The sequence below is a fragment of the Magnolia sinica genome, chromosome 17, assembly GCF_029962835.1.
Source record: "Magnolia sinica isolate HGM2019 chromosome 17, MsV1, whole genome shotgun sequence".
Taxonomy (NCBI): Eukaryota; Viridiplantae; Streptophyta; class Magnoliopsida; order Magnoliales; family Magnoliaceae; genus Magnolia; species Magnolia sinica.
In genome coordinates this window covers 67,172,420-67,244,508 of record NC_080589.1, presented here as the reverse complement: position 1 = coordinate 67,244,508, position 72,089 = coordinate 67,172,420, and the positions used below count along the sequence as shown (strand labels likewise).

The 72,089-nt window shown below is 41.0% G+C and overlaps 1 protein-coding gene and 1 long non-coding RNA gene across 3 annotated transcripts; both read left to right on the top strand.

The window, feature by feature from the left end:
- The first annotated feature begins 43,472 nt into the window (after positions 1-43,472).
- Positions 43,473-68,930, top strand: LOC131230354 (U-box domain-containing protein 33). Of its 2 annotated transcripts, XM_058226236.1 has the most exons (9): positions 43,473-44,034; positions 49,549-49,670; positions 52,345-52,466; positions 54,782-54,892; positions 55,994-56,528; positions 57,190-57,330; positions 64,239-64,772; positions 65,246-66,001; positions 68,197-68,930. In XM_058226236.1, the coding sequence occupies exons 1-9, from the start codon at positions 43,734-43,736 to the stop codon at positions 68,377-68,379; spliced, it is 2,805 nt and encodes a 934-aa protein (XP_058082219.1). In that variant the 5' UTR covers positions 43,473-43,733; the 3' UTR covers positions 68,380-68,930. The 2 variants fall into 2 exon arrangements, with proteins under 2 accessions (XP_058082219.1, XP_058082220.1); XM_058226237.1 differs by lacking the exon at positions 49,549-49,670 and having other exon boundaries at positions 43,905-44,034.
- On the top strand, positions 44,053-44,754 carry LOC131230355 (uncharacterized). The gene is made up of 2 exons (XR_009163990.1): positions 44,053-44,448; positions 44,578-44,754. It is a non-coding gene; the product is annotated as an uncharacterized LOC131230355 (long non-coding RNA).
- Positions 68,931-72,089: the final 3,159 nt, after the last annotated feature.

Sequence of the window (72,089 nt, the reverse complement as noted above, 5' to 3'; positions counted from 1 at the left end):
GTCGACGAGCGCCACGTGTCGAGTGGGGAAATCGATGCAGGCGTCGAATCATTTCCTCATTAATTACTCCCGCCGTATGGCAACCTTATAAATTGGTGGGGGTCCCGCATTTTGAACTTCTATTGTCATTCCTACTTTTCATTCCCTTTGGAGCCTTTTCAGTCTTTCATCTTCTTCCTTTCCTCTCTCTTAACCGTCAGCGCTTCCTTCCGCCATTTCCGTTTTCCTTTCTCCCTCCGGTGAGTTTCTCCTTCCTCTTTATTAGATAATAATGACGGATAGGGGTTCTCGAAGTCCCCAGGGGGGAGCTTCCGGAGACGAAGGCGAAGCGCAACGTTTTTGGAATGTTGCGGAATCGCCTTCCTTGCTGACGGAGATAGCAGTGGATGCCAACGCTGCGTTTCTATCTGAGAGAGCCACAGAAGCTCCGGCGGAGCGCCCTGCTTCCGTCGTTCCTTCTTGGGGCGGGTCGTCTCTATTAACCCGCCCGGAAAGGCCTAACTTGCCAAGGGACATGGAAGAAGATGAGGAGGAAGAAGATGAAATTTTAATCGCCGAAGGAACCCCTGATCCTGCTCCTGTTGGTGAATCGGCGCAGGCCGAGTCTGAAGAAGAAGGATCGGGGGAAGATTTAAGTGGTCCGGTTCCCTCAGTCTTGACTGAGACGGACTTGGATAGAATCCGAGTCGGGTATCATATTCCCGAGTCGGTCATCACCTATCTCCCCCGTCCGAATGACTTGCCGGATCACCCTCCTGCCGGGGCAGTCGCGATTTACCAAGTGTCGATGCAATGCGGCTTGCGTCTGCCCCTTCAGACCATCGTCCGGGGAGTTTTGTCTCGCATACAGATTGCCCCGGGACAGATAGTCCCGAATGGGTGGAGGAACTTACTCGGATGTGCGGTGTTGTGGGCTGAGATGGAACAGCCACCGCTTACAGTCGACGAATTTCTCCACCTGTATCAAGTGCGAGTAAATCCGAACTATCCCGGCTTCTACGTCTTCGCTGCTTGGCGAGGCGGAGGCGGTTCCCTGATAATCGACCCTCCCACTTCCAACAAACACTGGAGAGAGCGTTGGTTTTGGGCATGTGGTCGCTGGGAAACGGATGAGTCCGGGTCCTGCGAGGCTCGTGTCCCTCGGGCGTTCCAAAGAGCAGGTGACTTGGGTCTTCTCTTCCACTCGCCCCCCTCCCCCCCTTTTTTTTTATTTTTGTTTTTGTAATATTCTGAGTCTGACGAGCTTGTGTTTGGCAGATATTCCGAAGAAGCGGCCGAAGCTCGGCACCAGTGCCTCGGCTCGGATCAAAGAGTTGAGGTCGTTGGATTCGAGGAACAGGTCTTGGAAGGTGCTTCTACAGCCGGAGCGCCTTCATCTTGCAGGTCTGGACTCGGAAGTTACAGGTAATTGGGAATGAATCTTCTGGATTTTCCGAATTTCCCCCGACTTACTTCGCCATCCCTTCATCTATGTCTATTTGACCTTATGAACATATTAGATTACAACTATAGACCCTAGAAAATTTTTAAATTTCAATGGTAGACAACATAATCCACCCTATTTTTTATGGTGTGGTTTACATGAAGTTATAATCTACCTTATTTTTAAACTCATGCCTCAAAATGAATTGGTGAGACGGATGGATGGCGTCGATTATACACATACATCATGGTGGGACCTGCAAATCATTGTTGCTCAATGTCTATCTTTTATTTATTTATAACTATCTTAAAGATAAAAGCAAGTCTAATTCCTTTTCTATTAAACAGCCACGGAAGTCATAAATATGCATTTACAACTATTTAGTTCAGTATATGTCAAAACAAATGGCTCCTAATTTCAACACATGACATAATAATTATAATACATATATTGAAATATGTACTTTGGTTAAAATAATGAAATTCCAAGTCTCAAGTTATTTATGAAAGTGGGCCCACTTTTGAAAATCCAATTGTTCTTGACAATTACATTTGATTCTCAATCTTTCAAGAATATTTAAGTTGCCGTGATTTCATTTCCATTCCATTTCACATTGATTTCGATCATTTATAAAAAATTAAAGGATGTTTTTTGCCCATCAGCATTCATTTACCACCATTTACGACAGATAAACCAAATGATACCTCGTTCATGAAAAACTATTCATTTCTAACCCATCAAGGAATTGTTTTGTCCACCCCATCACAACCTACTAAATGAACGGACTAGATTAAGCTAGAGTCATGTGGATGTACTAATCACCCAGGGGTTTGATCAAGAGAGTGTTTGAAGTAATCTTTTCATCACATTTCCTTTAAAATTGAGCCCAGTATAAATTATGAGGCTCTCACCAATCTCACAAATGGTGTGGTGATGTCACGAGATTTGATCGATAGGTAGAAAACCTTTAAAAATTCCATCGCCACCTCTATTAGCCTATGTTCCCACCAATCAAATCTTGCCAATGGCAAGATTTGATTGGTGGGACTGCACACCTATTAGAGATGGGCCATAAAAACTTTACAAAAGGTCCACTCATCTCTAACTATATGTGGTCCCTCAATCAAATCTTGCCACATCACCATACTTACTTTGGTGAGATTTGAAGTGGATCGCATGCCTGTTATGGATACACGGGTGATACGAGTAAAGAACCGCACAAGTCTGATTAATCAACCGTAGGAAGTCAACGAATCTGCCCAATCACTTGAACATCAAGTTTAGCCCAATAATTTACCCACGTGGGACTCAAATCTAACCAACCCATCGTTAACTAATCAAGACAATCATAACTAAATTAAAGATCTAACCGAAGTCGAGTCAGATAAGGTCCGAATCTTGACTAATAGATCAAATCAACCCCGTCACTCTTTTAGCCTAAAACCGACGGTTTAGAGTAATTATGACCAAATCTCCATGTTTAATAGTTATAAATAGGCCACACTATGAACATAATTAATCCAAACCCTAATCATTGCCCACGAGAAATCTCAATACCTAATTCATTTTAGAATTGCCCTGATTTTTCTAACAAGCTCTAGACTGTTCGTTGGTGGGCCACTAGTTCCAAAACTATAGAATAATGTCCGTCTTCTTGGGCTTGACGTCTATCGTGGGAGTCGGACCAGTGGTATCCAGAACCGTTCAACTTGAGCCAAAGGACGAGTGCATGAGAAGTCCAAATACTATAGAAAGGAGGTGAAACTTAAGTGAATTGGATCGTCCACTCTTATGTAAAGTTGAGGATTTTGGACCGTTGGTTTATGACCAAACTTTACACATGGGATAAGGATATTTCCCTGCTCATATTCGTATAGCCGCGCCCCGATCGACTATCGTTGAACAGACTTTTAATCATATCTGGTGATCAGCGCATCCAAATGGCTGGCCGATCATATCTACACGTAGATCATCATTAGGGCTAACTATCCTATGATGTATATCAAAATGTGCACCTCATAATGGGCCTTAGAGGCTAGAAAAATCCTCCCATAGGGTTAGTATAGTAAAACCTAGCCCTTGGGGCTATTTACACCAAATCTGGCATTATAAAATGGCCTCATTTGGGCACCCCCTCTCCCCATACGAATTTACCCTAGAGTAAACCAACTTGTAACGCCCTGGAAATCGGGGGTCGCGTATCCGCTCGACTCCCGAGTTCCCGAGAGTCACCATTACCAGATGATCATAAATGTGCCTTTAATCTATTTGAGTTGCGCAGTCTGAAGTTCCCTGATCATGAAAACATGAACGCACATGTCTGCTGGAATAAAGAGGCCTCACCTATAAACATACAAGTCCAAAGATAAAAGCAAATGGGTCGCGCATGGCGCTGCTCAGACAAAATAACAAAAAATATGATATCCAAAAGAATGGGACAGAGCCCGAAACCCAGCCTTCCAATCTCGCCTCTCATGCAGGCGGCGACCCCTCCATCAGCTGGAAGTAAGACAGCTCCAGCTCCTCGTCCAGGCTCACCTCGTTAGGCTCCTCCAGTCCTGAGTCACCTGCATCTATCAAAGGGTCTGGTTGGTGTTTTAAAACACCATCCTAGAGTGGGAGTGAGTGATCAACTCAGTGGGTGCTATTAGCCATAAGTTGTAACAAGCATTAATTGCAATGGGAATTTAATGAAAGGCAATCAATCATAAGCATCTGTCTAGTCTTGTTAATGCGCATGCATGCAGGATGATATGATGGATGCCCTCGCCACAACACTCCCTCGTGCGACGCCATCTAACGATCGCCAATGCCAACACTCCTCAATGCGACCTCGGACTGCCGAGTCGCCAACCTAACTAATGCGATGCGATGCGGTCGTGTTATCCGAGTTATTAGTTAGGTTCATTCATCCCAGGTTTATGAAGCAGGACACCCCATCTCAATGCCCTAAAGCGGGTCGAGCCAGCCCGATGCTAGTCAGGCCGGCCCGGTCTGTATTTCGTAGGTTCCTCATCCGACTTCAAGCACATAGGAGTACCAGAAAAGGGATCCTCGTCACTACGGGGATCGCGTATCCTGCGTAGGCGAGCTCGGACACTGGTCGCACAATTCCACCATGCCCTCACGATGTTGGGCGGATTTCAAGTGGTTTGTCGTTGGGCTACAGTGGTGGGGAGTCCCGGTTTCCATACAAATGTGAGCAAAGAGGGTTAACAATCGTGGTTGGCCAGACGAGACTATACCGCATGAGTTCAGGCGAGTACGTAACGGGCGACATCGGGTGCAAGCGACCCACGTAGTCACTAATGCCGCACACGCTCGCCCAATTCGAGGGTATAGCCTCGGGTCCACCGAGACCACTTAGCTTTCTGTTTCCTGGCCTAGCAGTGAATATGTCAATGCAACGTGGTACCGAGCAAATTTAGGTTCTCTACCTCAATCATATAATCCAGATTCACCAAATAAGCAAGAACAATTTATGAGCAATGGTACATGTGTGTAAATGTTGTGGGAAATTGCCAACTTAATTATATGGAAATAAGTTGGGCCCACATGTGGTAAATTGGTCATGCATACAATTGGATCAATCTTATAGCAATAAACAAGTTCATAACAATTCATTAAATTCCAAAGTCATGTTGAGAAAATTAACAATTTATTGTGAGGAATCAAACAAACCACGATTTCATACGATTAAAATAGGCATGCAAACTAGTTTTCAAAAACTTTCAATTCAACCCCAACGAATGTTAATCCACCCCATCACAACCTAGTGCAGAACGCTAGGAGTTAATAGAGTCACCTATGGATGTACTAACACCGAAATTTGATCCGAATGAGGGCTTTGAAGATCTTTTGATCCATTTCCCTTAAAATTAGCCCATGTTAGATTTCCAACCCAAATCCACAATACTACTCGAATTTCAAGAAGGATGGTGAAAACCTTACCTAGTCAAATGACCAAAAATTTACGCAATCTAATATTAAATGAGCAAGAGTGGCAAAGAGTGGAAGGGTTGGCTTGTGAGATTTGATCGGGGTCCACCTATTGATGGGCCATAAAACTTCTCAAAGTCTTTACCTCCCTTACTCTCTATATTGGTAGTTGTAACACTGGGAGAGAGATTAATGTGGATAGGGTTTAATTTCTTGTAATTGGCCTCATGGCCTTAAGTTCACCTCATATTCCCAAACACTCAAGTTTTCGGGGTTGAGTGCCAACGCACAAGCCACCCAATTCGGTGGGTAGGTGCCTCAACGCCCCTCAGGGCCGCGTAGAATTTGAATTAAGCCCAATAATTTACCCAGGGGCAAATCTACCAAGGCTTTTAACTTTTCAAGGCGGGTCCATTAATTAAAGCAATCTGGTGGTCATAAGGCTATGAAATTTCTAGGATGGGTGATTCATGGCCCGATGAAGGGCCAGTCACTCTTTTAGCCTAAAACCGACGGTTTAGAGTAATTATGACCAAATCTCCATGTTTAATAGTTATAAATAGGCCACACTATGAACATAATTAATCCAAACCCTAATCATTGCCCACGAGAAATCTCAATACCTAATTCATTTTAGAATTGCCCTGATTTTTCTAACAAGCTCTAGACTGTTCGTTGGTGGGCCACTAGTTCCAAAACTATAGAATAATGTCCATCTTCCTGAGCTTGACGTCTATCGTGGGAGTCAGACCTGGGTACTGTCCAGAACCACTCAACTTAAGCCAAAGGACGAGTGCAAATACCCTAAAGGAAGAGGCTGAAATTTAAGTGAATTGGATCGTCCACTCTTATGCAAAGTTGAGGATTTCGGACCGTCGGTTTACGACCAAACTTCACACATGGAGTAAGGATATTTTCCTGCTCATATCCGTATAGCCGCTGCCCCGATCGATCATCGGTGACAGTTGAACAGACTTCTAATCATATCCGTCGATCGGCGCATCCAAATGGCGGGCCGATCATATCTATACATATATCATCATTAGGACTAACTATCCTACGATATATATTAATATGTACGTCCCATAATGGGCCCTAGAGGTTAGAAAGATCCTCTCATAGGACTAGTATAGTAAAAACCTAGCCCTTGGGGCCATTTACACCAAATCTGGCATTATAAAATAGCCTCATTAGGGCACCCCCTCTCCCCATACGAATTTTTCCTATAAGAAAGAAAGGGAGAAAGAGAGAAAGAGAAGAAAAGGAGAGAGCGAAAGAGAAAGTGGGAGCCACCGCCTTGCATGTACCCCCAGCGGCCGGATCTCGTTTATTCCGACCTCTTTCTCCCCTTCTCCCTCAAAATTCTCAAATTTCTTGTTGTTAGAAGAAGGATCTCACCCTAATTAAGGTAATGTGGTGATTCTCCCTTTAATTTTCATGAATTCAGCTTTATCTTTAATCATTGTGCATTCTACACCATGCAGGGCCCCGACACTTCAAGCCTACAGACCCGGCGCCATTAGGAACGCCTCTCTACTCTCCGATCGTAATTAGGTACAGACTATTATCCTTAGGTGGCCTAACACCAATATTACTATGAGTTTAATGATTATGAATGTTAGGATGATTTGCTTGAGTAATCTAAAGAGAACCTAGTCAAAACCTTATATGATAGGTCCCCCTAAATTCCATAAAATGAGTAGGTGTTGTTTATTTGTTCTTCAATATGATTAAGTTTAATTTTGGTGTGACATGTTCATCCCATATATGATTTTACTAAATTCCATAACATGATTGAGTGTTATTTATGTGCTCTCCAACATAATTAGGCTTGATTTGGTATGGTATGTTCATCTCATATGCGATCCTAGTATAACCCTTCTTGTGGCATGTATGATTGCATTAATCCTTGTTGTATATTTGTCTTATGAATGATGTATAGTTCTTAGTCTCTTCGGTAACCTCACTTAATACACACACACACACACATTAATGTCGTATTTTGTTAGTAGTTGTATTGTAGAAAAATCTAAATCTTTATGTTGGATGTATGAGTGCATGACTTTATTTGCGATAGAAGACGAATACGGAATTGTTGGAATATTATTGAATGTCATCAAACCCCTAAGTTGGTTAGGGAACTGAGATGGGAGAAGGTGGTCCCGTTGGTAGGACCATCCTACGACTAAACTAGCGAATTTGGGCGGATGCGAATGGGCAACAGTAATTATACTACATGGGTCTCTTGTATCCGATGTCGTTCGTCACGTACTCGCCTAAACTCGTACGGTTTAGTCCACCTACTGACCAACCATGTTTGTTAACCATGTCTGCTCATGCCTGTATGAAACCTGGAACACCCTTAAATCATTGAAGCCCATTGATAACCATTTGAAACCGATCCACTAACTCGAGAGCCAGACATGGTGGAATGGGACACTGTGTCCGAGCTGTCTGCCTATGCTTGGGTGACGAGCCTCCCCGTAGTGACCGCGAGCGATCCTTCTTCTCAGCACTCCCCATGTGCTTGAAATCGGAGATGGGGAACCCAATGAGATCAAGGATCATGAGGTCCTGACCTCGCACATTGAGGGGCATTAGCCTCGCAACCAATTGAGGGCAATGATATGTGGGGTGTACTAGTTTTCTCAATTTGTTGGATGAACGAAATTAACTAAATACTCGGCTAACATTATTCATGCATCGCATTAGTTATGATTTGACGACTCGGCAGTTGAGGTCGCAATGAGGGTGGTTGGTCATGCGCGATCGTTAAACGAAGTCGCTCGAGGTAGTGTTGTTGTGAGGGCATACATCATATCATAATACATGCATATGCATTAACAAGATTAGTTAGAGATCTGTGAATGTATGTTTTTCATTAAATTTATTGTATAATTGATGCTTGTTGTAACTTAAGGCTAATAGTAACCACTAAGTTAGTTACTCACTCCCACTCTGGGATGGTGTTTTAAAACACCAACTAGCCCATTTACTAGATGCAAGTAAGGCGGAGCTCGACGAGCCGAGCGAGATGAGCATGGATAGGGAGGAGGAGCTTCCCTGCTTCCAGACTACATATGGTCCCTCAATTAAATCTTTCCACATAACCGCACTTACATTTTTAGGGCTGTTTGATTTTTTTATTTTTTATTTTTTGTAATTAGTGGTAAATAAACATTTAATGGAATGGAGGATTGAAACCAAAAATCTATGGGGCCCACCATGATGGGTGTGTCTGATCCATGCTGTCCATCCATTTTATCAAGTCATTTTAGGGCATGATCCTATAATTGAGAAGGATCCAAATTGAAAGTGGACAACACAACTTGAAATAGTGGGAATTGAATGCATACCATTGATAGCTCATCGACGATCACAATTTTTTGATGAAGTTGATATCTGTGTTTTCCCTTCATCTATGTCTATTTGACCTTATGAACATATTAGATTACAACTATACATATAACTATAGACCTTAGAAAGTTTTCAAATTTCAACGGTGGACAACATAATCCACCCTATTTCTTATGGTGTGGTTTACATGAAGTTATAATCTACCTTATTTTTAAACTCATGCCTCAAAATGAATTGGTAAGACGAATGGATGGCATCGATTATACACATACATCACGGTGGGACTTACAAATCATTGTTGCTCAATGTCTATCTTTTATTTATTTATAACTATCTTAAAGATAAAAGCAAGTCTAATTCCTTTTCTATTAAACAGCCATGGAAGTCATAAATATGCATTTACAACTATTTAGTTCAGTATATGTCAAAACAAATGGCTCCTAATTTCAAAACATGACAAAATAATTATAATACATATATTGAAATATGTACTTTGGTTAAAATAATGAAATTCCAAGTCTCAAGTTAGTTATGAAAGTGGGCCCACTTTTGAAAATCCAATTGTTCTTGACAATTACATTTGATTCTCAATCTTTCAAGAATATTTAAGTTGCCATGATTTTATTTTCATTCCATTTCACATTGATTCCGATCATTTATAAAAAATTAAAGGATGTTTTTTGCCCATCAACATTCATTTACCACCATTTACAACAGATAAACCAATGAAAAGCCATTCATTTCTAACCCATCAAGGAATCATTTTGTCCACCCCATCACAACCTACTAAACGAACGGACTAGATCAAGCTAGAGTCATGTGGGTGTACTAATCACCTAGAGGTTTGATCAAGAGAGTGTTTGAAGCAATCTTTTCATCACATTCCCTTTAAAATTGAACCCAGTTTAAATCATGAGGCTCTCACCAATCTCACCAATGGTGTGGCGATGTCACGAGATTTGATCGATAGGTAGAAAACCTTTAAAAATTCCATCGCCATCTCTATTAGCCCCCACCAATCAAATCTTGCCATGTTACAACACCGTCATTGGTGAGATTTGATCGGTGGGACTGCACGCCTATTAGAGATGGGCCATAAAAAACTTTACAAAAGGTCCACTCATCTCTAACTATATGTGGTCCCTCAATCAAATCTTGCCACATCACCATACTTACTTTGGTGAGATTTGAAGTGGATCGCATGCCTGTTATGGATAGAGCCAAAAAAAAAACCCTTAAACAAGGCCCGCTCATCGTTGATTACATTTGGTCCCTCGATCAAATCTTGCTACATTACAGCACTTACATTGGTGAGATTTGATAAGTAGGATCGCAAGCCTGTTACAGATATTTAAAAATAATTTTTAAAAAAAAGCCCTTAAAAAAGGCCCAATAATCTCTAACTATTTCCACATAACCGCACTTACATGGGTGAGCTTTGATTGGTAGGATCGCATGCCTGTTAGAGATAGAGCAAAAAGAAAATTAAAATTTTTTAAAAAAAAACCCTTGCAAAGGATTGCCATCTCTGAGTACATGTGGTCCCTCAATTAAATCTTGCCACATCACCACACTTACATGGGTGAATTTTGATTAATGTGATCGCATGCCTGATAGAGATACAGTAAAAAAAAAAAAAAACCATAAAAAAGGCCCGCTCATCTCTGACTACATGTGGTCCTTCAATCCAATCTTGCCACATTATCACACTTACATTGATGGGATTTGATTACCAGATCGCATGCCTGTTAGAGACTGTAGAAAGAAAAAGAAAAAGAAAAAAAAAAAAACAAATCCTTTGAAAAGGCCTGCTCATCTCAAACTATATACGGTCCCTAGATTAAATCTTGCCAGATTACTACAATTAATTACATGGGTGGGTGAGATTTGACCATTGGGATCGCATGCCTGTTAGAGATAAGAGTAAAATTAAAATATTAAAAAAAAAGCCCTCTCATTTCCGACTACATGTGGTCCCTCTAGCAAATCTCGCCACATAACCACACTTTCATTGGTGAGATTTGATTAGTGTATGGGATCGCATGCCAGTTAAGAGATAGAGCCGAAAATAACCTTAAAAAAGGCTGGGTCATAGCTTACCGCATACAACCCTGCCAATCAAATTTTGCCACGTCACCACACCAAAGCCGAGGGTGTGTAGTGAGATCCTCACTATCTTCAGCATCCACGGCCAGTTACTCCAGTCTCCTACTTGTGCGAGTAGAATAGGCGAGTATGATAATCTTGAGAATTATTTGTTACTCCGGCACATTGTGATAGTTCATATACATGCGCATAGGCATTCGCACGTGACACGTGTGTACTTTGAACAGTGGAGCATAGTCTTAAAATATATATATGGAGTATTGACTGTCTTAGATGTTGACCGTCCAATAGATTTCCAACTATGGACAAGTTAATACAACACCATCAGTTTTATTTCTATGTCGTGATCCATAAAAGGTGGCCAACTATTTGGATGGAAAAATTGGAGCTACAGGTGTGCTACCTGTATAACTTTTCAGAGCATGCGTATGGACTGTCACAGCATGTCAGAGTATAATTCCGCTGAAATAAATGACTTGCAAGCCAATATAATTTATTGGGGCCCCACTGAATCTATGATCCATACCGTCCATTAGATTGCTACTGTGGCAAGTTAAGATCACACCATTAGTGTCATTTTTTTTCATAATCAGTGCCCGCGATTTGGATGAACATGCGTATGGACTGTCACATCCAATCAGAGTACAGTGCCGCCGAAATTAATGAATTGCAATTTGCAAGCAAGATAATATAGTGGGGTCCACCGAATCTCCGTACCACCTTGCCGGCCAAGAAACGTCTCAAAGTCAAAGTTGTCGCCAGGTAAGCATGATTACGTGGCACGTTTTCAAGCGTGGATTGAAAGGGCAAAAGTTCTAAAATATCTCTCGTTGGGAGCTTGTTAATTCCACGCGCGTGGAGCCCTGCCAATCTACACGAAGCACGTGTGCCAACATGGAACGAGTCTGTAATATCCGAGTTCTTCAACTCTTTTGAAAATTGCATTCTCAACCGTCCATTTGTTTTGCATTGGAAATCAGAGCGGGGTGGGCCTTCGTAAGCTTACAATTGAAACAACATTTCTCAACCGTCCATTGTTTTCATATGTCGTGCCTCAAATGGACTTCGAATTAGTCTTATCTTTATTTGAAACCTTCTTAAGAGTGTGACCCAACTGATGGAAGGATCTGATCAACTACATGTGTTCTATATTTGAAGGTGGTCCAGCGGGTGTATGGACATTATCACCACACGTGTGTGGGTTTGATAAGCATCGATGATTGAAGCAACCTCACGTAACCTCATTTGCCAGGAATTTTCGTCGCGGCTTCTACGTCGTTTCTGCTACGTAATTTATATGACGAAAATGCCCTTTTATTTTATTTTTTAAGTGTAAGTTGTTTATCGAAATCGGATTTCGTACTGAGTACTGAGTTACTCAGCACGCTTTTGTCGTACTGAGTAAACTCGGTTGGGCCTACTGTGAATGTATGTGGTTTATCCACACCGTCCATTCATTTTTAATGCTAATTTTAGTGGTTGATCTCAAAATTGAAGTAAATCCAAATGTCAAGTGGACCATTACACAGGAAAGAGTGTGGAATAACGATTTCCACCGTTGAAACCTTCCTAGGGTCCAAAGTAATTTTTATTTGTCATCCAACCTGTTCATAAAATCACAAAGACATGGATGAAGGGAAAACACAAACATCAACTTGATCCAAAACTTCTTTGGTTTCTAAAAAATTTTCAATGGTAGAGGTTCAATCAAACTGTTTCCTGTAATATGTTCCACTTGAAATTTTGATTTGCTTCATTTTTGGGATTAAGATCTAAAATTATCTGTTAACATGAATTAAAAGAGTGGATAAAATAAATAAATAATAGTGGACCTCACACAGTTTACTAAGTACACTAAGGGTACTGGGTTACTCATTACGCAATCCGCTTCCTTGTTTACCCTACACCGGACATGTGGCATGCCCGTAGGCCCTTTATGAAGGAATAGGATTGGGGAAGGGGACTGCGTACTGAGTAACTCAGTACAGTAAGTGTACTGAGTAATCTCTGTAGGGTCCACCGTGATTTACATATTTTATCTACTCCGATCCATCTATTTTAAGAGATAATTATATGGCTTGATCCCAAAAATGAGATATATCCAAATCTCGAGTAGACCACAGCACAAGAAATAGTGTGAATTGAGATATATCCAAATCTCAAGTAGACCTCAGTACGAGAAATAGTGTGAATTGAAATTCTACCGTTGAATATTTCTTAGGCCCACAGAAGTTTTGAATCAAGCTGGTATTTGTGTTTTCCCTTCATCCATGTCTGTCTAATCTTATGAACAGGTTGGATGACAAATAAACATCACTGTGAGCCCTAGCAAGGTTTCAACAGTAGAAGTCATCATTCGCATTGTTTCCTCTAGTACGGTCCACTTAAGCTTTGGGAATACTCTATTTTAAAATCAACGGCTAAAATGATCTGGTAAAACGGATGGACAGCAGGAATAACTCACATACATTCATGGTAGGCCTAACTGTGTTTACTATCGTACCGAGTAAACACATTTAGGCCTACCATGAATGTATGGAGCAGGTGCCAAAAACCACTCTGATTAAACAATCTTAACCATTCGATGGGTGACACTGAATCGAATGATGAAAATGAGACGGTTAAAATCACTCGAGCTGTTTGAATTTTGGGGTGCGCTTCATCAACTAGTACAAAAAATTGGACGGTGCAGATCAACGTGAGTGCATGATAAGACACCACGACTTATAAAGGGTCATTCCAGAAAAGTTTTTAATGGCCATTCATCACTGTTTGCAGTAGTGTGGTCCACCTGAGATTTGGATCTGCTTAAGTCTTGAGATCACCGTCTAAAATGATCTGGTATGACAGATGGACGGCGTGGATATGAACATTCATCAAGGTGGGCTCTATACGGTAATGTTAACACCTAATCCACTTGCGGGCCGAACTATCGAGAGCAGATTGGACGTGGCCCCGACCGGGCACAGAGATATACCTGTGCTTGGGGCTGTGTGGGGTCCACAGATATGTACGTGGCAAATCCATTCCGTTCATATGTTTTTAAAGACCAAAATAGGATCGAATGTTAAAAATCAGGAAGATCCAAAACTTTGGTAGGCCACCGAAAACAAAACAGTGGGAACAGAAATATCCACTGTTAAAACTTTCCTGAAGATGATCATGATGTTTATATGCCATCTAAACCGTTAATATGGTTAATACCACTCAGATAAACTGTAAGAACAAATATCATCCTTATACAAAACTTCTATCACAACCACACGTTCAATCTGCATTGTTTCATGTGGTACAAGAGTGTTGGTCTTTAAGAACAGATGGACGGAGGGTATTTGTCACGGACATCTCTGTGGGACCCATATAGATTGGTTGAAGAATGCTAAATAAATTTGATTTTCCACTGTATAGGTAAATCTTGTTAAATAAGTAATTATTACTTTTTCACTATATTTAATAAGGTGTCTATATTTCTACTTCAAAAACCCCTTTAAAAAGGGTTGGCTTTATATCATACTTTTATTTTATCAAAATATTTTAGGACATGAGCTGAAAATTAGGCCAACTCCAGTCTAATAATCCAAAAATATAAATAAATAGTGGACAAATGAAAGCAGTTTCTTTCATCACATTGAGGTTTATTCATCATCTAATCAGTTCATATGGTCACACAAACATGGATTAGGGGTCATTTGGCACCATGGATTTGGGGAGTTTCAAATCCCTCATTGTTTGGTAGCATAAGGGCATGTTTGGAAACGTGGATTTGAAACCCCCTGGATTTGGAACCCCTGGATTTGAAATCCTCTTGGTGTGTTTGGCACCCTAGATTGAAAATCAACTTTAATCCAAAGGTATTCATAGTATATTTACAGGGGTTTAAAATTAATTACTAAATCAACTTTAATATTTCTAATTAGTGAACTTAAGTAACTTTTAACACAATGGTTGTAATAAGCCCGTTGAAATATATACTTTGCCAAAAAATGATGAAATTCCAAGTCTCGGATGGGCCACAAGCACAAGATCATGTCTGAGTGACTAACCAACGATTTTTAACCGTTGATTAACATGGACAATGTTTGGACAATGTTGATCATTGTATTAAAGTAATTATAGTGATGCAATTGATAATCTAATTATTTTAAGATATCATTAGTGGGCCATGTATCCAATAGATTAATAATTTAGTGATACACATGTTACACACGCAGCTATGAGAATGATTTTAGATGTAATCCAAGGTCTCACCTTGGATTTCAAATCCCTTGATTGAGGGGATTCGAAACCCCCAATTATTTTATGGTGCCAAACAACCCCCTCAAATCTCCCCGAATCCATGGTGCCCAATGACCTTTAAAGTAATGGGTGTTTCAAGTCCAGGGGGTTTCAAATCCCCTCAAAGAGGAGGTTTGAAATCCAGGGTGAGAGCTTAGATTACGCCTAAAATTATTTCAATGGGTGTATGTGTAACATGTGTGTCACTATACTATTATTCTATTGGGCACATGTCCCACTAATGATATAAAAAATAATAATTAGAGTATCAATGGCATCACCATTAATTACTTTAATATGATGATCAACACCGTCCAAACATTGTCCATGTAAATCAACTGTTAAAATTGTTGGTTAGTCACTTGGACATGACCTTGTGCTTGGGGCCCATCCCAAACTTGAAATTTCATCATTTTCGGATAAAGCATATATTTCAATGGCCTTATTACAACCATTATGTCATATACAACATAAGTCACTGATTAGAGTTATTAAAGTTGATTTAGTAATTAAATTCAAACCCCCGTATATATATCATGCATAGCTACTTTTGGATTAAAGTTGATTCCCAATACAGGGTTCAAACACAATAGGAGGATTTCAAATCCAGGGGATTCCAAATCCACACTCCCAAACAGGCCCTTAGGGAAATGGACAAATATCATTGTGATCCAAAACTTCTAATGGCCTCAAGAAGTTTATATGGTGGGTGTAACACCTCGTGTTTTCAGGGGCTGTGTAAGAACTCGGCTCCCGAATTTTCAGGTGTCATGGGTGCCCTAATGGGCTTCATATTTTAATTACATTTAGATGATCTCATAAACAATGAAGGATTTAGCAAGACATGAAACAGAAGTACATCATAAGCAGTATCAATTGCTACTGATTATAAAAATATCCAGACAATGAATCCAAAGTCATCTAAATAGGGAACTAATCTCACCCATGCACGACCCAAAGCGATTAGGGCCCTGGTCCATACCCTGCGGTAGCCCGAACTCAACTAAACGGATTCGTCGAAAGTCTGGAAGCAGAGAAGCTCATCTTCCCTATCCTTGCTCACCTCGCTCGGCTCATCGAGCTCGCCTCACTTGCATCTAGAAAAGGATCTGGTTAGTGTTTTAAAACACCGTCCCAGAGTGGGAGTGAGTGATCAACTTAGTGGGTGCTATTAGTCATAAGTTGTAACAAGCATCAGTTATAATAAGAATTTAATAAAAAGTAATCTTTCACAAACACCTAACTAATCTTATTAATACACATGCATGGTGGATGATATGATGTATGCCCTCACCACAACTCTCCCTTGAGCGACTCCGTCTAACGATCGGCATGTCAACACTCCCTCAGAGCGACCTCGACTGTCGAGTCGCCAACCTAGCTAGTGCGATGCAATGGTCATGTTAGCCAAGTTCTTAGTTAATTCCAATCATCCAGCAGGTTGGGGAAACTGGTACACCCCACATATCAATGCCCTAAACTGGTTACGAGGCTAAGGCCCTCCAACATGTGAGGCCGAGTCCTCGCAATCCTTGATCTCGTCGAGTTTCCCCCATCCCCGACTTCCAGCACATGGGGGGTGCTGAAATGTGGGATCTCTCGCAGTCACTACGGGGAGGCGCGTCACCCCAACGTAGGCCGACAGCTCGGATACAGTGTCCCATTTCACCATGCCCGGTTCACGAGACAGTGGTTCAACATTCAATTCGTTATCGATGGCCTATAACGGTGGTAGGGTATCCGGGTTTCCATACATATGTGGGCAAACAAGGTTAACAAACAAGGTTGGTCAGCCAGTGGACTAGACCGCATGAGTCCGAGCAAGTATGTAGCGGAACGACATCGGGTGCAAGCGACCCATGTAGTCTAACTACTGCCGCCCACACGCACTCGCCCAAATCCATGAATTTAGCCTCAAGGCGGTACTACCAACGGAACCACCTTCGCTCTTCTCATGTTCTTGACCAACCCAATGGTATGAATAGTGATCCATAGCATGCCAACTACCAACGTATCATCAAGCATAAACAACACCATGTTCTCATATTTCTCATCATACAATTCAAATTTCTCATTGCAAGCAAACCATTAATATCATGAATATGGTGTGTGTGCGTGGTGTGAGTTGGTGAGGAAGTTAAGCACTTCCTACACTTCAAGGGATCAAATACATAAGCGTAAATGAATCATAAACAATATGAAGCAACGCATATCAGAAAAAGAAATCAAACAACATAAGCATGTAATCATCCATCCACTAGAGTATGTGAGAGACAAGATTAACATCAAAGAAAACTAAACATGTCATTTCATGCAATTCCAACAAACAAGCCATTCCTAGGTTTCCTTTAGATTCTTCAATACAACATTTCAAACAACCAAAATCATTAAACTCCTACTATAATTGGTGCTAGGCTACCTAAGGATAATAGTCCGCACCTATGGATCGTTGAAGACTTGGAAAATAACTTAGGAGTGAATTTGGGGTCGATCGGCCGGAATCCCTAAAGCACACATTTGCATGTTAGAATCTCATGTAAATTCCTCTCATCTCAAAGGTTTCAAGAAAAAGGGGTGATGGATCTTACCTAAACGATCAACGGAATGAATGGACGGTCGCGGAGGAGGGTTTCTTCTTAGAGAAGAGGTGGGGAGTTGTGGGGTTTGATTTCCTTGGGCCCCACCTCGATTTAGGGTCCACCTTGCTCACCTTCACTCTCTCTTTCTCTCTTTGTTCTCTCTCTTTTCTCTTTACTCTCTCCTTCTTTCTCTCTTTCTCCCCTTTGAAGATGGAAAATCGTATGGGAAGAGAAGGTGCCCAAATGGGGCTCTTTTATAATGCCAGATTTGATGTAAATAGCCCCAAGGGCTAGGTTTTTACTATATTAGACCTATGGGAGGGTCTTTCTAAACTCTAAGGCCCATTACGGGGTGTACATATTGATATACACCATAGGATAGTTAGCTCTAATGATGATCTATGTATGTATATGATCGACCCGCCATTTGGATGCGTCGATCAACAGATATTATTAGAAGTCTGTTCAACGGTCACCGATAGTTGATTGAGGCCGCGGCTATACGGATATGAGCAGGGAAATATCTTTACTCCACGGGTAAAATTTGGTCGCAAACCGATGGTCTGAAATCCTCAACTTTGTATAAGAGTGGATAATTCAATTCACTTAAGTTTCAGCTCATTTCTTTAGGGTATTTGCGCTTCTCATGCACTCGTCCTTCGACTCAAGTTAAGCGGTTCTGGACACTACTCAGGTCCGACTCCCGCGATGGACATCGAGCCCAGTAAGACGAACATTACTCTATAATTTTGGAACTAATGGCCCATCAACAAGCGGTTTAAAGCTTGTTCGAAAAATCGGGGCGTTTTTAGAATGAATTACGTATTGAGATTTCTCGTGGGCAGTAATCAAGGTTTGGATTAACTATATTTATAGGGTGGCCTATTTATAACTAGTGGAAGTGGAGATTTGGTCATGACTACTCTAAACCGTCGGTTTTAGGCTAAAAGAGTAATGGGGTTGATTTGGTCTATTAGTTAAGATCCGGGCCTTATCTGACTCAGCTTCGGTTAGATCTTTAATTTAGTTATGCTTGTCTTGATTAGTTAGCGATGGGTCGGTTAGATTTGGGTCCTATGTGAGTAAATCATAAGGCTACACATGATGTTCAAGTGATCGGGCGGATTCGTTGGCTTCCTACGACTGATTAATCGGACTTGTGCGGTTCTTTACTAGTACCACCCCTGTATAAACTAACATTGAGTGTTAATGGTCATTAAGTGATATTATAAGTTAATTAGATAAAAAAATTAAAGGAATTTTGGAAATCCAAAACAGTGAAAATCCAGGACGTTATAGTAGGTGTTCGGTTCCCACTATTTTCCTAATGGTGTGGTCCACTTTGATCTTCGATATGCTTTTTGAGCTCACACCCTTAAATTCATCTGGGATAGTGAATGGACGGCATGGATAAGACACATACATCATAGTAGGCCTCACGTTTATCTTACAAATTTCTTAATTTTTGTATTTAAAAAAGCAATCACCGTTTGCAATGGAAAATACACATTAATTACCCACGTAGATAATTATTAACAGTTACAAGGTAATTACAATTGAGCCTAAAAATCAAACAGCCCTAAGTTCTACAATTTAGTAGTTTGAATTTGAGTTAATATATACACTTGCATAGTTTCGTAGTGCCTGCGCATCAGGCGTGCCAGAGTATCAAATACCCACCGCGGTATAGTCCCTAACCACAATAGATGAACGCTCCCATAATCACAATGGCCCACTATACTAACATTGGCCACCTCATGCTGCATGCTCATTATTGATACAAAAATCCAGACCTCCCTCTTCCAACCTCCGAGCACCTGTGTAAGAAGAAGACAAAGGAGACCCTTGTTAAAGAGCATGGGGACCTTTCGATGCCAAAGTCAGGCTAGGAATCTGGGTCTGGTTGTATCGAAGAATTTAAAGAGAGAAAGAAATTTTACGTACATTTTCATGTAGATGGGCCCCTTATTTATAATGTAGGAGTTGATTACATTAGTGGAGACATTACCTGAATTATAGGCGTGCATTTAACGCACATCTCTCAACTGTTTCACATGATCTCTGGTGAAAATAAGATTAAGTGATTGAACCTTAAGAGGGTTGAGAAAGATGGTCAAGGTCGAGGTTTATGACCAACCTGACCCGTCAAGGCCGACTAGCCGAGCCGATGTGGTCTTGGCCTACCTATCTTGGGGGTAGTATGCTGAGGCCAACCTGCCAAGCCGAGGTGGTCTTGGCCGACCTGACCTGAAGGTAGTATGCCGAGGCCGACCTCTCTTCCACCAAGCAGTTCATTGATCATGACCGGCGCCGGTCGACCTCATGTCTTTCGAGACGTCCGGGCTAACCTTTTCTCCCTGACCAGTCCATTTTGACCGTGACACTCATAATCCGGTATGTCTAAATCATGGGCCTCTGTGGATGGACCGATGCACGGCGATGGATTGGCCTGAAAATACAGCTGCTGCCGACCTCTAGGCTTTTGGTTGCATGTGCAGACGTTGATTACGTGCGACTCCAGATCCACTTTGACTGTGGGTCCTACCTTGAAACTTTTCTTGTATATCCACGCCGTCCATCTATTTCTCCAGCTCATTTTACAGCATGGTAACAGAAGCAAAGCAGATCCAAATCTCAGATGGATCACACATTAGGGATTGAATACTCACCATTAAAAACTTCTTAGGCCACAAAAGTAATGGATCAAGCTGATATTTTTATTTTACTTACACTAAAATGAACCTTAAAAACGGATGAACAGCGTAGATATACAATAAATACATCGAAGTGGACCCCACTGTCAGGGCCAAACCCATCTAGGTGGATCCGGACCCGCACATAATCCGAGTCCCGGGGTAGACGTGGTAGCCGCAAATGGCGCTCGTCGATGTTTTTGGTCGCTTATCTGCTTTGTCCGACGTGGAATTGTCAGGTTAGACCAACGGTTGGATAGAGGGAATCAAATATCTTCATCGAATATTCCATGCAAGATCCGACCGTTGACTCATTTAATCGTCGGTTGCAGACAACAGCATGTGAGTCAGGTTAGACCACGGAGACGCAAAGACAAAACAGACCATCAATTACCACTTCATACTCCGAGGACTACCCGAAGTCGTAGCTCGCTCTATCTCGGCCGTACACGTAAGCCGAGATGAGTTGTACCATGCGTCCAATGGGCCATTCAATTATGAACTTTTTCTTGCGTCTAATCCGAATCGTTGGTATTTTAATTATCTGCTTATGGACCACTGTGAACGGTCCGGATTGTCCAATGGGTGGGCCGTTACACTTCTGGCGGTCCACATGATCTACGGCTGTGGTCCCAGAACTATAATTCGGGAACTCCGGCCAACCGCCACCCTTTTCCAAGAAGGAGCAACTGTAAGAGGGGTCCAGGAATCTCCACGACAACTGTTATAGGAAAAGCGTCAAACACACCGTTCATTGCTGATGTGTGCATGAAATCTACTCTGTCCATCCGCTGACTCACTTTATCTTCACCGTACATAACAAAATTCATCTCGATCTAAATCTCAGGTGGGCCCACTTGGGTTTTGGATCAGGTTTAGTTTATTGAATTCTCTTCATTTTGGTGGTGCCCACAGGATGAACTGATTGGACGGAATATAAAGTATACGGTGGCCTCAAGAAAGTTTTTACGGTGGTTGTCTCATCCCCAGTTTTCCCAATAATGTGGTCCACCTAGATTCAGATTGAATGTAATTTTTTTTTTTTAAGTTCTAAAATGAGTTTTTTCAACTTATGGACGGAGTGGATTTTACAAAGAAATTAAGGTGGGCCCAAAAAGGACAGATGGTTCGCGATCTTCCTAAAACAGATGTGTAGTAGAGGATCGCGTTCCAGTAAGAGAGGGAATTGATATCCACACCCACCCTAAAATGGATTTGCATGCACCCATTTCCCATTTGGGAACTACTACCATACAAAAGAGTATCATTTCAATTACAAACTTAGAAAATGGTACAAATTATAAAAAAGATGGGTGCAAATACCCTAATGGAGTGGAAAAAAGAGAAATACTTTGATACTCGGGCAGAGTATGATGGATGATACACAGGCAGTCGGAAAATACTGTTAAATTAGCATTTAAGCAATTCAAACTCTCCAAAGCCATAAGTACCACCTTAGATATATCATGAAATAAAAATCACTTTTAATCGATATTCCAACTAGATTAATGGACATTTATTAGACGGTTAAAAAAATGTGTCCATGAATCAGCGGTTAGGATTTTTAGACTAATATCATTTTGTTCTCGTAATATAGAAACAGTGGATTCCAAGATTTTATTCGATATAACTTGAGATGATTATCTTCAACCATTTCTAAGTTCCTGTGTATGAAGAGTGATCTGTCACCAGAGTACCTAATGTTTTGGGATTTTAAGCCCTGTTTTTTAAAATCTCACACCACTTCTTTTTGTCTGTGTCGTCTTTGGCCAAGAAAAGACAAACAACGAACACAAAATGACTAAGAAAAAGGGGCCATCTGTTGAAAAGGAAGGGTCTAAATGTGAGCTCCTTTGTTTTATGGATTCCTTTTATCTTCCTACCAACCGTACAGGGAGAAGGACGTGGCCGTCCAAATAACTACTTGTACGGGTCATTCGTTACCCAATGTGGGGCCCACTAGGGCTGTCTTTAATCTCTGGAATGGTAAAAGCGTTCTAAAGCGCTGATCTTGGAAAGCGCTGTGGATTGGACGGTTCAGAAATCCGGAAACGGATTGGCTACGCGCCCTGCCCCCAGCCCCGTGGCTGATGATCGGTGCTCTTTGGGCCCACCACGATGTATGTGTTTCATCCATTCCGTTCATCCATTTTTACAGATCATTTTAGGGCTTAATAACAAAAATGAGAGGGATATAAATCTCAAATGGACCACATCACAGGAAAACAAGAGTGATTGGATATCCAGCATTAAAATCCTCCTAGGCCCGCTGTACTGTTTATTTGACATCCAATCTGTTGATTAGGTCATACAGACCTAGATGAAGGGAAAAAACAAAGATCAGCTTGATCCAAAACTTTTATAGCCCCCAAAAGGTTTTTAATGGTCGACATTCATTCAAAACTGTTTCCTATAGTGTGGTCCATTTGAGATTGATATATACCTCATTTTTGGTCTCATACCATAAAATGATCAAGAAAAATAGATGGACGGCATGGATGAAACATATACATCATGGTGGGGCCCACAGAACACCGACCATCAGCCATTGGCTGGTGGCAGGGGGAGTAGCCAATCCGTTTCCCAGAAAACCTGGGCACCTGTCCATATATAAATGGTCGGTCAGGATTGATGGGGCAGATTTGCTTACCTTTTGATAATTCGTTAAGTATCCTGTACAAAAGAAATGGTGCGCTAGATCCATAATTCAACAACCCATAATCAACCCGTATAGTCTACGGCGATCCGCCTATAAGCTGGAAGTGGGAAACTCATCTTCCTCATCGATGCTCACCCCACTCAGCTTGTCGAGCTTCACCTCACCTGCATCTAATGACGTATCTAGTTGGTGTTTTATGTCGCTTATATTCTAATTATGGTAATTTATACATAAATCAGTTTAAATAAGCAATAAATGAATCGGCTGGAACATAAACTACAACCACAACTAATCTACTGAAATAAATACGACTAAAAAATACAAGTTTATAAGAATATCAAACGGGTCGCACAAGGCGTCATCCGACAAAATTTTTATTAAATAATGTCCAAAAGAAATGGTGCACTAGATCCACAACTTAATAACCCATAATCAACACACACAATCTACGGTGAACTGCCCACGAGCTGGAAGTAAGATAGCAAGTGTAAGAGGGGTCCAGAAATCTCCACGACAATTGTTATAGGAAAAGCGTGAAACACACCGTTCATTGCTGATGTGTGCATGAAATCTACTCTGTCCATCCGCTGACTCACTTTATCTTCACCGTACATAACGAAATTCATCTCGATCTAAAACTCAGGTGGGCCCACTTGGGTTTTGGATCAGGTTTAGTTTATTGAATTCTCTTCATTTTGGTGGTGCCCAGAGGATGAACTGGTTGGACGGAATATAAAGAATATGGTGGCATCAAGAAAGTTTTTACGGTGGGTGTCTCATCCCCAGTTTTTCCAATAATGTGGTCCACCTAGATTCAGATTGAATGTAAATTTTTTTTTTTAAGTTCTAAAATGAGGTTTTTCAACTTATGGACGAAGTGGATTTTACAAAGAAATTAAGGTGGGCCCACAAAGGACAGGTGGTTCGCGATCTTCCTCAAAACAGGTGTAGAGGAGGGTCACGTTCCAGTAAGAGAGGGAATTGATATCTACACCCACCCTAAAATGGATTTGCATGCACGGAATTTCCCATTTGGGAACTACTACCATACAAAAGAGTACTATTTCAATTACAAACTTAGAAAATGGTGCCAAATATAAAAAAGATGGGTGCAAATACCCTAATGGAGTGGAAAAAAGAGAAATACTTTGATAATCTGGCAGAGTATGATGGATGATACACAGGCAGTTGGAAAATACCGTTAAATTAGCATTTAAGCAATTCAAACTGTCCAAACTATAAGTACCATCTTAGATATATCATGAAATAAAAATCGCTTTTATTCGATATTCCAACTAGACTAATGGACATTTATTAGACGGTTAAAAAAAGTGTCCATGAATCAGCGGTTAGGATTTTTCGACTAATAATATCATTTTGTTCTCGTAATATAGAAACAGTGGATTCCAAGATTTTATTCGATATAACTTGAGATGATTATCTTCAACCATTTCTAAGTTCCTGTGTATGAAGAGTGATCTGTCACCAGAGTACCTAATGTTTTGGGATTTTAAGCCCTGTTTTTTTTGTATCTCACACCACTTCTTTTTGTCTGTGTCGTCTTTGGCCAAGAAAAGACAAACAAAGTACACAAATGACAAAGAAAAAGGGGCCATCTGTTGAAAAGGAAGGGTCTAAATGTGAGCTCCTTTGTTTTATGGATTCCTTTATCTTCCTAACAACCAAACAGGGAGAAGGACATGGCCGTCCAAATAACTACTTGTACGGGTCATTCATTACTCAATGTGGGCCCCACTAGGTCTGTCTTTAATCTCTGGAATGGTACAAGCGTTCTAAAGCGCTGATCTTGGAAAGAGCTGTGGATTGGACGGTTCAGAAATCCGGAAACGGATTGGCTACGCCCCCTGCTCCCTGCCCGGTGGCTGATGGTCGGTGCTCTTTGGGCCCCACCACGATGTATGTGTTTCATCCATTCCGTTCATCCATTTTTACAGATCATTTTAGTACTTGATAACAAAAATGAGAGGGATATAAATCTCAAATGGACCACATCACAGGAAAACAAGAGTGATTGGATATCCACCGTTAAAATCCTCCAAGGCCTGCTGTACGGTTTATTTGACATCCAATCTGTTGATTAGGTCATACAGACCCAGATGAAGGGAAAAAACAAAGATCAGCTTGATCCAAAACTTTTATGGCCCCCAAAAGGTTTTTAATGGTCCACCTTCATTCAAAACTGTTTCCTGTAGTGTGGTCCACTTGAGATTGATGTATGTCTAATTTTCGCTCTCATACCATAAAATGATCAAGAAAAATAGGTGGACGGCATGGATGAAACAAATACATCATGGTGGGGCCCACATAACACCGACCATCAGCCTTTGGCTGATGGCAGGGGGAGTAGCCAATCCGTTTCCCAGAAAACCTGGGCACCTGTCCATATATAAATGGTCGGTCAGGATTGATGGGGGCAGATTTGCTTACCTTTTGATAATTCGTTAAGTATCCTGTACAAAAGAAATGGTGCGCTAGATCCACAATTCAACAACTCATAATCAACCCGTACAGTCTACAGTAATCCGCCTATAAGCTGGAAGTAGGAAGCTCATCTTCCTCATCGATGCTCACCCCACTCGGCTTGTCGAGCTTCACCTCACCTGCATCTAATGACGTATCTAGTTGGTGTTTTAAAGCACCGTCCGAGAGTGGGAGTGAGTAGCTAACTTAGTGTTTACTATTAGCCTTAAGTTACAACAAGAATCAATTATATGATTGTAACACCCTAGGTTTTCAGAGGCCGTGTATGAACTTGGCCTCCAAATCCTCGAGTGTCGCTTATATTCTAATTATGGTAATTTGTACATAAATTAATTTAAATCAGCAATAAATGAATCGGCTGGAACATAAACCACAACCACAACTAATCTACTGAAACAAATACGACTAAAAAATACAAGTTTATAAGAATATCAAACGGGTCGCACAAGGCGTCGTCCAACAAAATTTTTATTAAATAATGTCCAAAGAAATTGTGCGCTAGATCCACAACTTAATAACCCATAATCAACACACACAATCTACGGTGAACTGCCCACGAGCTGGAAGTAAGATAGCAAGTGTAAGAGGGGTCCAGAAATCTCCACGACAATTGTTATAGGAAAAGCGTGAAACACACCGTTCATTGCTGATGTGTGCATGAAATCTACTCTGTCCATCCGCTGACTCACTTTATCTTCACCGTACATAACAAAATTCATCTCGATCTAAAACTCAGGTGGGCCCACTTGGGTTTTGGATCAGGTTTCGTTTATCGAATTCTCTTCATTTTGGTGGTGCCCACAGGATGAAGTGATTGGACGGAATATAAAGAATATGGTGGCCTCAAGAAAGTTTCTACGGTGGGTGTCTCATTCCCAGTTTTCCCAATAATGTGGTCCGCTTAGATTTCGGATTAAAGGTAAATTATTTTTTTTAATTCTAAAATGAGGTTTTTCAACTTATGGACGGAGTGGATTTTACAAAGAAATTAAGGTGGGCCCACAAAGGACAGATGGTTCGCGATCTTCCTAAAACAGATGTGTAGTAGAGGATCACGTTCCAGTAAGAGAGGGAATTGATATCCACACCCACCCTACAATGGATTTGCATGCACCCATTTCCCATTTGGGAACTACTACCATAGAAAAGAGTACTATTTCAATTACAAACTTAGAAAATGGTGCCAAATATAAAAAAGATGGGTGCAAATACCCTAATGGAGTGGAAAAAAGAGAAATACTTTGATACTCTGGCAGAGTATGATGGATGATACACAGGCAGTTGTAAAATACTGTTAAATTAGCATTTAAGCAATTCAAACTGTCCAAACTCTAAGTACCATCTTAGATATATCATGAAATAAAAATCACTTTTATTCGATATTCCAACTAGATTAATGGACATTTATTAGACGGTTAAAAAAAAGTGTCCATGAATCAGCGGTTAGGATTTTTCGACTAATAATATCATTTTGTTCTCGTAATATAGAAACAGTGGATTCCAAGATTTTATTCGATATAACTTGAGATGATTATCTTCCACCATTTCTAAGTTCCTGCGTATGAAGAGTGATCTGTCACCAGAGTACCTAATGTTTTGGGATTTTAAGCCCTGTTTTTTTTAATCTCACACCACTTCTTTTTGTCTGTGTCGTCTTTGGCCAAGAAAAGACAAACTAAGAACACAAAATGGCAAAGAAACAGGGGCCATCTGTTGAAAAGGAAGGGTCTAAATGTGAGCTTCTTTGTTTTATGGATTCCTTTATCTTCCTACCAACCATACAGGGAGAAGGACATGGCCGTCCAAATAACTACTTGTACGGGTCATTCATTACTCAATGTGGGGCCCACTAGGGCTGTCTTTAATCTCTGGAATGGTAAAAGCGTTCTAAAGCGCTGATCTTGGAAAGAGCTGTGGATTGGACGGTTCAGAAATCCGGAAACCGATTGGCTACGCCCCCTGCCCCCAGCCCGGTGGCTGATGGTCGGTGCTCTTTGGGCCCCACCACGATGTATGTGTTTCATCCATTCCGTTCATCCATTTTGACAGATCATTTTAGGGCTTGAGAACAAAAATGAGAGGGATATAAATTTCAAATGTACCACATCACAGGAAAACAAGAGTGATTGGATATCCACCATTAAAATCCTCCTAGGCCCGCTGTACTGTTTATTTGACATCCAATCTGTTGATTAGGTCATACAGACCTAGATGAAGGGAAAAACAAAGATCAGCTTGATCCAAAACTTTTATAGCCCCCAAAAGGTTTTTAATGGTCGACATTCATTCAAAACTGTTTCCTGTAGTGTGGTCCAAATGAGGTTGATATATACCTCATTTTTGGTCTCATACCATAAAATGATCAAGAAAAATAGATGGACGGCATGGATGAAACATATACATCATGGTGGGGCCCACAGAACACCGACCATCAGCCATTGGCTGGTGGCAGGGGGAGTAGCCAATCCGTTTCCCAGAAAACCTGGGCACCTGTTCATATATAAATGGTCGGTCGGGATTGATGGGGCAGATTTCCTTACCTTTTGATAATTCGTTGAGTATCCTGTTAAGTGGGCCCCATCATGTGCACGTGCAAGATCCATCCGTTCATTGGGTGGTCCCCACTTTTTAACTTGGCTGTTTCACTCCTCGGGTGGGCCACACCGTACGAAGAAAATGGATGGATAAGACAAAACGAAGTTTCTACATCCTTTTCTTTTGTAAACTGTGAAAGAGCTTGATTGTTTTTTTCTTTGTTTTGTTACAGAAGATATAGGCAGTCCGGCCCACCTGATGTAAAGCTCGAATCTTGGACACTTGTGGCACATCGAATGTGTGCTTGCGTGTTGATGGGCAGGGCTACACCCGTGTGCGGGCTTTGCAAACATGGAGTATATGAGAACATGAGTATGGGTTAGCTATCTTTCAATAATGAAATATTAATCAATCATAACGTCTATGTTATTGCAAATTATGGATTTCACCATCTACGTAAATAAAAAATAATTAAAGAAATCGTAAATAAAAGAATAGGCTGAAGCATGTGTGAATAAGCTGTTCTTAAAACATTATTTATTCATTCTCAGGATAACATGGACCACACCTTCAAAATCTCAAAATCTTACTGTATGTAAAACAATAAGAGTGATTTTACAGGTATTTCATCAAATACCTTCTAAGCAACATAAAAATCAAGAAAAAAAAATGAGTATCTGTTTCATATACATACCTTCCTTGCCACCAATCACACTACGTTGAGTCATTTCATCAAACATTTGGTGAGCAACATCAATATCGAAGTAACTAAGTCACCAAATTGGTTCGATCCGAGTCGAGTCGAGTCGAGCTGGGGTGAGCTCGAACTCAGCTTCGAACCGAGTCGAATCAAGCTTTTTCGAGTCGAGTCGAGCAAGCTAACCAAGCTAGCTTGGTTCGTGTACACTCTTAACGACGAGCCTGGGGTGGGGTGTGGTTCTGTGTTCAGCAAATACGAAAAACTATGAATGGAACTCTGTATGTTAGAAAATTTTAGACCATTGTTTTGGAACCTTACTGACTGATTAATGTTGGTGATGGTCTCAGGTCCAAGATTATAACTCAATATGATTGTTGATTATATAGGCTAAGGTGATTGGCCATTTTGGTCCACGATTATAACTCAATATGAATGTTGATTATATAAGCTAAGGTGATTGGCCATTTTGGTCCACGATTATAACTCAATATGAATGTTGATTATATAGGCTAAGGTGATTGGCCATTTTGGTCCACGATTATAACTCAATATGACCATTAATCGTCTCGTACTGATTCGCGCAAGATAAAAAAGGAATGACTCATCTGCAATATGATGGGCACGTGTGAAATGCAAAGTGCGCTACTAGCACCTCTACAACTACTCAACCAAGCAAATAACATACTCCACACCTTAGATATAAACACTATTTTTTCCCATCTCCTTTTTAATACGGGACTATTCCCAAAAATGCAAAAACACAAGTTTTTCAGATAAAAGACATATATATATATTATTTATTAAATTATTTTTAATCAATATTTTTTACAAAAATCCATCAGGTTGACGGTTTGGACACATTGGTCATCCATAGGGCTGTTCACGAGTTGAGCTAGCTCGAAAAACTCGCTCGACTCGGCCCGAGTCAGCTCGGATTGACTCGACTTGAATGACCGATTCGGGCCGAGTCAAGCTAATTATTTGAAGCTAGAGTTGAGTTCGAGCCGAGTTCGACCAGGGGGCATTTCAACTCGACTCGAAGCTTGAACTCGGGCTCGACTTGGCTCGATTAATAAATATATTAAAGTTGTGAGGAATGCAAAGAAAGTTGAAGTGGGATCTCTTTGCTTTCACCCCTGATGTTGGTGTTGACGATCTCTTGAATCCAAAATGGTATATTGTATGGAGTACTCACATGGATAGACATATCCTTCTTGAATATGTTGTGAGCTACAAGTACTCAGATCATTTGCAAGGTAATGGAAACTGCGCTTTTGTCTGAGCAGCAACAATATAGGTGGGTCCTACTTTTCTGTGGTCCCAGGTCTGTTCAAAATTTTATCCATTGGAAAGTATGACTTTGATGATGGGTAATTCAAAATATACAATTGAGGATGCTTTTGGCCAATGGTTCTTCTATTATAGGGCTCACACAAATGGATTTTTTTGACTGCTAAAAGATGGACTACACCCTGTTTCAGTTGCCAAGCCAAACCAAAAATAAATATCACTTGGAGGAGCGTCATGTAAAATGCCTCTTTAAAATTTTTTTATGTAACACCCTAGGTTTTCAGGGGCCGTGTAGGAACTTGGCCTCCAAATTCTCAAGTATCCCGTATATCCTAATTATGGTGATTTGTACATAAATCAGTTTAAATGAGCAATAAAAGAATCGGCTAGAACATAAACCACAACCGCAACTAATCTACTGAAATAAATGCGATTAAGAAATACAAGTCTATAGGAATATCAAACGGATTGCACAAGGCGTCGCCTAAAAATTTATAAAATAAATATACAAAAGAAATGGTGCGCTAGATGCATAGCTCAACAATTCATAATCAACCCGCAGAGTCTACGGTGATCCGCCTATAAGCTGAAAGTAGGAAGCTCATCTTCCTCATCCATGCTCACCCCACTCAGCTTGTCGAGCTCCGCCTTACCTGCATCTAATGACGTATTTGGTTGATGTTTTACAACACCGTCCCAGAGTGGGAGTGGGTAGCTAACTCAGTAGTTACTATTAGCCTTCAGTTACAACAAGCATCAATTATATGATTGTAATACCATAAGTTTTCAGGGGCTGTGTATGAACTCGGCCTCCGAATTTCCGGGTGTCGCTTATATTTTAATTATTGTAATTTGTATATAAATCAGTTTAAATGAGCAATAAAGGAATCAGCTGGAACATAAACCACAACAACAACTAATCTACTGAAACAAATAAGACTAAGAAATACAAGTCTATAAGAATATCAAACGAGTTGTACAAGGCGTCGTCTGACAAAATTTTTATAAAATAATATCCAAAAGAAATAGTGCGCTAGATCCACAACTCAACAACCCATAATCAACCCACGTAGTCTACGGTGAACTGCCCACGAGTTGAAAGTAGAAAGCCCCTCTTCCTCATCCATGCCCACCTCGATCAGTTCGTCGAGTTCTGCCTCACTTGCATCTAGTAAAGAGTCTGGTTGGTGTTTTAAAATACCGTCCCAGAGTGGGAGTGAGTAGCTAACTCATTAGTTACTATTAGCCTTAAGTTATAATAAGCATCAATTATATGATGAATTTAATGAAAGACATACTTTCACAAATTCCTAACTAGTCTTGTTAATGTATATGCATGTATTATGATATGATGCATGACCTCGCAACAACACTCCCTCGAGCGACTTCATCTCACGGTCGTACATGACCAATACTCCCTCATTGCCACCTCAACTGCCGAGTCGTCAAATCCTAGCTAATGTCGTGCATGAATAATGTTAGCTGAGTATTTAATTAATTCTGTTCATCCAGCAGATTGGGAAAACTAGTACACCCCACGTATCATTGCCCTCAACTGGTTGTGAGGCCAATGCCCCTCAACGTGCGAGGCCAGGACCCCGCGATCCTTGATCTCATCAGGTTCCCCATCCTCGATTTCAAGTACATGGGGAGTGATGAGAAGAGGGATCACTCGCGATCACTACGGGGAGGCTCGTCACCCCAGCGTAGGCTAACAGCTCGGACACAGTGACCCATTACACCATGCCTGGCTCTCGAGTCAGTGGATCAGTTTCAAATAGTTATCAATAGGCTTCAGTGGTTGAAGGGTGTTCCAGGTTACATACAGGCGTGAGCAGGCATGGCTAACAAACATGGTTAGTCAGTAAGTGAACTAGACTGTACGAGTTTAGGTGAGTACGTGATGGATGACATCGAGTGCAAGTGACCCATGTAGTCCAACTACTGTCGCCCATTCGCATCCGTCCAAACCTGTCGGTTTAGCCGTAGGATGGTCCTATCAACGGGACCACCTTCTCCCACTTCAATTCCCTGACCAACCCAGGAGTTTATGACATTCAATAACACTTCAACGAATCAGAATTCATCATCTAACACAAGTGATGTCATACACTCATACATTAAACATATAAATTTAGATTTTTCTACAATTGCAACTACTAACAATAATATGAAATAAATGTGTATGTGTGTTACGGGGGGGTTAACGAAGAGAATAAGAGCTACACATCATTCATAGGACAAACATACAACAAGGATTAATGCAATCATGCATGCTACAAGAAAGATTATACTAGGATCGCATATGAGATGAACATATCATATCAAATCAAGCTTAATCATGTTGAAGAGAAAATAAACAGCACTCAATCATGTCATAGAATTTAGTAAAATCATATATGGGATAAACATGCCACACCAAAATCAAACTCAATCATGTTGAAGAACAAATAAACAACACTTATTCATTTCATGGAATTTAGGGGGACCTATCATGTAGGATTTTGGCTGGGCTCTCTCTAAATTACTCAAACACCTCATCCTAACATTCATAATCATTAAGCTCATAATAAAATTGGTGCTAGGCCACCTAAGGATAATAGTCCGCACCTTGTGACGACCCGCTCGATCCACTGCGCCCGTAGGATTATGGTGTTAGGAAATCATTGTTGAAATGTCTAAATAAGCATATAAGCTTGTAAGAATTAGACGAAATTTAACTTAAGACCTAAACCTACAAACATAACTCTATACTTACCTTCAATCATCGCCGAATCGACACCAATGGAGGATGATGTTGTTATAGAGGAGATGGGAGGGTGAAGGTGCACAAACCCTCATGCTTCCAAGCTCTTCCTCTCTCTTTCTCCTCTTTTCTCCTCCTTTCTCTCTTTCTCTCTTTCTTTTCTCTAAGGCAAATTCGAATGGGGAGAGGGGATGCCCAAATGAGGCCTTTTATAATGTTAGATTTGGTGTAAATGGCCCTAAGGGTTGGGTTTTTACTATACTAGCCCTATGGGAGGATTTTTCTAGCCTCTAGGGCCCACTACGGGGTGTACATATTGATATACACCATAAGATAGTTAGCCCTAATCATGATCTACGTATGGACATGTTCGGCTCGCCATTTGGATGCGCCGATCGACAGGTATGATTAAAAGTCTGTTCAACGGTCATCAATGGTTGATTGGGGCCGCGACTATATGGATATGAGCAGAGAAATATCCTTATTCCACGTGTGAAGTTTGGTCTTAAACTGATGGTTTGGTCATAAACCGGCGGTTCGAAATCCTCAACTTTCATAGGAGTGAACGACCCAATTCACTTAAGTTTCAGCTTCTTCCTCTAGGGTATTTGCACTTCTCATGCACTCGTCTTTTGGCTCAAGTTGAGCGGTTCTGGACAGTACCCAGGTCCGACTCCCACGATGGACATCAAACCTAGTAAGACGAACATTATTCTATAGTTTTGGAACTAGTGGCCCACTAATGAGCGATGTAGAGCTTGTTCGAAAAATCGGGACATTTATGGAATAAATTGGATATTGAGATTTCTCGTGGGCAATAATTAGAGTTTGGATTAACTATGTTCATAAGGTGGCCTATTTATAACCAGTGAAAGTGGAGATTTGATCATGACTACTCTAAACTGTCAATTTTAGGCTAAAAGAGTGACGGGGTTGATTTGGCCCATTAGTCAAGATCTGAGCCTTATCTAACTCGACTTCGAGTAGATCTTTTAATTTAGTTACGATTGTCTTGATTAATCAGTGTTAGGTCGGTTAGATTTAGGCTCTATGTGAGTAAATCATGTGGCTAAATTCGGTATTTAAGTGATCAGACAAATTTGTTGGCTTCCTACGGTTGATTAATTAGACTTGTGAGGTTCTTTACTGGTACCACCTGTGTTTAAACTAACACTGAGTGTTAATGGTCAGTAAGTGATAATATAAGTTAATTACATAAAAAAAATTTAAAGATTTTTAGAAATCCAAAACAGTGAAAATTCAGGATGTTACAATGATAAATTTAATGAAAGACATACATTCACAGATCCCTAAATAGTCTTGTTACAGCATATGCATGTATTATGATATGATGCACGACCTCGCAACAACACTCCCTCGAGTAACTTCGTCTAACGATCGCGCATGACCAATAATCCCTCATTACGACCTCAACTGCCGAGTAGCCAACCTAACTAGTGCGATGCGATCGTAATCGTGTTATCCAAGTTTTTAATTAATTTGGTTCATCCAGCAGATTCGGAAAACTGGTACACCCCACTTATCATTGCCCTCAACTGATTGCGAGGCCAGGAACCTGCGATCCTTGATCCCATCGGGTTCCCCATCCCCGATTTCAAGCACATGGGGAGTGCTGAGAAGAGAAATCACTCGCGGTCACTACGGGGAGGCTCGTTACCCTAGCGTAGGCCGACAGTTCGGACGCAGTGTCCCATTCCACCAAGCCTGGCTCTTGAGTCAGTGGATCAGTTTCAAATGGTTATCAATAGGCTTCAGTGTTTGAAGGGTGTTCCAAGTTCCATACAGGCGTGAGCAGATATGGCTAACAAACATGATTGGTCAGTAAGTGAACTAGACCGTGTGAGTTCAAGCGAGTACATGACAGACGACATCGAGTACAAGCGACCCATGTAGTCCAACTACTGTCGCCCATTCGCATCTACCCAAACCCGTTGGTTTAGCCACAGGATGGTCATACCAATGGGACCACCTTCTCCCACTTTAGTTCCCTGACCAACCCAGGAGTTTATGACATTCAATAATATTCCAACAATTCCAGATTCGTCTTCTAACACTAGTAAAGTCATGCACTCATACATCAAACATAAAAATTCAGATTTTCTACAATGCAGCTACTAACAAAAAATACGAAATTAATGTGTGTGCGTGTTGAGTGAGGTTACTGAAGAGATCAAGAGTTATACATCATTCATAGTACAAACATACAAGGATTAATGCTAACACAAATATGCAATAAGGATTTATGCAAGTACAAACATACAACAAGGATTTTATGCAATCATATATGCCACAAGGAAGGTTATACTAGAATCACATATGAGATGAACATGCCACTCCAATTCAATCACAATCATGTTGAAGAACAAATAACCAATACTTAACCATTTCATGGGACTTAGGGGGGCCTACTGTAACGCCCTGAAAATTGGGGGTCGTGCATATACTCGACTCCCGAGTTCCCGAGGTCACTTATAGCCAATTTTTATTAAAATGCAATCCAATCTAAATGCGCAGCCTGGAATCTCCTGGAACATGAAGTACATTCACACAAGTCCACTGAAATGAAAGAGACCGAATACAAATATATATATATATATATATACATATATACATGACCGAAAGAATACATGGGTTGCATAAGACGCTACCCATCAAAATCTCAAAAGAATAGCAAGACCAAAAGAATAGGACTGAGCCCCCTGCTCAGCGATCCAATCCCGCCCCTCAAGCTGGCGGAGAACCGTCCATCATCTGGAAGTAGGTCAGCTCGTCCTCCTCGTCCAGGCTCGCCTCACCAGGCTCCTCTGCCCCTGAACCACCTGCATCTATAAACGGGTCTGGTTGGTGTTTTAAAACACCGTCCCAGAGTGGGAGTGAGTGATCAACTCAGTGGGTGCTATTAGTCTTAAGTTATCACAGGCATCAATTATAATATGATCTTAATGAAAAGCATGCAATCACATACATCTAAGTAATCTTATTAATGCGTATGTATGCAACATGACATGATGCATGCCCTCACCACAACGCTCCCTCGTGCGACACCATCTAACGATCGCCAATGCCAACACTCCCTCGGTGCGACCTCGAATGCCGAGGCCCCACCCTAACTAATGCGATGCATGTGATCGTGTTAGCCGTGTGATTAATTAGGTCCATTCATCCAGCAGATTTGGGAATCTGGTACACCCCACGTATCAATGCCCTAAACGGGTTGCGAGGCCAAGACCCCCAATGCGTGAGGCCGAGACCTTGCGGTCCGTGATCCCGTCGGGTTCCTCATCCCAACTTCAAGCACATGAGGAGTGCCATGAGAAAGGGATCGCTCGCGGTCACTACGGGGAGGCGCGGTACCCCAGCGTAGGCCGACAGCTCGGACATAGTGTCTCATTCCACCATGCCCGGCTCACGAGGCTGTGGACCAAATTTCAAGCGGGTTATTGATGAGCGACAACGATTGTAGGGTGTTCCAGGTTCCATACATGTGTGAGCAAACAGGGTTAACAAACAAGGTTGGTCAGATAGTAGGCTAGACCATTCGAGTCGGGCGAGCATGAGGCGAGTGATATCGGGCACAAAGGACCCATGTAGTCGAACTACAGTCACCCGAACACACCCGCCCAAACGCATGGGTCTAGCCATAGCATAGTCCAACCGATGGGACTACCGTCACTTCTCAAATTCCTAACCAACCCAAGGAGGGTGAGGGGATTCATAGCATGCCAACTATCCAAAAATCATCAAGCATAATAGTGTCCCATACTTATGCATTTCATCCATACAATACGGACATCCTCGCAAGCAAATATACATTGTTAATAACTAAGGTGCGTGTGAGTGTGTGAGTGTGTGAGTTGTGAGGAACTTAAACACTTCCTCCGTCCCAAGAAATCATGTGCACAAGGTTATGAATCATACACATAAAGCAATACCACATGTGAGGAAAAGAATCAAGCAACCATGGGCATATTGTCAACCATACATCAAGTCATATGAGAGGTAAAATTAATCATCATAAGAGTCAAGCAACAATTCCATATTATTTCAACAAACCTACAGCTCCTAGGGTTTTTCTAAATTCTCCAAATATGACATCTAAGCAACCAAAATCATTAATCTCATATTAGAATTGGTGCTAGGCCACCTAAGAGCAATAGTCCGCACCTTGGAATTCGTTGGAGGCTTGAAAGACGACCTAGGAAGATGGATTTTTAGGGTTGAACGGCCGGAATCCTTAAAGAAAGCATTTGTATGTTAGAATCCATGCCAATCTCTTCTTAATATATGGATTTCAAGAAAAAGGGGTGAAGGGTTTTACCTAGATGACCAACGGACAATTCTTGTGGTTGTAGTGTAGGGATTTCCTTGGAGAAGAGGTGGAGAGTTGCAAGGTTGAGCTCCCTTGGGCCCCACCATGAACACCACCTTCCTTCACTCTCTTCTTCCTCTCTCTTTCTCCTCCTTTCTCCTCTTTCTCTTCTCCTTTTCCTCTCTTCTCTCTTTCCTTCTCTAGGGCAAAATCGTATGGGGAGAGAGAGAGCCCAAATGAGGCCCTTTTATAATGCCAGGTTTGGTGGAAATGGCCCCAAGTGTTGGGTTTTTACTATACTAGACCTATGGGAGGGTCCTTTCAAGATCTAGGGCCCACTATGAGGTGTACACATTGATTTACACCGTATAATAGTTAGCCCTAATGATGATCTACGTATGGACATGATCGGCCCGCCATTTGGATGCGGCGATCAACAGATATGATTAGAAGTCTATTCAACGGTCACCGATGGTCGATCGGGGCCAAGACTATACGGATATGAGCAGAAAAATATTCTTACTCCACGTGTGAAGTTTGGTCACAAACCGACGGTCTGAAATCCTCAACTTTGCATAAGAGTGGATGACTCAATTCACTTAAGTTTCAACTCATTTCTTTAGGGTATTTGCGCTTCTCATGTACTCGTCCTACGGCTCAAGTTGAGCGGTTCTGGACACTACCTAAGTCTGATTCCCACGATGGACGTCAAGCCCAATGAGACGGACATTATTCTATAGTTTCGGAACTAGTGGCCCGCCAACGAGTGGTGTAGAGCTTGTTCGGAGATTCGGGGCAGTTATGGTGGCCTTCTGGCCATGAAACTAATAGGATAGGTGCTTCATGGCCCGATGAAGGGCCACGCAAAATTTGAGAATGATCAGATATGGGGTTTGGTCGCACGGGTTTGATTCGCGATCAACGGTCACCGTTCCACGTTCGGGTCCCAGAGTTTGTGGACGGGTGTAGAAAAATTCATTAGACCTCCCCTGAAAATATAGAAGAGATCCGACGGCTGGATAGCCTTGTATCTCAGCTTCATTTGTAAGCGCCAGATTTCGGTCCTGGCATTGGTGGGGTGCATTTAGTCAGTGCCAGATCCCACTTCTGGGTGTCCAATGGGTCCGTGGTCTGCGATGGTCCACAAACCCAGTGAGCTCTATGGTTCCCTAAATTTTTAGATTTTTCTGACCTTCCCGCGTCGCGGTACAGCCCGCACGGGCTGTCGTTAGGTGTAAACGGCCATCTGGCTTGGAGGCCCACACCAGGTTCTATCAGGACCCGTCTGGCCTAATCAATTGGGCAAATCTTGGTCTAATTTATTTGTGATACCTCACTATGAGTAGCTTAAATGAACGGTCTTGTGGCAAATCCTACGTGGAACGCCCCAGGACACTGTTCTGGTTGGGTGGGACGTTACACTACACCTGATGTTCAAGTGATCGGGCGGATTCATTGGCTTCCTACGACTGATTAATCGGACTGGTGCAGTTCTTTACTGGTACCACCCCTGTGTACACTAACATTAAGTGCTAATGGTTAATAAGTAACATTATAAGTTAAATAAATAAATAAATAAATAAAATTTTAACGGAATTTTAGAAATCCAAAACAGTGAAAATCCAGGATGTTACACCTATCATGTAGGGTTTTGGCTAGGTTCTCTCTAGATTACTCAGACACATCATTCTAACATTCATAATCATTAAACTCATAGTAAAATTGGTGCTAGGCCACCTAAGGATAATAGTCCGCACCTTATGACGAACCGCTCGATTCACAGCGTCCGTAGGGTTATGGTGTAAGGAAATCATCGTTGAAATGCCTAAATAAGCATACAAGCTTTTAAGAATTAGAAGGAATTAAACACAAGACTTAAACCTACAAACATAACTCAATACTTATATTCAATCGTCGCCGAATCGATACCAATGAAGAACGATGTTGCTATAAAGGAGATGAGAAGGTGAAGGTGTATAAACCCTCATGCTTCCAAGCTCTCCCTCTCTCTTTCTCCTCTTTTCTCCTCTTTCTCTTCTCCCTTTCTCTTTTTCTTTCTTCTAAGGTAAATTCGTATGGGGAGAGGGGTGCCAAAATGAAACCCTTATATAGTGCTAGATTTGGTGTAAATGACCGCAAGGGCTAGGTTTTTACTATACTAGCCCTATGAGAGGGTCTTTCTAACCTCTAGGGCCCACTATGGGGCATACATATTGATATACACAGTAGGATAGTTAGCCCTAATGATGATCTACGTATGGATATGATCGGTCCGCCATTTGGGTGCGCCGATCGACAGATATGATTAGAAGTCTGTTCAACGGTCACCGATAGTCGATCGGGGCTATGACTATATGAGTAGGGAAATATCCTTACTCAATGTGTGAAGTTTGGCCGTAAACCAACGGTCCAAAATTCTCAACTTTGCATAAGAGTGGACGACCCAATTCACTTAAGCTTCAGCTTCTTTCTTTTGGGTATTTGTACTTCTTATGCAATCGTACTTTGTCTCAAGTTGAGCGGTTCTGAACAGTACCCAGGTCCGACTCTCGCGATGGACGTCAAGCCCAGTAAGACGGACATTATTCTATAGTTTTGGAACTAGTGGCCACCAGCGAGCGGTCTAAAGCTTGTTCGAAAAATCAAGGTATTTCTGGAATGAATTAGGTATTGAGATTTCTCGTGGGCAATGATTAGGATTTGGATTAACTATGTTCATAGTATGTCCTATTTATAGTTAGTAAAAGTGGAGATTTGGTCATAATTACTCTAAACCGTCGGTTTTAGGCCAAAAGAGTAACGGGGTTGATTTGGTCTATTAGTCAAGATCTGGGTCTTATCTGCCTCGGCTTCAGTTAGATCTTTTATTTAGTTATGATTGTCTTGATTAGTTAGCGATGAGTCGGTTAGATTTGGGCCATATGTGAGTAAATCATAGGGCTAAACTTAATGTTTAAGTGATCGGCGGATTCGTTGGCTTCCTACGGTTGATTAATCGGACTTGTGCGGTTCTTTACTGGTTCCACCCGTGTATAAACTAACATTGACTACTAATGGTCAGTAGGTAATATTATCAGTTAATTACTAAAAAAAAAAATCAAGGATTTTTGGAAATCCAAAACAATGAAAATCCAGGACGTTACATTTTATTTAGCTTCTCTTCTAAATCAAAGGAAGAGGATCAATAACATAATTCATTACTCTCTCACCCAACAAGCTCCGGCTCAACATGAGATAAACTCGACTCGACTTGAACTACTAGCTCGACTCGAACTCGACTTAACAGCTTTGACAAACAAGTCAAGCTTCAATGTTGAGCTCGAGCTCGAACTTGAGTACAGCATAGACAAGCCGAGCCGAGCTTGGCCCACCTTGACTCGACTCGGCGCGATGCCCACCCTTAGTCATCCACTCTGCGTCAAACCGGTACTCTGAGCTTTGCTAAACCCACACGCATGTACACCGGAAGAAATCTACACGCCACCAGTTGTGCCAAAGTAAAACACACTTGCAATATCGTGTCTGTCCATCAGTTGGGCACCAGCCATGCATTTGGATTATCTTGACCATAAATCAGGGCCGTCTAGTAATTATTCGAGTGCAGATTATGAGACAAATGAATTTACCCTTTTCGTTCTAACAATATTACCTATTTGAGAGCTCAACTGATTTTTGGAGAAGAGGCATTTACATGGTGGGGCCCACTCGATAGACGGATTGGATTTCACACGCCTATGTAAAGTTGGATAGGCTCTCTTAAACACGCGCGTGGGCTTGGCAAACCTCTATCACACACGTATGTCAGTTTTATGCAAATTGGAAAAATGGTGGAGGCGGTTCAGCCACACACGTATGGCATAAGTGTAAGGCTATCCAGACCATCCAAATCTCTGATCCAACCGTGGATAAAGTATGAATGGTATTAGCGATCTGATTTTCCCTTCCTTGGATCACTCGCTATCTTACTCTTAACCATCCATTTTATAGCCATTAATTGGATGGTTAGGATCGCTTGATTAGTGTGGTTTTATGGATATGCATGGTAACCCACAATTTGAATGGTCAAGATTAGAGGTGTACATGAGTCGAGCTGGGTAGACCCTAGCTCGAACTCGGCTCGGCTCGGCTTGGTTTGGTCAGCAGCTCAGGCCAGTTCAAGCCTAGATCGAGCCGAGTTTGCCACGGCAGTATTTTCACAAATTAATAGATTACACCTTCAAAATCTCAATGTATGTAAAATAACAGCAATAGTTTTACAAGTATTTCATCAAACATTTTCTAAATAGTATGAAAATTTAGAAAAAAAGAAAGCTATTTGTTTCATATACATACCTTTCTTGTCACCGGCCACACTTCGTCGAGTCATTTCATCAAACGCTTGGTGAGCAACATCAATATCAAAATAACTTGAGTCACCAAATTAGCTCGATCTAAATTCAATTCAAGTTGGGTTCAATCTGAGTCGAGTTAGTCGAGTCGAGCTCTGGCAAGCTCTCAGTTTGAAATTTTTTCGAGCTAAAAAAATCAACTCAAGTACAAGCCGAGTCGAGCAAGCTGGCTGAGCTAACTCAGTTCTTCTGCAGCCCTAGTCGAGATGGTCGTACATCAGTGTCCCAAAAGATGAGTAACTATCATTTTTCAAAAGGGAATTAATATGATACTTAGGCAGGGTATGAGGCATACACTAACTTAAATCCAATCGATAAAATCATACAACTCAGTATCACTTAGCCAGAGATCCAAAATCTGATTAGTTGTACAATCCTAACCTCCGATTAATGGCTAGTTGTGTGCTAAAATTCAACCATTAGATATCTTTTACTTAAAATCGTCCATCAAATGTCAGTCAATCCCATAATCAGACTATCCAAACAAGTGTAATTTTTTATTCATGCTACATCTAAATTGTATTCACGAATTGGACGGTCTCATTTGACTTAAATGCCACGTGATGCAAATTCCAAATAATTTCCTGTGCATGCGTTCCATCCATGACTCTTTGCCACGGTAGTCAGTTAGCGTGATACTCTGGAAGAGTGGTAGATGATAGACTGGCACAGGAAATTACCTGGAAATTGCATACTTCAAGTCTGATTAATTCAAACTAAACTGTCCAAATCATGGTCCCAGTATAAATATGTCACTGGCCAAAGATTTTTTTTATGTTTTTTTTAATAATCCGACTGACTAAGGGATTGGTGGACATTCAAAATTGGAAAATATTCAATCGTTGAACAAACGTACCAGATGTTGCATTCCACAATGTGTTATGTTTAATTTGAGTTAATTTATGCAACTTTTACAATTTTTGAGTCCTACGTATCAAGAGTCTGAAAAGCCGGAGTATAAAATATCTATCCCATAAACTTGAAGGGAAGTGGATTGCCTGTGACTTCCCGGGGCATTGTAGGGCCCACAGAGATGTCTGTGACAAATCCAATCCGTCCATCTGTTTTTAAATACCATAATAGGGTAGGATTATAAATATCAGGAATTAAAAAAAACTTATGTGGGCCATACCACAAGAAACAGTTGAGAATGAATGCCTTTGGGCGACAGAAGTTTTGTATCAAGATGATATTTGTTCCTCCAGTTTATCTGATTGGTAGTAAACCTATGAACGGTTTGGATTCCATATAAAAATCATTTTCATCTCTCGGAAGGTTTCAACGGTGGATGCCTTAGTTTCCACTGTCCCCCAGGAAGTTTTCAACGGTAAGCTTTCAGTTCATACTTCTTCCTATGGTGTGGTTCACCTGAGCTTTAATCTAACTAGGTTTTTTCGTATTACCTTAAAATGATGTTTCAAACTAGATGGACGGCGTGGATGTAACGTATACATCACTTTGGGATCCACAGAGCCCCTCACAGGACCGTCCTTGTCTAGCTTGGTCCTGATGGGGGTAGCACCCAATCCGCGCCCGAGCTACATGATACTCCGGCTGCGTATGACGCTTGATACACAGGCACTCAAAGATTGTACATGTGGCATGTAATCACTCAGATAAACCGACTAGATTGTGCATCCTACGATCAGATTGGCTGAATAATCCTAACCTCTGATTCGTGGACACTTTTGTGTGGAATGAAGACCGTTGGATTTTTTCCATTTTTAACCGTCCGATAAATGTCCACCAATCCGAGATCCAGTTAATAACAAAAAAGCTAACCTTTTGTTGAAATCTAAACTGGTAACCATAAAATTAAAGGTTTAATATTTGACTAATTATATGCCACGTGTGCGATATCTAAGTGCCTGTGTATCATCCATCACACTACGCCAGAGTATCAAATCATTTCTCTTATTATATTGGCTTCGGACAAGCGATTACTTTCACGGAGAGAGGAGCAATCATCCCGAAGCTGAAAACCGTTTTTCGCATGCGTTGATTCTCGGGTTTTTTCAGATCCGTTTCTCTCCGTTCGGCGAAAGCTAGGATGCTTTTGACTCGGATCGAGCGACTTTGATTTTTGCGCTTTCCCTCTCCAAAATCGAGAAGATATGCAGCGATTTCCCGGAGGGAAACGACGGTAGAGATCGTTTTCCGCATGATACGGAGAGAAATCGACGGTGAGATTCGGGTTTGGGGGTTTCAGCGATGACGCTGGTGAGTTCGTCGCTGGTACTTCCGCAGAAGGTGCAGAAGCAGCAGCAGCAGATGCAGATGCAGCGTCCGTCGCGTAGTTTTGGAGCGGAGAGCGGTGGAGAAATCGAGGAGGAGGAGGCGGTGGCGGTGGAGGACCCGGTTCCGTCCGTCGAGACGGACGAGAAGATTTACGTGGCGGTGGGGAAGGAGGTAAGGGAGAGCAAGTCGACGGTGGAATGGGCTGCGAGGAACGCTGGAGGGAAGAACATCGTCCTCCTCCACGTACATCAGCCGGCGCAGATGATCCCCATGCGTAAGTTAGCAAGCACCCCTTCCCTTCTTTTTTAACTCCTGCCAGAGGTTTGCTGAGCTATACGCGTGTAAGGAATTCCATCCACCGGGCGGGTCCGACCTTGAAGTTGTCCCGTAAATCAGGACCGTACGATTATCAGCTGGGCCATTAGAAGCAGATGGACGGATTAGAAAACTCCATCCAAATGGCTCACCTGATAAGATAACAGGTCTGAATTGTGGGATGGAAGATCCATGTAATGGGACCCGCTTGATGGATTGATGGGATCTCGTAGCCATCTGCCATGCTGGCACACGTAGCATGGCCTGTACATGAGCTGGCTTGTACACGCGTGTCAGCCCGCACGCTCCTGATGTGCTACACACGAGTGAGCCGGTCAGGAAAACGTGTGTGAGATTGGGGCCTTTCATCAAGGTGAGGTGAAGTGATCATGTGGGCCACACACGGACGGGAAAAAGGACTGTTTAGAAAATGATAAGGTATGGTGCACATTAAGCGTAGATGCGTGGCCCACCTGATGAATGGCCTATATTTACTGAGAAGCTGGTCCACTGAATGGCCTGGATCTCATACACATCTGCTTATAATTTGCACGTGGCATATGGACTATAATCACAATGGTCGGACAATCCTAGCCGTTGGAATGGTTTGAGTATCTGATTACTATGATTTTTACATTTTTTTTTTTCTTGATAAACGAGTAAACCATTTTCTTTAAAAGTTTTTTTTTTTTTTTTTTTTTTTAAGATTTTTATTAAAAAAATCTTAAGACTATATAGAAATTAGAAATCAGTTGAAAAGTTTTAGTTTTTATAAATACTGTTGATTTATATGAAGATTACTTGAAAATGAAACATTTAATAGCGCCGAAGAACACTTGTTTGATATCATACACACAAATATACATTTGATATATATCATATACCATTTGATTTCACACGAGCGCGTAAGGACTACTTAAAAAGCAAGGATTTATATGAGGAACTTGAAAAGTAAAGGTTTAAGAGTGCCAAAGAACACCAGCTTGATTTTATGCACATACATATACATATGCATTTGAAGACTACATGAAAAGGAAAGATTTAAGATTGCCGAAGAACACCCGCTCGATTTCATACACAAAACTATATATATATATACGAAAAGGAAAGATTGTTTGCCAAGGAACACCATTCGATTTCACACAGAAGCGCAGCATCATGAGGACCACTTAAAAAAGGAAGGATTTATTCGAAGGAACTTTAAAAGAAATTATTTAAGAGTGTGCCATAAAACATCCGTGTGATTTCATATACCTACATATATACATATCATATACATGTACATACACACACATGAGGACTACTTGAAAATGAAGGATTTAAGAGTGCTAAAGAACTCCATTTGATTTTACACACACACAAGAACTCAGGAAGAATTTAAGAGTGCCAAAGAACACCACTCAATTTCATGTGTGTCATTTTCCTTCTTTTCCTTCCATTTTATTTTTTTATACTCTAAACCGTATTAAGCTTAGACTTTTCAATTTTTGATTTTTTTGGTATTTCTGTTTCTCTGAGCTTGGACTCTTCGATCTTTGATTTTTTATCTTTTTTGGTGCTTTTGCTTCTTTGAGGTTGGACTTTTCAGATTTTTTTTTTTTTTAATAGCCTTCTTGTTTCTTTGACTGTCTTTTCAACATTCAAGATTGAATTAAACATGATAATTTTCCATACTGTTTCTCTTTTGCAGTATGCCATTTTGCTTGACTATGAACTTGACTTGTGAATGAGCATTTAAAACCTTCATTGCTTGCATATTTTGCTATATTTTATTAGATTTTTTTAGGTGTCAATGCAACTAGGAATACTATTATCAAGATACACTCATTTTTAGGGTATATTTATTTCACTAATTACTATAATACTATAAAGAAAATGTGCCACAATTATAAATTATTTTACCTATCTCCTTCCAATATTTGCATTTGTCGGCCGTGTTTGGTTGATCAATGATAAAATCATGATGATAATATTTTTATAATACTTTAATGTCAAATAATGATTATAATAAACTGAGGTTGTTGTTTGAATTCAAAATTTTAAAGTAATTAATGTCATGAAAAAGTATAATAATTATAAATTTATTCTCTCCTTGACATTCATTTCTAGGCAAGCAAACATGACTTGGAGTCTTTAACCGTCTGATTGAGCTGAGTAGATGAGCCATACGTTCCTAAAACATCAGTCAATGCACTTTCCTATAGCACTTGCCTATCTTCTCCAAGGGTCTAACCTGTTGGGCTTTCAAACACTGACCCCTGACCTAACATGTGTTTATGGGACAACACTTTCATTCTCATTAATGCCCAAAGCACGTACTAGACATGAAACGACTGCCCAAGCTTGACAACTCATAATCATATGGAGGGCATCGCCACAGCTAATCCAGTACCACGTAGGGGAGAATGGCCAACAGATTCACCCAACCATAATATGTGCCGCCACATTTTCACAGCAGATCCTCCTAAGCATTCTAATTCAAGATTTAGGTAGGCTACACCAGAAGTGTAAAATTCTATATCTTGGAATACCTTGATTTTTGGGGCATCCATTCATCCCAGTGTAGTGTGTTGGATGAGTGGATTGGATGGCATATTCACGCTATTGTGGGCCCAGCACACAATTGATTTTAAACGTGGGACTTCTCAGTGGTAGACTCTGAGGAGTTTCAACACAAGGTTTTGGGTTCGAAACCCATACGTGGTGAAATCTGGGGTGCGTGGGTGTGTATGTAAAAAAAAAAAACAAGAGAAAGAAATAAAACAAACGTTCCCCATAGTGTAGCCCACCTAAGCTTTGAATCGGCTTGATTTATGGTCACTAGTCCAATCACATGGTGATGTATGGACTGGGTGGATTTCATCCACGTAAAGTCCATGTTAGCGAATGGTCACAGCCTCATGACTATTGATCGTCATGCCAGGTCGTGTTTTTGGACATGAAAACGGTGGCCTTATTAAGAAGATCACGTTGTCTATGACATTTTATATATTTTCAAACGTATTCCTTAACTTATATATCATATATAAATTGATTTTGAATATAAATACATATCACTTTTATCAGAAAACATAGTTTATTTCCCTATACAAAATAAACTTAATATGTGTACCTATTTTTGTGATCTTTTGAATTCTAAGTAATAATGTCTTTATATATTTTTTCTAAAATTTTATTGAAAAATTCGATTATTTTTCAATGTTTTTTTAAAAACAATGATACATTAATACGATACATGCATTGATACTAATATTGAAATCAATGATTTATATATAATATATTTATGTAAATACAGCCTTTCTTTTCACTCCATTTTTTGAGTTGAAACTGTATAAAGTCTAAAGGTTTCAAGTAAGTTTTGATTTTTGGTTTTGTTTCTTTGGCTGAAATGTTGATTGCCTTTTAATGATCAAGATTTATTTATTTATTTATTTTTTTGTTAGCTTGTTAGTACACCCCACTGTCAGTTCACACTTCACTGTTAGCCACCCCACTAGGGATCGATACCAAGACCTCAGTGTTGAAACGAGGTATCTTTCACTCCGTCTACCACTTGAGCTATGGATCAGGGTGTTTTTAATGATCAAGATTGAATTAAGCACAACCAATAAAAATATCTATTTTTTCTTCTTTAGCCAAATGCCATTTTACTAATTGTGATACTTACATGCAATTGATCATTTGAAACCTTCATTGTTTAATTACATGTAAATGGGTTATCATTACTTACACAGGTAATTGCAGCAACAATATCAAAGTTGTTATTGAAGGTGTATATTTAGGTGGAAACTGTCACTAAAGTTGAGGTAGAAAATGAATTGTGAACAAAAAATGTTGGCCCTACTATAATGTATGTGTATGATCCACGCCGTCTATTCATTTAACCAACTTGTATTAAGGCACGAGCTAAAAATGAAGCACAAATGGGCCTCACCACATGAAATATAGGGAAGTGAAGGCCACCGTTGGAAACTTCTTCGGGGTCATAGAAGTTTTGGATCAAGTTGATATTGGTGTATTTGTTGTGTCCATGTCTACATGACCTTATGAACAAGTTGGATGATGGATACACATTCCCATGGGCCATAAGAAGGATTTAATTTTCGACGGTGGACATCATTTTGGGTTTTATTTCCTACTGTGTGGTCCACTTGAGCTTAGAATCTGCTTTCTTTTTTTTCTCATTACCTAAAATGAGCTGGTAAAAAAGATGGACGTCATGGATCAAACACATACATCATGATGGGTCCCATACAGATGAAGTGCACACAATGCCCAATGAATATTTTTGCATGAAATCACAATTTCCAAGGTGTATTTCAACCCTATTTCACTTTCTGACAAACATGGATAAGTTATCATAGTTGCCTATTTAGCAGCATTAAATGATGAAAATGAAATATCAAACACCCCTTAAGTGTATAATGCAACCAGGAGCACTACAACTTAAAATGCTCTAATCTCTCTCTATCAAAATTAGCTCATTTTTATGTTTTTTTTAGATCCAAAATCTAATCTACTGTTAAAGATCTACAACACCTTCTCAGGAGTATTTACCGGATCCATAAATGACTCGAAACTTGAACTGTTTAACTGATTTAGGGTCCAACTGAGTCTGAGTTGACTCGGACTCATGCGCGTCCTAAAACTTTTTTTTTTTTTTACACACGCACACACACCCCCACGCACTCACGCTAGTGGAATTTCACCACCCATGGGTACTCGAACCCTTGCCCGCGTGTTGAAACTCGTGAAAATCTACCACCCGAGCAAGGGTTTAGGACCCAACACTTAACTGTCATGCGCGTCCTAAAACCTTGACTAGTGCCCTTTCCTCTCACTTTCCTATCCTTTCCTCGACGTGTCTTCCCACGTATGGCTATCAAACGCAACACCTACCTCTCATGTACGTCTGGGTACAATGCCTTTATTCTCACGGGTGCCCACATCAGGTCCGAGTCATGAAAGGACTGCGAAAGGTAGGCCTCCTTAAGAAGATCACGTGGCCGGATGACTTGTGATGAATGTTAACGGTTGAATTTTTGTACTCTGGATGTGGAAATTTCTTTGTTCTTTTTAAACCGTCTATTTTTTACCATACCAATAAGAAACACGTGCATAAAATTGGAGCATTTCATTATGTGGGCCATATTGTTTAGATATTTTGACCTAAAAAAAACAGCTCATTTAATGTTTTTACACCCACCAAGATCCCATGATGTGAGTATTGAAGAGGCCGACCTTGATGTAGGATCTGAACTTTATTTTCGTTATTTTTACCGTACCATGATTAGGATTTCCTAACAAAAGTAACTTTTGAGAATTATAAGGAATTTATAATGGGATCCAACAAATAGTTTAATCAAAGTGTTGATTGAACCTATTTTATGTAAATGATCCTAGCCCATCAAATTAAGGGCTAATGCTTAGACAATTTGATTGTATTATTTATTTATTTATTTATTTATTATAGTGGGGGCAAAATTTCCTGCGAGCAAAATGAAACCGTCGGAGGTAAGGGCATACAGAGAAGACGAAAAGAAAAAGATGGATGACGTGTTGAATGTGTATAAGCTTATTTGTGCAAGAGAAAGGGTAACAATCTTCTCCTTCTTCACCTGTTTTTTTTTTTTTTTGTTTTCTTTGCTTTGGCTTGTTTGATAGACGCCTAAAAATGAGTTTATCTCATTTTAATTTATGGTAATTATGTATTAGAACTTTGATATCTATTACATAATTACTATTATGGTAAATTTATTATGTATTAGAAATTAAGATTTTTAATATAAAAGTATTGTTAACAAATGATATCTGAAATCATTTTTAGGCGAATACCAAAGAAGTTTGATAGGATTTAATTGGGCCATGTGCCGCGAAGGAAGATAAGGCCTATTCAAAGTATGTTTGTTTGGGTAGCTTATTGTGGGAGATGTGTCACCAGTGGTGCAGTGTGTTGATGACACCCAATTTTATGAGGCCCACAATGATGTATGTGTTATATCCACTTCATCATATTATTTTAGGTGGTGAGCTCCAAAATGATGACCACACCACAAAAAGTAACGGGACAATGATTTCCACCATTAAAACCTTCCTAAGGCACACAATGATATTTGTTTGCCATTTAACCTATTCATGAGGCCACGTAGACCCCCGGATAAAGGGGGAAAAAATATCATATTGTTCTAAAGCTCATGGGACTCCCAAGAAATTTTCAATGTCAGACATTTAATCCCAACCACTTTCTACGGTGTGGTCCAATAGAGTTTTGGATCCACCTCATTCTTAAGTTCCAGCACTAAAATGATGTCGCTTCATGTATGGTTACTTTGAATGTAACACATACATTATTGCCGGGCTTTCAAGCCTTGTTGACTTCAAAACACTACGAAGGTCACCCACGCATCATGGACTTTTTTTTGAAAGTTGTTAGGTAGAGTAAGAAACAGATTAGCTACTGTACGCTACACCAGCGACGTCTCAGCTGGCGTGTGTATTTGGCGCAAGCACAAGAGCATGCATGACGATCCTCGAGCCCATAATATTAATGATGAAAAAAGATCAAAGTTATGCAGCCATCATAATGTATTTATTATATTTACACCATCTAATTTGTGCCAGAAAATGAGTCATTTGGTGAGATCATTTTAAGACATATGTCAAAAAATGAGTCATATCTAAAGCTCAAGCAGACCCATCATAAATAACCGTGGAGTCAATGATTCTCACGGTTGAAATGTTCATGGGGCCAATGTAATATTTTGTCCATGTTCAATCGGTTCATAACGTCTCACACATGGATAGAGAGAGAACAAATATTAGATTGATCCAAAACTTTGATAACCCCATGAAAAGCTTCAATGGTAGATGTTCAATCTCACACTACTTTCTCCAGTGTGGTGATCCGTTTGATCTTTGAGTCTGTCTTATTTTTGGGCTCAAACCTTAAAACAATCTCGCAAAATCCAGCGGACGGTTTTGATATAACATATACCTTCTAGTGGGGCTCACAGATCTGGTGACGTCAACACACCAGCCAGGTCGCTGGTGTGCGGTACACCAGCCAATCTGCTTCCGGCAGTGTAGAGGGCATTTATGACAGCAGCCGACAGCGTAATCGACAATCAAATCACACCACATCCCAACAATACCCAGCAACGTGGTGTTGAAGTAACCACGCATCTTCGTCCTTCTGATTTTAAGAAGAAGAAAACGAAGCAGAGGAGAAAAAGGCGTGCCGCACCTGTCGGTCAGATTAGTCACCTCTGCTTATCCCTTGGGCCCAAAAGTCATACCTATAGCTGAATCAGGTGGGCCATATCACAGAAAGCAAGTTGGAGGGAGGCTGACACTTGGGACCACCTGAGTTGCAAAAATGCTTGATTTTTATGCTGACTCTTTATCCAGACCAGACGGAAGGTATTAATGGCTAGGATTTTCATATACACGAGACAGTGAGCCCATGATGAAAATCAACAATAGGTCTCTCTTTTTTAATTTTTTCCAGTCATGTGGTTCACCTGAGTTTTGGATTGGATTGATTTTTAAGCCCTTTGGATCAAATCGAGGATAAGCATCTGATAGACAGGTTGGATGTTATTCACATGTCACGTGGACCCCACCACAGCCCAATACCAGCATAGCATATGATGGTGCCAATTACCCCCTCCAAAAGAATCTCGATCCTTTTCTCGCTGAATATAAGATTTTTAATTTTTCTGCATTCTGATTAGTCATATCATCATTGAAATGGTCAGCACTACTGCATTTAGTATATAATGATGTGGCTCAGTCACATTGCAATAAACAAAAAATCTATGTTTCTAACAAGCAGAGGATCCGAAATCCCTCCATTAAAAGCTAAACGGAGCTTTTTGGAAAGTGAATTGCACTTTTTCCCTCAGTAAGTGGAATTGAGCATTGTAGGGCAAACATGATGCGTGTATAAAATCCAACCCGTTGAAGAGGTACGACCCGCCATGAAGAACAAATAATCCAAAAATCAGGCTGATCCAATCATCAAGTGGACCACACATGTGTCCCACTTGATTGGTGGGTGGGCCTGAATTTTACGGCTGGTAATATTCAATGTGGGCGTAAGCTATTCAATGGATTGGATGCCATATACACGACATGTGGACGATTAAATGCTAATTGGACCATCACATTATCTCCCAACTAGGTGTATGTGAGTACAAAGTATTTGAACGTGTCCCTTCTTAGTATTCAACTATATAAATAAAATCAACGGTTCAAAATGTCTTAACAGGTGCAGGCTGAAACCCTTGTGATTGACATGGATGATATAGATAAAGGAATTGTTCAGCTGGTGGCCGATAATGGTATACGCAAGCTTGTCATGGGAGCGGCCGCAGACAAGCACTACTCAAGGTGTGTAGAAAACTGCATATCTTCATCACTAGACAGAAAGGGTGGCCCACTCTACCATAGGGTTGCAATTTGTGACTTACAAAATGCCAGCGTGGCTCACCTTGTAGGATCCAAGCTGATCTCCAGGTGGGCCCCACCATTTAGCTGCCTTGGTTTTAAAAATCAGGATGTGAGTGGGCCGCACAGACATTTTGAATGTGGTTCGTTGGTAGCTTTTGACGGTCAATATCTCTTGTGCATATGAGGCCCACCTGATTGGTGAACTGGCCTAGTCTTTTTTGGATCAGCTGATAATTGTTTTCTTAGCATATCAAGTTCATCGTCGCCATCTTTTAAATTTTGCAGATTTTGACAGATAAGTAGAGGTGGGCATCGAGCCGAGTCGAGTCGAGGTGGGCCAAGCTTGGCTTGGCTTGCCCATGATGTACTCGAGTTCAAGCTCGAGCTCGAGCTTGGCCTCGAGCTCAACATTGAAGCTTGGCTTGTTTGCCAAAGCTGTCGAGTCGAGTTCGAGTCGAGCTAGTGGTTCGAGTCGAGTCGAGTTTATCTTAAGTCGAGCTCGAGCTTGTTGGGTGAGAGAGTAATGGATTTTGTTCTTAATCTTCCTCCATTGATGAAAAATTCAAAAATTTTAAGAGAATCAAAGCAAAACCCGTTGAAAAAACAAAGAAAGCTTCGAATCGGACGAGGAAACCTGTAAGAATCAATCTGTTTTTGATCTTCTTCCACCAGCAGAAATTCAAGTACTAGAAAAGAAACAGAGCAGAACATAGATTAGAAATCCAAGTAAAGAGCTCTAGCCAATCAAATCATTGGATTTCCTTGAAGTTCTAACAAATCTGAGAAGAAACCATCTCGAATTTCTTGGGTTTCTCGCCTGGGGTGGGCGTGCGACTGGCAGTGGGCAGAGAAAGAGAAGAAGGGGAAAGGGAAGGGGGTGCGTGCGGTAGAGTAGAGACTCTAGGGTTTGTTTTTTATTTTTTTATTTTTAAGTTTAAACTTAAAACTTATATTAATATTTTATATATATATATATATATATATATAATATAATATAATATAATATATAATATATTTATTAATCGAGCCGAGTCGAGCTCGAGTTCGAGCTTCGAGTCGAGTCGAGTTGAAATGCCCCCTCATTGAACTTGGCTTGAACTCAACTCGAGCTTCAAATAATTAGCTTGGCTCGGCTCGAATCGGCCATTCAAGCCGAGTCAATCCGAGCTGACTCGAGCCGAGTCGAGCGAGCTTTTCGAGCTAGCTTGACTCGTGAACAGCCCTACAGATAAGCCGCCTATATTTCTTACCATTGACATAAAACCCCTCACTTAGTACTATTTTTCAAAGAAACCCTTATCTTTGACCAAATATGGTAAAAATAAACACCCCTACTTTAACTTTTTAAATAAATCACCACATTTTGACTAAAAACAACAACAAAAAAGAAATAGTTAAGCACAAAATACAAGGTTTCACTTGTCATTATAGTAGATTTTGATAATTTGCGAGATGGGGGTTGTTATCCCCCCTCCCCCCCAACAAAAAAAAGATTTTCCCCCTCCCCCCCCAACAAAAAAAAGATTTTTTTAAGGAAGAAGCTTATTTGATTATGTATCTCCAATAGTTATACATCATTAAGATTTTTGGAACGAAATAGTGACGGACAGAGCAGACCACCACAGATGCAAATGACTGTTTTACCCTTATGGAAATGTTGCTAGGGCATGGAAATAATGTGCACTGCCAAGATGTTTTTGTAGAACATCCATTCCATCCATCCATGTCGGGATGCCAACCCAAAAATCAAGAAAGTTCAAAATTCAACTGGGCCACACAACATAAAATAGAGGGGATTGGACGCTTACGATTGAAATCTTCTTGGGGCTCTCAGAAGTTTTGAGGCTGTGTTTTTTAACTTCATCTTGGTTGGATTACATGAACCACAAATGGGTATTTCGGTCATATACAAAAATGCCCAGACCCAGTTGGTATTTTGATCATGTACAAAATATGGTAAATGGCTCATATGGCATTGCTAGTAGGGCCTTTTTTTTTATTTTGGTTAGGGGCCTAAAAGAATGGCCCACCTGCAATACTCTGGCTGGCCTTTCATCTAACAGGTTCCTCCTGTCAGGGTACCTGAAGAAGGTAGATAATTAAATAAATTAATCAAGGGCCTGAGTTCAACGTACAATATGGGCCATCTGATTTATGGGACCCAGGAGAGGTAATTCATGTACCTGGGCCCACTAAAACCTTGGATCACTGGTTCATTTTTCATTCACAATTTGACCCGTGGGTCCCATCATCAGTTGCAGGAAATCGAAGCAGGCCAAGTCCAAGAAAGCTATCACGGTGGCCCGTGATGCCCATCTTTCTTGCCAGATATCCTTTGTATGCAAAGGAAGCCTCATTTGCACCAGGTGCGCTTTTGCTTCTGGTTGGGAGTAATTTCGTCATTTTCCTTTTTAAACATGGGTTTTCTAACGGGTCCATGTCCCGACCCGATATTTGATCCATCCAGTGCCAGATCCGAAACAGACCAGGTCCATGGATCATCGGATCCATCCGACTTGTTGATTAATGATTACTCTAGAGGTGTAAATGGGTTGGATATAGCAGTATCAGAGTTGATCGGATATGGCCTGGATCCGGATCCGACCAGACCGTTCATAAATGTGGGTCCGGACCAAGGTCCACCTTGGATCTGACCAATTGGCCGTCCTACTAGCAAGGCTCTTGCGTAGTGGGTTCAGCATCTGATCATCCGAGCCGTTCATCTAGAAGCCCCTATATGGTTCTTATCAAATAAATAAAAGAACTATCAGAGATCTCACCGTCCATAAAAAGCAAGCCAGTAGCAGCAGCAAAAAAGTGCAGTTTTTGCATGGACGGTGATGATTCAGATAGGATGGATTCTTTCCATGCTGACCATATAGCACCATATAATCTTTTAGATGGACGGTCTGGATCATCACGTGGTGGGGCAGATAATAAGCATTTCTTCTGCCTTATTAGATGCCTGTGCATATGAAAGTTGCAAGCGTCTTTGATCCAGGATGCACACGTGAAACACAAGGATGAGATCCGGACCATTCATCATGTGGGCATACTGTTTAAAGGTCTTCAGTTCAAAAATCACAATGGTTGGACGATCGTGACGGTCGAACCACCCCTATTAATGGACGGCGGCCGGACCCGACATTTGTAATCCAGTCGGGTCATCTAGCCCGGCCCATTAATAGTCTATATGGGCTCCAGGTTGGGTAGTGTTCAACCCAAGCTCGATCCATTTACTTAAACGGGCTGAACCCAACCCACTACCCATTTAACCTGGGCCAGGACACTGGGTCATGGTTGACCGGGGGCCCACTCCCTGAGTACGAATTTCCCAACCATTCCAAATTTTGAGCTGGGACCAACCATAGGCCCACTTAATGAACAGTCAAGATCTTACATTTATTATCATCATTGTCATCAGTTGATTGCTGGTGGGCCTCACATTGGAACTTTATCTAAAACAGGGAAGCTAGTTTAGAGGGAAATGGTTTCTGGGCGGTCCCACCATCGCCTGTGGCCAGCCCAAGCAATGGTGTGGGCCAACCTAGCTCATCAAACGCTAATGTGGCCCAGCCCAGTCCATTAAGGATGAGATCGTCGTCCGACAGGCCAAGCCGCCTAACAAACCCAGTACAAGACTTTTTCTTCCGGTCCAAATCCGAAAACTACACATCTCAGACCCGCGGTCGGCCTGCAGCGGTATCACCGTCGATGGAGGATACTGATAAGATGCCAATGCAAGAAAGCCCAGTGAGTTTGGAGGGGAGCAATAACCATTGGGGTGGGATCTCACCAAGCCCAGTGGGCTTAGCATGGTCCACCAGCGATGAAGGTACCAGCTCAATCCATTCGGTTTCGTTAGAGAGGGACGATCCAAACACTACTTCCCATTCGGGTTCAATCGAAAGGGATGATCAGAGTGAAGGAGGTTCGTGGGTATTGCATCCGGTGAACGAGTCGGAAGAGGATAGCCCGTTCGCATCTCCTCCTAATCAGCTCGTACGTTCCACTGTTTTAACCATTCAGTTCATCGAAAAATCTTAATTGGGCTTCAATGCTACTGCAATGTAGGCAGTCCAACATGAATTAATGTGGTGATTGTGATAGTCAATCCGCGGGCCATGATTGGATAGGCTTAGCCCAAAAAATAAAGTTATTGGACCATTGACTTGGTCTAACTCGGTCCGTAGCGGTCTAACGACTAGTTCCATTTTGGACCGAAATGGGTACAACTCAAACCATGAGAATGGCTAATGTGTGAGCCAAAAGCCCATAAGTTAAGGACCTCAGTCGAAGCTGGCCCAGCCTGATATTGAAGAAATTGGGCTTGAAACCAGGTGGGCCTAAGAAAGACTCAGCAGCCCAATGGGCAATTTGGGCAGAATCCAACCACCTGGTGGCTCAGCCCAAACCTGCCTGGGTTGGACTCGGGTCCGGGTAGACCACTCCCTATCGGGTCTACTTGATCACTGGCATGCGAATTGATGGTTCACACAGAGTTGTGGCAGCAATAAGTAGTGGGCCAGATTAAATGGGCCAATCTCATAATGATTAGACGGACGGCTATCGATCACTGCTGACATCTGCACGTGCAACTGACGGGTTGTATTTGTTTGAGATTGAAATGAAAAAAAAAAAATAAACGGTTGTAATTTTGCAGGAAGAGGAAGTATTAGATGATGATGTGTATGTAAGGCTACAGCAAGCCATTGAAGAAGCTGATTGTTACGGACGAGAGGCGTATGAGGAGTCAAACAGGCGGCGGAAAGCCGAGAGGGATGCCGTCGAGGCGGCTCGCAAGGTAAGTTCTTCTCTTCCAAGCTTTCCATTCCATTTCTTTTGATTGTTAGAAGAGGCACTTGGGATCATTACCACCGCTGGTGGCCCTGCGATTCGTATATCCAAATCGCTCATGTTGATGCTGCAATCTGGTCGTCACTACTAGTCCGTCGCGTACCTGTGAGATGAAGAGATACTGGGGCCACCGGTTGTAGCCGGGGGCCATCCGATGTCTAAATTAAAGTAGGCATACAATGGGTATAGTTAGGTTAGGATAATTTTATGTGCTTCTCTCTTTAGCAAGGATCTCTATTTATAATCCTTTGAGACTACTTAGGCATGTGGCGATGAATCTGCTAAATAGATCCGTGTCATAAAATGAATTTGTTCCTGAATATATCAGGACTTTCTTGGTATAATCATCGACTGGGATCTTAAAAGGTAATTTCACCTGTGATGAAATTAGAACAAAAAAAAATAAAAATAAAGAGAAAATAATGAGCAAAGAATGAATTGCTTTTGATATCTTTTTACAATCTCTGTACAACCCCCTATTTATACAAAGAAGTGGGGAACATATAATTAAAGGAGAATCAATTTGTACGTTCCTATCCATATTGAAACGATTTGCTGGCTTTCTCTCTTTAGGAAACCTCACGTGATTTCTGCGTGTGTTGGTTTCTTAATATTTGTTGTGGAGTGCGGCATTCCTCAACACTCCCCCTCAAGTTGGCGTGGATATTTACGACACCCAACTTGCTGAGTAAGTGATTAAACTGTGCGAATCCAAGAGCTTTGGTAAAAAGATCAACAGGTTGTTGGCTTGTATGCATGTAAACTGTTTGAATGATGTCACTCTGGAATTTTTCTCGTACCACATGACAGTCTATCTTGATATGCTTGGTTCGTTCATGGAACACTGGATTTGAAGCTATGTGTATAGCGGCCTTGTTGTCACAGTATAGTCTGACTGGTTAGGAATGTATTACTTCAAGGTCTGAGAGTAAAGATTTTAACCAAGTAACCTCACAACATGTAGAGGCCATAAACCTATATTCCGCTTCGGCTGAGGAGCGTGAAACTGTCGTTTGTTTCTTGGTCTTCCAGGAAATGGGTGATTTTCTGAGTATGATGCAATATCCGGTGACCGATCGTCTAGTGTCCCTGTAGCGTGCCCAATCTGCATCACAATATGCATGGAGTTGAATTTCATTAGAAGCAGATAGGAAAATTCCTTGACCTGGAGTTTTCTTAAGGTACCGTAAAACCTTGTGTGCTGCATCCAAGTGTGGTATTCGTGGCTTGTCCATAAACTGACTTAGTACATGCATTGAATAGGCTAAGTCTGGTCTTGGATGGCTAAATAAATTAGTCTTCCAACAAGCCGCCTATATGACGAAGGATCTAAGATGAGTTCGCCCTCACTCTCGTTGAGTGCAAGATTTTAATCCATGGAAAAGTTTCCAGGCTTAGCTCCAAGGAAGCCTGTATCTTCTAATATCTCGAGTGCATATTTCCTTTGAGATAGAAATATTCCTTTGGCTAAACGAGCCACTTCGATCCCCAGAAAATATGAGGATTCCAAGATCTTTGAGTTTGAAATAATTGCCTAGGAATTTCTTGACCTCATTGACCTGCTCCAAATTATTTCTTGCAACAATAATGCCATCCACATAGACTAAAATGGCAGTGAAATTGCCCGCATGGGATCGGACGAAGAGTGAATAATCTACCTTGGATTGTTTATATCCTACATTAATGAGAGTGGATGAAAGTTTGGCATCCCATTGCCTCGAAGCTTGTTTAAGACCATACAAAGACTTAACGAGCTTGCAAACTCTAGTCTCCCCCTTTCATCCGAATCTCGGGGGAAGCTGCATATAGACTTCTTTATCAAGGTCTCCATAGAGAAAAGCATTGTTAACATCGAGTTGATGGAGGTGCCAGTTGCGAGCGGAAGCAAGAGCCAAAATGGTACGAACGGTGGTCATTTTAGCAACCGAAGCAAATGTCTCGGTGTAATCAATGCCTTCTTGTTGGTTGTAGCCCTTGGCAACAAAACGAGCCTTATACCGTTCGATGGATCCATCAGGGTTGTATTTGATCTTATATACCTATTTGCAGCCAATGGGTTTCTTACCAGGAGGAAGAGAGTAAGGTGTCAAGTTTTGTTGAACTCGAGTGCATCAATTTCAGCACGCATGGCAGTACGCCAGTTGGGATCTGTCATGGCTTGAAAAAAGGACTGTGGTTCTTTGGCAAGAGAGAGGGTTGTGGTGAAAGCACGGTGAGAAGGAGATAAGTGGGAATAGGATAAAAAATCAGTGAGAAGATAAGGATTACTTGACGAACGGACCATCACAGAGTCAGATGATTGAGCGGGCTGAGACGGCAAAACTTGTTCCACATGAAAATCGTGCAAGTATGTTGGTGGCTGAGTAGGAAGACTGGATCGTCGAGGTGGTGGAGGAGAGGGTAAAGGAGTGGACGGGGATGGAGGAGAGGGAGACGGTGAAGGAGAAGATAGTGACAAAGATGGAATTTCTGTGATGTTGTAAAGAGAGGGAATAGGACAAGGTAGGACGAGTTCCGTGGGCTCAGGAGTAGAGGATGCAAAGGGGAAGAAATTTTCATGAAAGAGAACATCTCGAGACACAAAGATGTTGTGTGTGGCAAGGTTATAAAGTTAGTATCCCTTTTGACCATATGGATAACCAAGAAAAGCGCATCGAGATGCTCTTGGATCGAACTTAGATAGGTTTTGCGAGTAAGTGGAAGCAAAGCATAAGCATCCAAAAACTCGCAGGTGACTGTATGTATGTTTGACATTATGCAATCTTTCATAAGGAGACAAACCACCTAAAACAGGAGAGGGAGTTCGATTGATGAGATAAGTTGCAGTAAGAATGGCATCCCCCCAAAAGTGTTTAGGCATATGGCCTTGAAAAATAAATGCACGGGCAACATTAAGAAGGTGACGGTGCTTGCGTTCAACTACTCCATTTTGTTGGGGAGTGTTGATGCAACTGGTTTGATGCGTGATGCCTTTGGGGGCATAGAATGAGGGCATGTCAAATTCAGGCCCATTATCACTTCGAATGATTTTTATGGTGGTGGAGAATTGGTTTTCAATAAGGTGAATGAAGGATTGCAAGAGAGAGTGGGTGTCAGATTTATAGCGCATTAAGTAAACCCAGGTACAACGGGTATAATCATTAACAATGGTGAGAAAATAGTGCGCACCAATAGTTGAAGGGACACGATGGCTCCCCCAAATGTCAACATGCAATAGGTCAAAAGGGTTAAGAGAAGAAATGGAACTAGATGGAAAAGGTGCGCGAGTCTGTTTAGCCAATGGACAAATTAAACATGATTCCAAATTAGAACTACAAATTTCTGAAAATTTATTGGAAAGAAAAGACAGTTTTTTTTTTTTTTGATAGATGACCCAAACGACGATGCCAAAGTTGGCAAGTGGATGTGGATGTAGTCGCCTGACAACAAGCATTCCTGGTGTTGGTGAAGTGGTATGAGCCATCCCGCTCAGTTCTCATCCCAATCATCTTCATCAAGCGTAGGTCCTGAATAAAACAAAAATTAGAAGAAAAAAAATAATGAGACAATGGAGGGTTTTGCATAATTTACAAATAAAGATTAAGTTGAAATGAAAAGTCGGGACGCAAAGGACATTGTCTAAAATAAGATTGGAAGAGAAGTAAACTGATCCAATATGAGTAATGGTGGCATGAGAGCCATCCGGTAATTGAACAGTTCGACCATGTACTAGGAAAGATTGGATTAGAGCAGTGGGTGAGCGAACCATATGATTGGTTGTGCCACTGTCAATAATCCATAAGAGATCATTAGTGGACTTACCTGACAATGAAGATTCAACACTACCTACTTGGTGTGCCATGGATTGAGGGGGAATGGAGTTGTTGAGAATGGCTAGAAGCTGTTGGCACTGTTCATGGGTGAAAGGAAGGCTGTTAGTAGATGGATTGGAAGAAGCTTGATGGGCACTATGCTTGGGACCCTGATTGGGCTTTGAATTACGAGGTCCCGAGGGGAAGCCGTGGATGCGATAGCATCAATCTAGAGTATGGCCCTCTTTGTCACAGTGAGTACATTTGAGAGACTTCCTGTGTGGACCAGGGTGTCCTTCCTTTCGTGGTTGATGGTTGGTGGCGGCCAGAGCAATACCTTCAACAGATGGTGGAGACAATGCTGCGATGGTGTTCTTCTTGAAGCACAAGGGCATAGGTGCGGTTGAGAGTGGGAAGTGGATCAATCAGAAGTATTTGTCCACGGATCGCGGTGTAGGAATTGTTGAGCCCCATCAAAAACTTCAAGACATGGTCTAGTTCTTGCTGTGTGAGAGTCTCCTTGCGTGCGCTGCAGGTGCAAGTAGACATTCCTTAAACTGTATATAACTCATCCCATAAGCTCTTCAATTTGGCAAAGTATGCACTATGATAAAGATCCTTGGACAAGATTATTAATATCTTGTTTAAGCTTGTATAAGCGGGGGCCATTGACTTGGGAGTATCGATCTTTTAGGTCGTCCCATATGGCATGGGCGGTTTTACAATAGATCACACTATTAGAAATTTCTTTCGAAATGGAATTGAGAAGCCAAGAGATTACCATTACGTTGCATCGTCTCCATTGTGAGTATTCCGAGGATTCGGAAGATGGTGAAGGTAGCGTGCCGTCAATGAAGCAGATCTTGTTCTTCGCTTGGAGTGTCAGGATCATCTCAAGGCTTCATGTGGAATAATTGTCCTCCGTGAGCGGTGGAGAAACCGAAATCAATCCGGGGTGATCTAATTGTTGGAGGCTTAAGTGATGATTAGGATCATCATATTTTTTCACCTTGGTTGCCATGAGAAGTGAAAAGATTATGATCTGGATGTGATCTAGACCTGTGACTCGGGTCAGATCTAGGGCGCAGATCTGAGCTCAAATTAGAGTCTCTGTTTTGTGGTATTCAAAAACAGAGGAACAGAACTGAGGAGAATTACCTCAAATAGAAATTTTTCCTCTCAGGGATCGGTATCACTTTGATACCAAGATGAAATTAGAAAAAATAAAAATAAAAAATCAGAGAGGAAATAATGAGTAAAGAATGAATTGCTATTGATATCTTTTTACAATCTCTGTAGAACCCCCTATTTATACAAAGAATTGGGGAACATGTAATTAAAGGAGAATCAATTTGTACGCTCATATCCATATTGAAACGATTTGCTGGCTCTCTCTTTAGAAAACCTCACATGATTTCTATGTGTGTTGGTTCCTTGATATTTGTTGTGGAGTGCCGCATTCCTCAACAACCTGTATATGAGATGATTCTCCCCTCTATTCTAAGGTAGCAATAGATACCCTGGCCGAGGTCGATGATTGAGGCCGACCTCTGGGGAGGGATCCTTGGTAGAAGCCAGTCCTCGAGGTCGACGGTAGAAGCCTTCCCTCGGGGTTGGCATATGAAGCCGAACTCCAAAGGGTGTTTGGCGCATGGTATTGGGAAGGATTAGGTGGGATGGGATTCAAAAAAGCATAATTATTACATATGGCAGGGATTGTCACTGTTGCTATGTGATAATCTTAATTCTATGTTTATAATACAGTAGTACATTGAATGGATATACCCACCATCATTTGAAACTATTGAGAATGACACATGTGTTATATCCAAACCGTTCATTTGTTTTGTAACCTCATTTTATGATGGGCCTAAAAATGAGGAGATCCAAAACTTATGTGACCCCAAAGAAGTTTTCAACGGTAAGTATTCAATCCTCACTGCTTTCTATGGTGGGGTCCACTTGAGCTTTAGATCTACTTGATTTTTTGGCCTATGCTCTAAATGATCTTGAAAAATGGGTGGACGGTGATATAGCCCACACATCATGATGGGACCTACACAATTGCTAACATTGAGTGAAATTGGCATGGGACCCAATGCAATTTCATCTAATCTAATTCCTAGCTTTTCCATTCTTCCCAAACATTGAGTGGAATTGGAACGGGACCAAATACAATTCCATCCCACCTAATCCCATGCGCCAAACGCCCCCAAAGATCGTTGGTTGAGATTGTGAAGTCTTAGTTCAGCTGCTGAGGTCGGTATGCATGGCTACTTCTTGCGGTAGTCACTAAAGTCATGGTTGGCGCCTGAGGCCGAGCTGATATTCGATCCTTTACGTTGGGGTGTTTTCTCCAATCTTCCCATTTTATTCCAAGTGTTTAGTCAATATGATTTTACCTATAACAGCTCATTTGGTGAGAATCAAGATGACATGGAATTCGCTGAAATGATCAAATGGGTCAAGAAAAATTTTCAATTATAAAATATAATAACAAGTAATAAAATTTAAGAGTTTTTTAAAAAAAGGGCACTGACCTGTTTTTTCCGGTCCATTGGAAACTTTAAAGGTGCCAATTATAAATAGTAGTCCATCATGATAAAGCCCACCGGATCGACGACTCAGATCATCCATGCGGGCCCATCATGGACTCAGCTCCAACCGTGAAGGTGATGATAAGCAAAGCATCAGGCTGGGATAGTCATCAGGTGGGCCACCATTATATGGAAGTAATAGAGGGTCACCAAAGGCTGGCCGACAACGTAACTGTGGCCCACCTGATGAGTGGACCATCCTAATTTTTGCATGTGTTTAGCTTCAAAGTTGGGGTCTACCTTATATACAAGATGTCTCACACGCTTGCCAAATCAGCACGTGTGTGTCTTGCAAGCTTATCTGCGGTTTTCATGAAGCTAAGAAAGAGAAGAAAAACATCATCTGCTACACACGTACTGACCCGTCTCTCTTCGACTCGGACGAGTTCGATGTGACTCATCCGAGTCGACTCACTGAGTCGATCCGAGTCACTGAATCTAAACTCTCTCTCTCTCCTCTCCTTCAGGCGAAAGCATCGGAAAACTCATACGCAAAAGAAATGAAACTCCGGAAGGAGATAGAAGATCTGCTCCAACAAGAGACTCAACAACTCGAATCTATCAAGATCCAACGGCAGGAAGTGTTTGAAGAGCTCCAACGGGCCCGTGATCAGCAATCAACGTTGGAGGCCAAGATCGCCAACTCGAACCGCATTTTAAGCGAGTTCAAGGAGAAATTCAGAGCGGCCGAGGAGCAACTGTCGACGGTCCAAAAGGAGCGGGACGAGCTGGAGAGGGAGCGAGACGAAGCTGTCCATCAGACTGAGGAGCTGCGGCGGAGGAGTGAGGAGGCTGCAGCGAGTAGCTCGCAGGACCCGACCAACTACTCCGAGTTCGAGTTCACGGAGCTCGAGGAGGCGACGAATGGCTTTGACCCGGCGATGAAGATCGGAGAGGGGGGGTATGGGTGCGTTTACAAGGGCATGCTCCGCCACACGGCCGTGGCGGTGAAGTTGTTGCGCCCTGAGAGCTCGCAAGGCCAATGTGAATTCCAGCAAGAGGTAAGATACAGGAACTTCAAAATGGACTTTTGGAAATTTGAATCTTGAAATTGTCTGAATTCCATGTTGAAAATTTAGTTTTAAAAATTCAAAATATTTGAAATTTTCATTTTTCAGTCAAAATTATATTGAAAATTTTCAAATGAAAAAGTATAGTTTTCTCTAATCCCACCTTCGAAAAGGATGAAAGAAATTTTGTGGTTTATAAGTGAATATGTTTTTAGTATATTTACTAAAGTATTGGAGGTTAATACGATCGGGGTTGCGTGTTCTAGTGTACACAAGGGAATGCACTTTGCACTTCGCCCCAAATTTAATATCAACGGTTAGAAACGTTTGGCTCTAAACCATTGTATTCGTACTTGTTTCAAGCCTGGTGCTAAAAAAATAAATCAATGAGCCAATCCAGTTCGATACAACAAGTCAATCTGAGTCACCGACTCTTTAACCATGCATTCTTTTCTTCTCCACAGGTAATTGTTCTGAGTAAGGTGAGACACCCGAATCTGGTAACTCTGATTGGTACATGCCCAGGAGCTGGGGCCCTCATCTATGAATTCCTCGCCAATGGGAGCCTAGAAGATAGGCTCTCATGCAAGGATAACACCGCCCCTCTATCATGGCAGACCCGAACCCGAATTGCCGCCGACATATGTTCAGCCCTTATCTTCCTACACTCAAATAGACCCGACGGCATTGTCCACGGCGATCTAAAACCCGGCAACGTACTCATCGATTCGAACTACGTCGCCAAGCTCGGCGATTTTGGCATCTGTCGTTTAATCCCACAAAAGGATACGGATACCACATTGTGTTTGATGACAGACCCGAAAGGTACACCTCTATACATGGACCCGGAATTTCGGGCCACTGGAGTGCTGACCCCACGATCCGACGTCTATTCTTTCGGGATCATAATCCTACGGCTGTTAACGGGTAAGCCAGTGTTGGGAATTGCGAAGGAGGTTGAGGATGCGCTCAAGAACGGCTGTCTGCAACGGGTTCTTGATGAGACGGCCGGCGACTGGCCGTTCGTTCAGGCCAAGCAGCTCGCGCATATTGGGGTGAGGTGTTGTCAGTTGAGCAGGAAGAACCGGCCGGATCTCGTGTCGGAGGTGTGGAGAGTGCTGGAGCCGATGACGGCGTCGGCGGGGTATGCGTCATGTTTCCGGCTGATGGCGGAGGATTCCGGCCGGGCTCCGTCTTACTTCATCTGTCCAATCTTTCTGGTACGTAGTATGATTTTGGTTTGATAGTCCATGTGTGTTCCCGTTTAAACAGTACATGTCGCAACTGGGTGATGATCTGAACCGTTTATCTACGGTGCTTTCCTTGCATGAATGTTGATTGAACATTCAGGATTGGTCCAGCTAATGGAGCAGATTGTTGAATGAACGGTCAGGATCATTGTATTGTATGTACTGTTTTGATGGGGGAGGCATGATATCGTTTCTTGGATCCTTAGTCCATATAAGGATCAAGACCGTTGAATTGATGGGCCTCACAGCAGATCTACCACCAATCAAAAATCTCTTGTGTGGATAGATCATAAACATTACATTGGGGGCCTGAAAGATGGATAGTGGAGGGGAAAAAAATACATCAACGGTGCACATTCATTGATTTGATAAAAGGCAAGGATTGAATGTCCAGGTTCTTCCAATCCAGAGGACTACGAGGCCAGTCCACCGTGTTAAAGTCCATCATCAATAATCTGATTAGCGATTCCAAAAATATCATATTTTCACTCACCATCTAAATAAAAACTATAAAAAATTATATTTTAATAATTTTCATAAAAATCATTCATGTTATCGTGTTTTAATAATTTTCATAAAAATCATTCATGTTATCGTGTTTTAATAATTTTCATAAAAATCATTTACATTATTGAATATGTGTGTATTTTCATTTTCCTAGCGTTTTGTGCATCCAAACATGCCTTTAACACATTGCATGCTACTTTGGTAGAGTGCAAGGATGATACATAGGCACTTACAAATTACTAAGAAATGACATATATGGCAAGCATGCTTAATTTCAAAATGCCAACGTATCAAACATCATACTACACCAGAGTATTAAATAAATCCCTTGAAATGATAAGAAAGTATTGTACACCTTGTATAAAAGATTTTGTCCATTTAATTTTTCATTGGCCACCAACTTGATCATGGTATGATTTTAATTTTCAAAGACGCCTAAGAAGAGTGAACCGGACCTAATGGATGGTTCAATTAGGCGCTATTTGTCAAATCCAATGCAATAGGACCGTTGGTTCAAATGTTGAGAATTTAACATCAGGACCACCCTATGTATTTGGAATGAGTCGCTGCTGTTCATTCAATGCTACTACAACTGAAGCATGTATTCCTCATCCAGCATATGTATCTTTTCAGTTTAGATCATTTAGATCATTTTGAAGAAGAAAGTTCCTATATTTAGAAACAACCACTCTTTTATATTAGTTTAATTAGATAAAACCATCTAAAATGTCTGACATTAGATTTTGTCATTTACATTTCTTTATATTTTCTTTATTTCATCACTTTTCGTCAATTTAAGTAAACGACTGTCAACTTTTTTTGAAATGACAAAAATACTCACGGTTCATTAAAAAAAATGCCACTAGGAAAAATAACAAAAAATACCTTTTGAGCTATCAACTCCTTCAAAATGGGTATGTACATCGTCTCAAAGCTCTAGTCCATTAGTAAGGTGGCCCGGATGGCGTTTGGAAGAAATAAATGGTTACCATTGATTATTGATATTTTCTTCATTTTAAAAAGAAGATAAGAAGGGTGATTGTCTATAAAAATATATCTATATATTTCTAACAAGAAAAGCATATATTGGGGTTAGAAGGAATGTTTTAAAGATGTTATTTAAACAATTAAAGACCCACTTAAATATTTAAAATATTATACAATTGAAGACCACCTTTCTAATATTCCATATACATGGGCCCACCTCTGAGGGATCTAGATTGTCTATACGGCAAGCCCCACATGGATTGATGATTAAAAATAAAATTAAAATTTTAAAAAAAAAAAAAAAAAAAAGAAAGAAAGTAAGAAAGAAAGAAAAACTTCGTCCAACTATCTTTACCATAAACATGGGTGAAAATTTTCCTGTTGTAGACCCTCCAAGACATCAGTTTAACCATCCATTAGAAGGCCGAAAATCAAACCACTGTGATTGTCCAGTACTAGAGTCCTTTACAGCATCACCCATCTACAATTGGACCCTCCAGATGAACTATATGGTCATTGTATGGTGGGTCCTATCATAAAAATACTATGGGTACCATCCAAGCATTGTATATTTCATTAATTTCAAAATTAGTTTTTAAAAAAATACTTCTCTACATAAAATTTTCAATTATTTAAAATTTTTAATTCATGAATTAACTTGAAATTTGCAGGAAATCATGCGGGACCCGCACATCGCGGCCGACGGCTTCACATACGAAGCGGAGGCTATACGAGGATGGCTCGACGACGGTAACAACACCTCACCTATGACCAATGTCAGGCTCCCCCACACCGAGCTTATTCCAAACAGGGCTCTTAAATCTGCAATACAAGAATGGCTGCACCAGCCATAATTTTCTTCCTCCTTTTTTTTTGGTAGTTTTTGTTTCTTGTATTGTTTGTGTGTAGCAATATAAAGATATTTGCTAAGCCCACACACGTGTGGAGCCCTGCCATGCATGCACCAATGTGGCTTAAGTGTGTGATATCCTAGCCTTCCATCAAGTGGATTGTCATTTTTAAATGTTGTGGTCTAAAAATGGATTAGCTAGAATTTTTTTTGTTTCAGGCCACGTCCATTAATTTGTTTTGTACCGGTATGACTACCTGATGGAGAGTTTAGATCTCAAACACAAGTGTCACATTAGCACGTGTGATTGCATGTCCATGGCTAGAGTTCTACACGCGTGGGGGGCTTAATCTCCAGCATTGGTCATGCATTTTTATCATTTCATTGTATTGTACATATACATGTGAAGAGAACCTATAAAATCTTTGTATATTAAGAAAAATGATAGAAATATGATAACTAGTGTATTTTTGTATTAGTGGGGGACTTTCTTTTCTATTATGGGGAATTTCACTAATGGTATTTGCAATAGAAGGCTATACCAGCTGATCATCATTGTTAGAGTGAATGGGTGTATTTTATTTGGTGTTCCTTAAAGTACCATTCTTTCTTATTTTCTCAAATATTATAAATATTTCAGAATATTTGGGGAAATTTTACTAATGCTATTTTTTGGAGGGATAAAATAGAATGCCATAACTGTTCAGCATCATTGTTAGAGTGAATGGGTATATTTTATTTGGTGTTATTATACTATTATTTTTTCTTGTTTTCTCAAATATTATAGATAAGAATTCGAATCTTTTACTTGTCACAAGCAAGAATTTTTTAGTTGTCACAATATAATTGGCCCACAACATCGCTGCCTTCATTTAATGTAACATTAACAATGTCAGTGATGACATCGATCAATCACATTGCAACAAGCAGGGAAATCCTGTTTATCTAAATTGGATCTCACATGTGAGATTATCCAACACACAATACATGAGTTGCCTAAAATGTCCATATGATCGGTGTGGCTCATCTAATGGTCAGATCCATCTGATATTAAGGGTGCTAACATATTTTGATCCTGAGAAACAAATGATCCAAGTAGACCCAAACTTACATATCAACGTATCCCGACACGATTCTCTATGTTAAGTCCCAAAAGCACTCGTGCGAAAGATGGTTCTTTTTATTGGATATTTAAACCACATCATTACAATGAACGCGCTGTTAATCCGAACCATTTGTTGTATAGATTTAATAAAATTAACTTAAATTACCAAAAATAGAAGAAAGAACAATGGGATTATTGTCCATCAATATGGTCCACCAAATGGTCAAATTGACCCAATATAAGCAAAATTACTTAGAAAAGCAATAAAAAAAGAAGAATATCAAAATACTATCCTGAATGAAACTTTCTCGAGGACTCTCCTTTCTCTTAATGCGCTGAGGTTCCTTATCTTTTGTTTAAGATGGGATTCCTTATTATTCATCACTAAGAAGGAAAATGAGTTAAGGATATAGGGGGATCGGATATGGGAAATAAGAGAGATACATTATCTCTCTCAATTTTATTTTTTTTAATTTAAATAAATTATGTTTTATATATATATATATATATATATATATATATATATATATATATATATGATGGTTACACCGAGCGTCACAGTTATTTGCTAGCTAACATATTGATGAGATCAAACAGACCTAGATGAATGGAAAACACAAATATCAGTTTGATCCAAAACTTATGTGGCTCACAAAGTTTTTAATAGTCAATCACCACTCTTTCCTGTAGTATGGTCCGCTTGAGATTTGAGTCTCCTTCGTTTTTGGGATCATGCCTTAAAATGAACTGAAAGAACAGCTAAATGGCATAGATGTGCAACAAATAGGCCAAGATGGCCCCACGGTCACAGCTTAACCAAACTTAGCGTCACCCACGGAAAATCCAAGAGGACCTGGATTGTGTCCTACCCCACAGTCTCTAGCTACAAACAGGCAGTTCTGTGGGCTGGTTCACTTGAGTGTCAGATCTACCTTAATTTTATGTACATATCTTAAAATGATATGAGAGAAGGTATGGACAACATGAGTAAACAGATACATCACTGTTGGCCAGCCCACAAAAATGCCCATTAGTGGCTAGAGATGGGTGACGTGAGATGTAATCGGCATCCATTCCAAGAGAGGACATCGACGCTGATTATGCATGAGGCGCTCACCAACCTTTACTGTGGTGTGAAGACTTAGCATGAAGTATGTGTTTTATCCACGCCCTCCACCCGTTTCCTCAACTCATTTTAGGACTAACGAAAAAAATGAAGCATTTCCGAAGCTCAAGTGGGCAACACTACAAGGAGGAGGAAATTAACACCTACCATTAAAAACTCCATGGTGCTTATAGAAGTTTTGGATCAAGATGATATTTTTGTTTTCCCTTCATTCAGGTTTCTATGGCTTTTTGAATAGGTTGGATGACTAATAAACATTAATGTGGGCCTAATAAGGTTTCAATGTGGATGTCATTATCCCATTGTGTGATCCAAGCTTTTGATATACTTCAATTTTGGTGGAAAAACGAATGGATGGATAAAACACATACATCATGGTGGGCCCCATAGAAGTGGTGAGCGCCTTACTCCACGATCCATGTTCCCCACTTCCCATGTCGAGATCATTCGACTTATCCTGTTAAATCAATGTAAGGGGTCATTTGGATGGTGGTAATTATAGAGCTGGACATCGAGTCGAGTTGGGGTCCGGTGCCCATTGGTATCTATGGGCTGAAATCGCAACTTAGAACCTAGACGCATCTGTCAAAATTGTAGGCTCTCCATCAACTACACGACATCTCAAATCTGAAACATCAAACATAGAATCATTAATTTCATATATGTACAAGTTAGGTTTCGGATCGAATCAAGTCGGTACCAAGTTGGATTTCAGGTTGAGTTGAGTCAAGTCATTGGATAACCCGAACTCAACTCGGTTTGAGTTTGAATTGGACAAAGTCTACCCGATTTGGATTGACTTACACACTCAGTTTGGGTTAAGTCAGGTCTAAATGAGTCCAACAAGTCGAGTTACTGGGTGACCCAAACTCATCTCGGTTTGAGTTTGAATTGGATGAAGTCGCCCCACCCACTCGGTTTGAGTCGAGTTGGAAGTTACTGGGTGACCCAAACTAAACTTGGTTTGAATTTGAATTGGATAAAGTCTACTAGATTTGGATCAACTCACTCACTCAGTTCCAGTCAAGTCAGGTCTAAACAAGTCGGACAAGTCAGGTCTCTTGGTGAACTGAACTCGACTTGATTTGAGTTTGAATTCTAAGAAGTTATCTTTAAAAACAGATAAACGGCATGGATGCGCAACAAATATACCAAGATGGGCCCCACGGTCACGGCCTGACCGAGCTTGGCCTTACCCACCGAATAAGTTCCAAGTTGCGTCCTACACCCACCATCTCTAGCTACAACAGTTTTGTGGGCTGTTACACTTGAGCGTCGGATCTGCTTCATTTTTGTATGCAAACCTTAAAATGATCAAAGAAAAAGGATGAACGGCGTGGATGAACAGATACATCACGGTGGGCCAGCCCACAGAACTGCCCATTCGTGACTAGAGATAGGCGGGGTAGGACGCAATCCACGTCCGTTCATATAGAGGGCACGACTTAATCGAAGCGGATTGTAAAGTGAGGCACTCACCGTG

Bases quoted from the DNA above. Each gene is read 5' to 3' on its own strand.
- LOC131230354 (XM_058226236.1), top strand. From the start codon at position 43,734: ATGACGCTGGTGAGTTCGTCGCTGGTACTTCCGCAGAAGGTGCAGAAG. The intron at 49,671-52,344 runs GTAACAATCTTC...ATGTCTTAACAG, and splicing joins TTATTTGTGCAAGAGAAAGG to GTGCAGGCTGAAACCCTTGT. The intron at 66,002-68,196 runs GTACGTAGTATG...TGAAATTTGCAG, and splicing joins TCATCTGTCCAATCTTTCTG to GAAATCATGCGGGACCCGCA.